This window comes from Papio anubis, chromosome 2 (genome assembly GCF_008728515.1).
Source record: "Papio anubis isolate 15944 chromosome 2, Panubis1.0, whole genome shotgun sequence".
Taxonomy (NCBI): domain Eukaryota; kingdom Metazoa; phylum Chordata; class Mammalia; order Primates; family Cercopithecidae; genus Papio; species Papio anubis.
In genome coordinates, this window is record NC_044977.1 from 189,889,005 (window position 1) to 189,961,093 (window position 72,089).

A 72,089-nucleotide genomic window follows, 5' to 3' on the forward strand; every position below is an offset into this window, starting at 1 on the left:
TACTGCATGCAATTATTAAACTCTAGTTAGTGATATTTGTGCAGAAGTATTCAAGAAGTATATTGATGTCTTTGTCTGTTTTACATTGCTATAAATGAATAGCTGAGACTGAGTAGTTTATAAAGAAAAAAGGTTTATTTAGCTCACAGTTCAGCTGGCTGAGGGACTGGGCATCTGGTGAAAGCCTCAGGTTGCTTCCATTCATAATGAAGGCAAAGGGAAGCCAGCATGTTCAGAGACCACATGGTGAAGAAGGGAGCAAGAGAGAGGAGGAAGGGAGCTGCCAGGCTCTATTTGACAACCAGCTCTCTAAGGTACTAACAGAGCAGGAACTCACTCATTCCTCCCCACACCAGGGACAGCATTCATCTATTCCTTAGGGATCCACCCCAACTACTCAAACGCCTCCCATTAGGCCCCACCTCCAACACTGAGGATCAAATGTCAGCATGCAATTTGGAAGAATCAAACATCAAACTATACCAACTGGTATTTTCAGTTTACTTTGAAATACATTTGTTTTAAACACGGGTTGATAGATGGACCGAGCATGATACAGCAAGTATAGGAAAATGGCAATGGTAGACACATGGGTGTTTACTGTAGAATTCTTTCAACTTTTCTGTATGTTTGAAAATGTTTGTAAAACAGTATGTTGGGAAAAAAGGTAACCCCTGAGTCTAAAATCCAAAATTAAATACATAAAATAAGAAACTGAGTGAACTTAGGAAGGAGAGCAAAATTAAAGATTATTTCTTAACCTTGCATAAGAAACAATCAATGGGTAGCCCATTTTTAAAACAAAAAATTGGGAAAATATAGATTCGCGTATTTTTAAAATTTTCAGGGCAATCCAAAGAAAATTTTAAAATAGGACCTATACCTTCCATGTCACTAGTGGAAAAATAGAAAATGAAAATACAAACAACATAGTGCAAACAATTTTAAGCAAAGAGCAAGAAAATAGTTTTAAAATCCAGAAAGCATAAGCAACTGGACCGAAGTTAAAACGAAAATGCTAACTATGATAACAAATGTAAGTGGCTTTAACTCCCATATTTGAAAAACTAAACTTATCAATATGCTATCCCAAGATGTATACATCAAAGAAATAAAAGTATTAGAATAAGAAAGGATAAGCTAGCAAACACATCACATGCACAAATACTCAATTTGTAAAGAAACCAGGATCACAATATTTTGTATCAAAGTAGAATTTAAAAGGAAAAACTTACATGAAATTTAGATAAATATTGACAAAGTGAATAGCACATGAATAACTGCCATGACACTTTATATGCCACATAATATAGAACAAAAACAAATAGAGCAAAAATGCATGGAAATTCAGAAAGAAATTGATAGAAATGAATTAGCAATGGCAGACTTTAAGTCACTGTCTTTGACAACTCAGAAAGGTAATACACATACAATAATATAATAATAAGTTAAGAAGCACCCCAGGCATGTTTCAATCAGTGCGAGTTGATCAGGACAATACCTTCGCTCACTTAAGAGGCTGCACTTTTTCTTAATAAAAACGGACATATGTGAGCTTCTTTGGCATGCGTCTACCATGGATTTACACTCGGCTTATGCTGTCTACACACCCCGTTTGCACGTGTGCTGCCAACAAACCATTCTCTCCTACACATGAGATTTAACCAGACCCAAAAGCTATAAAGCCTGGAGAGGTTTCATTGTTGATTTGGAAGGAGAACAAACAGTATGGGCTGTAAGAACTGGAAAAGATTTCTTTTGACTATTAAACTCTGAGCTCTTTCAAAGCAATAGATTCTAGCTATAGAGCAGTTAATAAAATGAGGAGGTTCGAGATCTTCCAAGCTATGTTTCATTTCCTAAGCCTAGATCACGCTTCTGCAACCGGAACTAGAGATCAATGGGAAGAGCAGCAAGGGTAAGGGAAAGATGATGGATGTGCCTGAGGATGTTTTGGGGGGTTGGTAGTAATGACAGCATAGTCCATTGGGGGAGCTCTGTGGGCTGCTGAACATGCGGAATAGGACCTGGTTGGAAACGTGGATTGGAGAGCGAGCATCACAAAAGTGAGTTAAAGCCCCACCATTCAAGTTACTTCGAGGATATAGGATTAACAAAGCCTTCTGAAGCCAGATGACGGAGACACGCAGGCCAAACAGGGAAGTCTGTGCGTGATGTGATAGGCAATATAAAGCCAGCAAAGGTCTGGGATCAGGGAGGTCATTGTAATTATCAGGAAATTCACATCAGATTAAGGCCAATTTTGCCTCCCCACATGTCTGTCAGCTGACACTTCTTCTGCCCTGTGAGGAATGCAGAATGCATCTGCTCCCCCTTCCACATGACAATAGAGAAAAAAGCAGGACTAACACTTTGCCTTTGTGCAATTCACAGGAATAGCAGGAAAAGCCTTTTGAGAAGGCTCAATACTCACAGAGAAAACCACATTAATCATCAGCCTAGGAAACTGGAACACTCCACAAAACCATTGCTATAGATTCAATATTTACACAAAATCTGGAGGTTGAAGTTCTTCCTTTCCTTGCCACAAAAAGGAAACCATGAAAAGCTGCCAGAAAGAGAATCTCAGTTCCTATTTACACTCGCCAAATTCATCAAGTGCAACATTCTCATCTTATAGATAAGGAAAACAGAGTCGCAAAAAAGACAAAGTGTCTTGATCAATAACATGTTCATACACTTTTCCTGACCACGCACATTTTGAGGTGAGGAAACTGCAGCCCCAAGCGTACAATGCCCTGCCCAGCATCACACAGCGAGTGAACATCCAAGCAAACAGTTATCCCCGTTTGCCCCGCTGCTCTACCCCACGGACCAACCAAAGCAGGCTAAGCAGAGAGAAGAGGAGGAAGGTAGCTGTGCTGTGTCTGAAGAAGAAAACCAAAATAAGTCTCATTCAATCCGGTCTTTGGGATGAGTAAAACCCTTAGTAATAGAGGAATCTGCAGACATGTAGTTGGGTTTTGGTTGAAATCATCGGGACCCTCTCTACTGTGTTTCTCGGAACAGCATCTTTGAGCTTTCTGCAAGGGACTTTCCCAGAGGTCTTATTTCCAAGTATGGTTTTGCTGGAGCCCAGCCCAGACTTCCTGGGTCAGAATCTTAGGGTGGGGCCCTGGAATCTAAATTTCTAATAAGCCTACCCAGTGGATTTTATACACACTGAAGTACAAGAGCCACTGTGGCTTACATTCTTGACCAGACAATATGCAAAGAGTAAGTTCAGATCTCATCCCCAAGGTGGGGGTCAGACCAGACAGGGGTCACCGTCCTGCCTTTAGTCCCCAGGCCCCACGTGCCCTTTCAGCCCCTGCTCGTTGCTCAGCACAGCCCAGCCCAGAATTACTCTCCCTAAAAGACATCTCTCTGCCATTTTAATTTCCAAAACCTGTCATAAAAGCAGCTCTTCTCTTCTAATGAGGTAATTGGTGCCATAATACCATTAAGAGGGTGCCCCTGGTGTGCAGCTCAATTAAGAAAGGTGTATTAAATGATTTACATTTCTTTATTTAGCTGAAACACTAGTTCTAGACTTGCTAAGTAATAGGATGTTGTTAATGAGCCATAGCATGGGGCTCATTTAATTCAATACTGTAGCTTTCTAGCTAATTGAGGCATTGTTCTCCTTTACCCGACAGTCCAATTTTTCCTCTCCCAATGCCAGGGGAAGAAAGAGAAAGGAAAAAAAGAAAAAAGAAAACCATTCAAGGGTCAGACAGCAAAAGTAAGAACCTCCATAAAGTCTGATTCCCAGCCAGGTTATGGCAGCCCAGCCTTCCAGGGAACGAGATTCCCTATGTTAAGAGCTGACTTTGCAGGTTCATTCTAGGCTTAAGCTGAACCCAGAGGCCTGAAGAGCCCCAGGCTGAAGAACCTGGTTACAGTGTCCCCATCCTGTGAGTTCTCCTCTCTGCAGGAGCCCAGGGGAGGCCTGACTTGGGATCATCTAGCCTTGTTAGTAAAAGTGTAGTCCATGGGCGAGCATGACGTAGCGGCTCACTTGAAATGCAGAACCCATGTCCCACCCAAACCTACTGTGCCAGAATCCAGATTTAACAAGATGCTCAAGGGGTTCTCGTGTGCTGCAAATTTTAAGAAGCACTGGTCTAGATCCTTCCAGATTGAGCCACAACCTCCCAGGCCTCCCTCGGGGAGAGTTCCCTACTAGAAGGTAGCCTATTCCCACCCCACAGAAACATTGCTCTTTTTTTAAAATGTGGGACTATTCTCATGGAGGAAAAAAAAACTTTTTTAATGAAAACAGAGAGACAGAAAGAAACCCAGAGAGAAAGAGTAAAGGCCAAAAAAGGGTTGCTGAACTTGAGAAGTTCAAAAGCCTATATTTCATTTTGCTCACATAACCACAGACCTCTCCTGCATCACACCCAGACACTGCAGCTTTGCCTCTGCCAAGCCACAACTAATGGAAAGCCAGGAGAGCCAGGAACTCCAATGCAGAGACTAATCTTCCAACCTCAGGAGCTCAGTGTGTGGGAGCAGCCAGAGGCCTTAGAAGTTATGTCTCACTCCCTTCGTCCTTCAGAACAAGAAACTGAGTCCTGCAGGGTAAGTGACTTGTCCAAGCAGCCCAGTCTCGTTAGGGGCAGTGCTCGCTGGGATTGGGCCCAGGTCTCCTGTCTCCCGTTCTCTTGCCCTCACACAATGAGACCTCAGAGAATCTGTACAGGGATTCTCTTAAGATCAATATGCAAAAGCCATTTCACAAATTTGCACAATATGAAACTATATTCTTCCAGAGCAAATGTGACATTACTCAGTTGCAAACACTTCTGTGGACAGGTAATGTCAAGGAACAGGTTTGACTGCTGGTCTCCAGATTACAGATTAGCTGGAATAATCGGCAGAAAGTGATAAATAACCTGAGCTTCTCTCAAAAACTTGAACTGAACTCAACACTGCAGATGTTTTATCTGTTTTATTCCCAACTTTTTATTCTCTTTTCTTAACTGACTGCTTCGTTCCTTCCATCTTTTACACCTGTACATTATGTGTGTGAGAAGACAAGTACCACCAATTCAACGGAGTCTCTCCACAACTGACTATGAATGGTTTGGCTGAATGCCCAAAGTCACCATTTATTTTTTTCTTCAGATAGACAGCCAAACTTAAGAACCAAGTCAAAATAGCATAAATGCCCCCTCAAAACCAAAAGTCTCAACCACCAACCCATCACCTAGCAGACCACAAAAAACTCAGATCCAAAATGACCAAGTATCCCCAGTGGGAAAATCCACAAAAGAAAATCCACTGTAAGGACGGTGCTTCACAAAATCCAGCTGGATAAACCCCAATTCTGAAAACCCCCTTCTTCTGCGACCTCCTGAAGCCAAACCACCGTCCCATCTCAACGCCCTCTGCAGCCACCATCACCGGAAGTGTCAAACATCAGTCTCACACTCATTCTGCCCATGAACGTGAGGTTTCTACATCCAGAACTTCTGGAATCACCCCTTTTTGTGGTATTTATTTGGATCCTGAGCACCCTGCCATTTTTCTAAACTGAAGGAAAGGGGAAAAACAGAGGAGAAGCAAACGAACGTTCCCCACAGCGATGTGAGTGACTGCTGTGTTTCCATGGTTTGCTCTCCACTGTTCTCGGTGACCCCTGCAGATTTCCCTTATGAGTTAGTGTCCCGGAATGTCTCTTTATTAGGTGTCTGGAGAAGTAAGGCTGTCCTGATGCCAGCGCCCCCACACTGAGGACTTTATTAGTTTTTTAATTTTCTGTCTGGGTGCTCCTGCTGCATCAAACTTTCCACAGCTGTTAGGAGCTATTAAGTCCGTAGCCTCATCAGGCCCTTTCCCCACCCCTGCCCTTCTGAAGAACATGGGAAATTTCTGGACACGCTACGTGGAGCCTTTAAAATACGGATACTTTGTCTCTCTGGTGAGAACGTGTTGGGGTCCAGATGGGGAGAAGATGTTCTGCCATAAGAAAATCTGGTCTGGTCCATGCCTTGGCTTAGCACAGGGCTGTTCAGGCAGTGTGGGGACCCAACAGGAGGGAGGGGCAGCAGAAGTGAGAACCCACTCTTTTACCCATTCTGCCCAGCAAGTAGGGGACCGGAGTTGCCGGGGTGTGGGGGAAGCGGGCAGCTCAGACTGTTTTTAGACTGACTTGGAATCTGGCCCAGAGCTCAATGCCCGGTTCAAAGCGTTCCCTCCTGAGTGGACATTATAAGACCTGCAGCGAAGAATAAAACAGAACGGCTTGCAAACATTCCCCTTGTAGGCTCACAGCTGTGGTTTTGTACAACAGGCCAGTGCTATTGCTCCTGTCTCCCCTGAGAGGGGAGCACGAATACCCAACCACTCCCAAAGCCCCTCCCTGCCAGCATCCCTGAGATGCCCGGGCAGCCAAGATGAGGCCCAGCAGTCCATGAGACTCCCAGTGTGTAAACCCAAGAGCAGGTGTGCACGTGCGTGCGTACACACACACACACACGCACACACACAGCAACCTGGCTCTTTCCCATAGCACCCATGCATCTGGAAGGCAACACAATCACTCGGCCAACACAGGCAGGACGGAGTAAGGGCCTTGAGGGTCCAGAGAATTCTTAGCCTTGCTCTGGCTCCAGCCTGCCTGGCAATTTGCTTTCCAGCGACCGCCTTTAAGCCTCCCTTTGAGGAGACTTATTTGCAGGGTGAAAGAAAGCCTAGAGAGAAGAAAAACCTTTGGAGATACCCGCCTGGGGAACAATTTTGCCTCTGAGAGCAAGTTGGTATTTGGGGTTAATCCCTCTGTGGAAACACTGGGTTGAAAGCCCAGAGGAGGTCAGGGGTCTGATTATGGCTTCTGTTTACATATAAACTTCCTGGTCCTAGGAGATAATCAGAGGGGTGGGGGAAGGGAGCAGGGAAAAAAGGAAAGAAAGGAGAATTTTTTTAATTAAATGGCCTTCCCTCTTAAAAATAAAGTCAACAAAATAAGGAGGAGCTTGTGGAATCAAGGTTTGAATGTCTATGTACAAATATTTCTTTTACATTTTTAAGTCATGATTTACATAATGGAGTTGAAGCATCTTCTGAAACAAAACTTGAAATACTGATATAGGTTGATATGCATAGGTATATTTTTTAAAAAAGATAAACAATAGGAAAGAAACTTTAGTCAGTTATCTTCTGAGAATCAGAGGGACGCATAGACAATGAAACTAGTCAATGTGCTCGGTTGTCTTGGATTTTTTGAGATTGGGTTCTGGTTTGATTCTTGTTTAGCTTGGTCAGAGAAAAATCATCATGAAGACTCTACAACAGGCAAATGAGCTGAAAATTATGGTATGAAGGACAATTTGAAACTACCATAATCACAAACATATAAGAAAAGTCTAAATGACAGTATTAAAGCCAAATAAACCCATACTTTCAAAAGAATCAAGAGGAAAAAATACTTCTTCCACATCCTCTAAAGAAGGCAAAGCAAAGCTATACAGCTGAGGAGGGGCGGAAAAAAGCACAAAATGGTTATTTAAAGGGACAGTTAATCTTTAAGATTTAGAGCTTGAGCAATTTTTTAGTAGATGAAATTTAAAAGGCAAAATAGTTTCTTTTTTGTTTATTTGGAGAGAGAGAGACAGGGAGTTAAGAGTCTGTCCCGGACATACTTAAGAACATTAAACAAAATATCCGTGAAGAAAATGTGGCAACTCTATTGCCTGGGACATTTAAAACCAGAGAAGACTTGGGTGTGTAGGATTTACATCCAAAACAGTCTATAATAAAAAAGAGATCCTAAATACTTGATCACTAGTTTCCTTTTGTGTTTTTCACTGGTGATTTTTTGAGGCTTTTGCAAATATTAAAGATAATTCTCACCATTTACTCATGTCAAATAAAAAGAAAGCATTTCTTCCATGAATCTTCTTTCCACTTTGAGTTTCCAACTGAAGAATTTTGGAAAGCCAACCACTGACATTTTGAAACTTAATTTACCAACAGAAGTACTTTTTAAAAAGTGAACAACAGTTGAAGTCAAATTCAATAGACTATTACTTACCCCTTTGAAATTTTTTTTTTAATTTGTAATTCTCTTATTTTTCTCAATGAATTCTGTGATTTCCCTAAATCTACTTGGTTTCTTGCCTGCTTGGCCTTTTTCTTTTTCTTTTCTTTTCTTTTCTTTTTTTTCTTTTTTCTTTTCTTTTCTTTGTTTTTTTTTTTTTTCTTTTTTCTTTTCTTTTCTTTGCTTTTTTTTTTGAGATGGAGTTTCACTCTTGTTGCCCAGGCTGGAGTGCAATGGCACAATCTCGGCTCACTGCAACCTCTGCCTCCTGGGTTCAAGCAATTCTCCTGCTTCTGCCTCCCGACTAGCTGGGATTATAGGCGCCCGCCACCATGCCCAGTTAATTTTTGTGTTTTTAGTATAGACAGGGTTTCATCATGTTGCCCAGGCTGGTCTTGAACTCCTGACCTCAGGTGATCCACCTGCCTCGGCCTCCCAAAGTGCCGGGATTACAGGTGTGAGCCACCACGCCCAGCTGGCCTTTTTCCTCTTTTATTTCTCTCACGAGGATGGTTTCCTGATATTTTACAACACAAATCCCTTCAGAGCATCTGACAGCAGAAGGTGGCTGTTTCAGTAGCAGGAATAAGAAGAGACGAGAACAAAGAGAAAGAATGACACAGACAAACAACTTAGCAACAGGCCTCCAAAAGTTCACGCACTGAGGAGGCCCAGAAAAGCTGTGAGTGAGACATTGTGAAGAGATACCTACCGCAAAAGGTTTGCGGGTCTTAGGGGCAACCCCTTGCAGAATTATTTTTGCAAAGGTGAGGCATTTCGCCAGGCTGAGTATGGTGGCTGAATAAAGGGGAAAGAATCTGGGACCCAGTGGCAAATATCAGAGGTTGTCAGAGAGCAAGTGGTGAGTCAAAGGGTGACATCAGACTATGTTATGGGCAGGGGCAGAGTCTAACAATGAGCTGCCGTCTGGGCTTCAAAATGCCAAGTGGCGGGACCCGAGGTCTGCGGTGACTATGGCCAGGATCATAGAATGGATGCCCCAAACCAGGACCCTTTGGGGAGAAAAAAGAGGGAGTTGATTATAATTATACTGGCGCAACCTGTGTGAGCTCGGACTGCCCTAGGCAAGTCCAGACATTGCTGACCCTCATCCTGAACCACCCGCCTACCCCCAAAGTCTAGGAGACCAAGCTTGGCTGCCCTCAGCATCTCCTCCAGACCAGGCTGGGCCCTTAGCTGTGCTTCCTCTTCCCCAGGGGAGGAACCTCTGCCAAGGCCAGAAGTGGAGGAAGTTCCGTGGTCAAATGGGTGTGGGAAATGGACTATTCCACTCTTACCCCTTCTTGCAGATTCCTAATATATATCGTGAATTAAAGATGCTGAGAAGACCTGAAGTAAGTTAAACTGCTGAGCATTGTGGAGCCGCCGATTTCCCCAAAGGTGCTGGACACGAGAAGATCTTTTTCTAGGACATACAGGCAGAAACTGCTTTAAACCTTTGGAGGCAAAGTCCAGAGGGAAGGTCTGGGATGACAGGTAAGGTCTTGGTCTCTCGGAGGTAGAAGCCTGCAGAGTACACGGGAGCTTCTAGCATTCCTCAGGATGGCACCAGCAGATGTTCAGCTGGGTGAAGTAATATAGGAACCTACCAAGGCATAGCCTACAACCCTGCAGAAACACGTCCGAAGTCATCCCACGCCATGAACAGGAAACCTTGGTGTTCACAGAAACATAGGCAGGCCTCCCTGCTCCACTGATGCATCCCATCAGATGGGATGGGATCCACGCCATCCCATCACACAAGGATGGTAATAAGGACTGCATTTGACATCCAGAAATGGTAAGCCCGACCTGAACTCAGGCTAAGACACAGAGAACCTGTTTCCCTCTAAGCATTTCATCCACCAGTGACCTGAGGCCACACTTCATATATCCTGCCATTTCTCTGGTATGTCTGTCCCGAGGGGAATGCTCCAGACCGTCTGGGCGATAAAACTGCAGTCAAGGCCTCTCTAAACAACAGGTCCTGATAAGGGCGGTGATGAGTGAACAAAAAGACCAGGAGTCAAGGCAGAGGTTGTCTGGGCTCCAGGTGAAACCCACGTCACAGGCTGTGGCAGGGCAGTACCGACAGGCACGCCATGAGACAGACGCAGCTGGTTTCATAGACACAGTTCTCAACCGGATTATTGCAAAACTGTCTGAGTGCATTTCCTTGTGACTGGCCTACTGCTATTTCTGTTTGTTCTCCATGTTGCAGCGTGAAGGATTCTTCCAAAACACACACTCATGCAGGTCTTTCAGAGCATCTCACAATGAGATGACGAATCCATCAGTGGGCAGGGAAGCCCTACATAAAGGTCATGGTGAAGTGAGGGGTTTGTAGAGATCAATGATTTTCATCAACAAAGTCCACACTTCTGCACATGACTCCCAAGGCTCCTTATGAGAGAGACGACTTCCCAATCACTCCTCCCCTCTCTGCTCCCACCCCCTCTACTACATCCACTTACCCCCAGCTGCTCTTTGATCTCTAAACATAGCGTTATTCTTATCATCCCTTCTTTTCCCAACAGTGTTCCTTGGCCCATAATAGCCTTGTCTCCCTAGCAAAGTCTAACTCCTGTACTTTAAGACCCCCCTGAGATTTCACTGTCTTAGCCAAGAAGACTTCACCACCACCTCTGCCCCTCCTCCACAGAAGCCGAATCCAAGCCTTGGTGGGCCGACATCACTTTCCTTGGCTCTGAGCACCTGAATGCAAGAAGCTGTGGGATTGATTTCTTTGTCCTCCGTGCCTTTCAGGTAGTCACTGCTAATGTGGAGGCGTGGACTAATACACAGAACCTTGTAGGATGGCATGCAAGATTCAGACAGTTTTCCTCAGGCGTTAGCATTTTAAGTTTAAAATAAGAGGAACCAGAAAAATGACTTTGTGTTGGAATCTGAAAAGAATGATCAGGCCGGACGCGTGGCTCATGCCAGCACTTTGGGAGGCTGAGGCGGGTGGATCACCTGAGGTCAGGACTTCGAGACTAGCCTGGCCAACATGGTGAAACCTTGTCTCCACTAAAAATACAAAAATTAGCCGGGCGTGATGGCGGGCACCTGTAATCCCAGCTACGCAGGAGGCTGAGGCAGGAGAATTACTTGAACCCAGGAGGTGGAGGTTGCAGTGAGTTAAGATCATGCTATTTGTACTCTAGCCTGGAAAACAAGAGCAAAACTCCATCTCAAAAAAAAGAATGATCAAAATGCGTAAAATGTGGAAATGGACCAGGGCTTTACAATCATGTTTGAGAAAAACAATGCTTGTTGGAATGTATCATCCTGTCAACTCATTTCCCAAAAGAACTTGGGAAATTAAAAGAACTAAGACACTTCAAAGGGACCTAAAGCCCACTTCCCTCAATATCCATAATCCACATGAGCCCATCAGGAGAAGGTGTAAACACTGGGATGGGCAGTTACCGTCAGCTCCAAGAGTAGAGATTTCTAAGAAGGAGGAAATATGGGAAACGGGAAGAGGCAAGGACTGAAGTAAGAAAAAGAAAATCAAGAATGACTGCATCTAGGAAGTAAGAAGAAGACCCGAAGACTTAGCGATAGTCTTGGTTACTTACTCAGAGCTGCAAGTAACTGCAATGTCCATGTCAGGAAGGAAGGACCCAGTCCAAGGAAGTGCATATGGTCCAAAGAGCTAGGATACGAAAGTAGGAGGCAGGGAGGCAGCTCTCTTCAGGATGTAAAGCTGAATAAGCAACCCCGTATGTTTGCAGTTCCCTGGTTAATTTCCAGCCATAAAAATATGCCCCAAGATTTATAAAAATATCCCTAAAACATTCCACATGTTTCTCAAGGCAGAGGGTAATTGTTATGAACAAATCCACACAAACTCTTGTGCCAAGAGCAACAAATTGAGGATAAGGAAGGAATAGGAAACATGAAAAAGAGGGCTGGTCAGAAACCAAAATGAATGACAGATGTGGGCCATCCTGCCCTCCCAGCAAAACCAGAGGGCACCTTACAGCACCTCGAAGGCTTGTTGCTGTGGGGAAAGATCCGGCACAACCGTCCTAAGGGGTATTTCCACGGTGGAGGATGCTCTGGCAGTGCGGCTGCAGGAACCTCAGGTAGGAATGACACCATAAGCCTGCAGGATCTTCCCTTGACATGGCAACCTCTGGATGTGGAGGGAGATCATCCAGGCCAACCCCGCCTGTCCCGGAATCCCCTCCACACGGGCTGCTTCCTGTAGTTAGCCAGTTTCTGCCTCGCCACTCTCAGGTATGCTGACTTATAGAAAGCTCTCTCCCATATTCAGCCAAACTCTTCCCTGGAGAATAGAAGAGCAGGAAGAGTTGGGGGTGGGAAGGGTACTTTTCCCCATGAGACTCCCTCCAGGTACATGAAGTCTAATGTTCCAAGCTAAACATCCCTCAGTTCCTTTACTTTCTGTGACATGAGTTCCAGTCTGCCACTCTCCTAGCCAGTGACCTGGGGACATGCTCAGGTTAGAACAGAGTGTGGAACTCCTGGGCCAGGCCTCCCTCCCTCCACCACTCTGTAGCCGTCAGAAGACTGTTCTGGTGCGACACCAGCTGTGTCTCCATGCATGCACACACACACACACACACACACACACACACAGAGAGAGAGAGAGAGAGAGAGAGAGAGAGAGAGAAAGAGTGCTAGGCCCTTGCTACAATGTTTAGTCATATGGAAAGCAACTCCCAAGCTACCCCTTATCTGCCCCCCACCAAAAAATTCGTCTGAAAAGTTTGTTTGGTTCCTTGCAAAAATCCATGGTGAGGAAATCAGAGTCCCTTGCGGCTGCCACTCGGTCAGTGTCACCCTTCTCTCCTTCCTTCCTCTCCACTTTGGTCCTTCCTGTGCTGAGATGGAGCCTTATCAGGGCCTCTGCCCCATCTTCAGTTCTGTATACAGTTGTACTGTTCACCTCCCAAGGGTGCCCCTCACCCCTAATAAGCACGGCCAAAGAAAGAAAGTTCACAAGGCATACCATGGAACACTGAGGGGCGCCGAGTCAGGAAACATTTAGCTCCCACCTAACAAAATGAGATTTCAACCCACCCAGGCTGGAAACGGAGGGAGGCTCTCAGCCTGGTCAAAGCGGCTGAGTCCCTGAGCCTCTAACATCTGCTCCTGGGCTCCTCCTTCCGCTTAGAGACCCCTGAGGGCACCTGAGGTTGGGAATCCAGCCACCTCTTTGAAGCAAATCCAACCCCGGCCCTTCAAGGCTGGCCATGGACAGAGTCTTCCCACAGGGGAGCAGCTGGAAGGAGCCAGGGCTGTAAGACCTAACTGCATGAAAAAAATGGCTGCTTGCTTCTGCGTAGTGTCTTGCAGTTTACTGACCATTTTTATGCTGATCATCTCATTCAGTTCTCAGCATAATCCAGTGATATGGATAGGACTGGAGTTATTTTAATTTTCCAGATGGGGAAGTTGAGGCCTGGAGAGGAGAAAACGTGAATTCCACAAATCTGTGTAACAAATCAGAGAGTTTATTTTAGAACCAAAGTCTCTAATCTCTTTCTACGAGTATTGACACACTAACAGTCTTAAAATGCCCCCCGCCCCCGCCTTTAAATACTGTATGCATTCAGCAAGAGCCCAGTGAAAGGCCCCAAAAGTTGAGACTCAAAGCGAGCAGCCCCTGTCCTGCACTTCAGCCCTGAACCCACGATGGCACAGTGGCGTCCTCTGAGTACAGACATCTGTATGAGCCCAAAGGAGCATGTGGCCACACCCTGGGGCACTGCAGGCCCTGCCGATGCGGGAGGAACATTCCCACGGGTGAACACAGTCTGCACCAGGCTGTTGCTCTGGGAGATGAGAGAATCAGCAAGCAAAGAGCTGCCGGCCCTGCCCAGTCTCAGGGGCAACAGCCTAGGCCCGAAGCTGGCAAGCGCCCACCGATTGGGTGTGACTCGGCTGGGTGCCCAGTCCTGCAGCCTGTCCAGGTCTCAATTCCTGGTAACACCCTAGTGCTTCGCCCTCTTGCATATGGGAGAAGAGTCATCAATCTGGCTACAGCCCAACCTCAGCAGCTGATTGGAACGGGAGCAGAAGTCTTCACTAGACTAACCCTTTTTCCACTAGTTTGTTCAAACGTGAGCTTTAAAGCTATTATTTCAAAGGACTGGACATCAGCCTCATAAAAGATGTCTCTTTTCTAAACAAGCACGTTTTGTCATCCACAACAGGAACACATTTAGCACCCTTCTAACTGACAACCTGGAAAGAAATTCCTGATGTCATTCAGCAAAAGCGGTTACCAAGGATTTCCTACATGCCGTCACACAAACATTAACCGACGGGCTCACCACGGGCAAGACACTATGCAAAGTGGGATGTAAAGATACCAGAGAGAGGATTTGGCTTGCTCAGTTCAAATCCCAGCTCTTGTATTTAATCGTGGTATGACCTTGGGCATGTTACTCAACTTCTTTGTGCCTCAGTTCTCTTATATGCAAAATGGTGATACTAGGACGTAGCTCACAGAGTTACGAGAATTCAATAAGATGGTCACATCTAAAAATGCTTTAAACAGTGCTCTAAATGCAGAAAGCCCTTGTGAAAGGTATATTTTTACTTCTTCCTTTCAATATCCCAATGAGATGGGAATTGTTACTATCCCCACTTCACAGATGAGAAAATTGGTTCAAGGCATTAAACAAGTTTGTCAATGTCATAGTGCTAGTAAGAGGCAAACTCAAGACCCTAAACAAGGTTTGCCTGAATTCCATGCTCTTATTCACTGTACTGAACAATGCTACAATCAACTTTTCCCCCAGAAAATGAAAGAAAAACACACACGCTAGCACGCGGGCACCACAAAAGCTCTAATATAAATTTGGAAGCTTCCTGGTCCCTGAAACCCCTCCACCCCAACCCTCGTAGAGCCTATGAAAGATAGGTCAAGAAAGTTTGCTTCAAGATTTTTCTTCCCCCACCCTCCCCCAAGTTTTTAATTATGAATAATTTCAAGCATTAAACAAAGTCAAAAGAATAGAACAATGAACATCCATGTAACTGCTACCTAGACTTAACAATTCTTCACACTTTTGTGATCGTAGGCTTCTCTATATTTCTGCCAAAACATTTGAAAATTGTAGACACCGTAACATCAACCATAGCGTCACCCTTCTCTGTGATTGTTTGTTATAGTAAAACGAGTCTTGATAATAGATTCTACCGAATTACTGTTCATATTCTTGGGTGTAATTTGCTTGTTATTATGACAAAGGCCTTCATTCTTAGGGGCACACGATAATAAGGTTAAGGATCTCCAGGAAGACCAGCCTGCATTATCCAGGTGGGCCCTAAATCCAATGCTAAATATCTGCTAAGAGACACACAGAGAAGAGACATTCGAAGAGAAGGAAAACGCCCTGTGAAGGAGGAGGCAGCTATTGAGATGACGCAGTCACAAGCCAAGGGATGCCTGGGGCCGCCAGAAGCTGGGACCAACAGAAGGCTTCTCCTCCAGAGCCTTCAGAGGGAGTGTGGCCCTGCCAACACCTTGGGTTCAGATTTCTGGTCCAGAACTGAAAGCAAATACATTTTTGTTGTTTTAAGTTCTCAAATTCATAGTGATTTGTTGCAGCAGCACAGTCCTAGACAACTAATATCCCCTAATCACGGGGTCCCTGATACATCTTTGGAGCGAAGCGTGTGTGCTGAATTGAAAAGCTGAAAAAGCTGAGAGTGTGGCTTTATGCCTTTTTCACATCCCACAGCCAGGGAAGCATCTCCAAAGGCCACTGGACTCTGGCTAACAAATATGACATCAGAATAGGTGTCAACTGAACAATTTGTTCTTTTTAATGAGGTGTTTTAACCCCACTCTCTATTCATTGTTCTGTCCTCCTTGATTTTACTGTAAGTGACTGAACTGACTTTTGATGTATTGCCAGCACACAATAAATTATGAGCCTCTTTCTTTAAGGTTGGAGAGGGGAGGAACTCTACTTCCCTGTTCAGTTATTTCAGGCAAGGGTGGGAGCAGGTTTTCTGTGCCAGCAGCATCCTGATTATGATTCAGGATGTGTGGCCGAAGGCAAACAGTTCCTCTTCAAATTCAATCAAATAGGAAGGAGCAAAGGCCCAAACAAGAAAAGCCTGGTTCTCTTTGTGTGTACAGCCAAGGGGTCCTGGGAAGCTCGTGAGGGATGACGCCCTATCTCGGCAAGACTGAGCTTACAGCGGTATTCAAGAAACTTCCGCACATATTTGAAATGGGCTTCCAATCCTGGCCTTACAGAACCACATCCTGGACAATACCAAATCCACTACAGGGGAGGTTATTTGCAGGCTACAGGGGCAGAGGTTAACCAGGATTAACACATCTACTTTTTAGTCTCTTCTCCCTAAAAAGAAAAACTATTCTATATGCAACTTCTATGCTGTTGATTGTGGCTCAAAGGGGCCCAAGTGACTACTTCCTCTTGTAGATACGTGGTGCGACTCAGAACAGCGATTTTTCACTCAGTAAGCCATGACCCATTAGTGGATTGAGAAATCAATGTAGCAAGAGGTGCCAGTAATTTTGCTTAAATGAATAGAAGAGGATAGGAAATACTTGAGTGCATCTTGCATAGTAAGGGTAAAAATTATACCATGAAATTCTTCAGTCTCATACAGATGCTCCTCAATTTATGATGGGTTCATCCAGATGTAACCCAAGGACCATGCTGAATGCATATCACTTTTGTGCCATTTTAAAGTTGAAACATCCCATATGGAACCACTGTGAGTTGGCGACTGTCTCTATGTGTTTGGGTCACTGGTTTGTAATAGAAAAGATACTCCTCACTGTGAGTCATGATCCAAAAAAGTAAGAAAGCCACTGGCTTAAAGAATCTGTTCCACCGAACCAGAAAGCACTCTGTCCCCTCAGCCCAGCCTCCATTCCTGAGAGCGCTGTTTGCAGTTACAATAGGGCGCTCAGTTAACAGGGAGAATTCACCATGCACCCGAGAGGGGTTGGCATCTGAAACCAAAGTGTGCCCATTCCCTGGCAATCCACTGGCATGTCTTTCTCCTCTTCAAGCCCTTCCATGCCTGAGGCTCATCCTCTTGGTTCCTGAGATCCTATTTCTATACCATGGTGGAGCCTCTCGTAGTTCATGTCCATCTTGCTGGGACCCACTCTTCCTCCTCTGTAGCCCTAGAAACTCCATAGCCTTTTGCAATCACTGAAACTGACCCACCACACGGGGAGTTCCTAAAGTCTTTGAGGAAGGAAGGGACCACCATAATTCCCTTCATTAACCATCTTCTTTGTATTTTTCACTCCAATGTGTCCAATTTCTCCTTTGCCATTTTTCCAGGAAGACGGCTGCCCTGGCCTCCATTAAGGATTCTCTTTCATGCAGCAATTTGCAAACTCTGCAAGCCTTTTGGTCTAATACTGTGGCAAATGTTGCACCGTGGTGTCCTGTCTCCTGCAGGGCCGGCCTCATGGACCTGCTATGGGCTTTCCAATCACACATAGTTAAAGACTGTAACTAGAGGCCAGGTATGGGAACTCATGCCTGTAATCCCAGCACTTTGGGAGGCCAAGGCAGGCAGGCAGATCACCTGAGGTCAGGAGTCCAAGACCAGCCTGGCCAACATAGTGAAACCCTGTGTCAACTAAAAATACAAAAATTAGCCTGGTGTGGTGGCTGTAATCCCAGCTACTCAGGAGGCTGAGGCAGGGAGAATAGCTTGAACCCAGGAGATGGAGGTTGCAGTGAGCAGAGATTGCACCATTGCACTCTAGCCTGAGCAACAGAGTGAGACTTCATCTCAAAAAACATAAATAAATAAAAATAAAAGACTGTAACTGGAGCTTTCTGATAAAACTGGATCTAAGTTTTGATGCTGTTGCTTTGCTGGCTATTGACCCTGAGCAAATTGCTTAACTTTTCTAAGCTTCATCTGTAAAATCAAGATAATAGTACCCATCTGAAGGGAGTTGTTGGGGTCTACTTTTTAAAAAGATTGGTTGAAGTTTCTGTGATGAATTCTTCTTGGACATTTTATGAATGGACTTCCACAAAAGACTTTACTCTTTCAATGTTTTTAGAAATCTGTATTACCCAGGAAAAACATACAAAACAGAGACAAAACAGAGAAAACATACAAAACAGAGAATACATTTTCAGAAATATATTTCTGAAAAAAATGTATGGTCTAATGAGTCAAGTCATTCCTGCCACCTTTGAATTACAGAAAGTAAAAAGAGAGAGGGAGGGAGGGAGGGGGAAGGGAGGCAGAGAGGAAGGGAGGAGGGAAGGAAGGAAGGAAGGAAGGAAGGAAGGAAGGAAGGAAGGAAATTCTACATTTGGGCTGACCTCCTGTGACTGTACCAAAGAGGTTTTCTCACTCTTGCGTTAACATCAGACCATGTGCATCTTCCTGCCAGCAGCATCGTCTGGTTTGGCAGGCCTGCAAATCTGTTTCAGTACAAAGATCCGCTTAGTGGAAAGTGTGTTGCAGAAAAAAAGAAAAAGAAAAAGAAAAACGGTACTCACATTCCCTTGTGCACTCTTTATCAAAGGAACAAATGGTACAATAACCCAACATAACCAAGGTTGTAGTTGAAGAAACTGTCTTTTACATCTGGGACTAATCTTTCTTCTAAGGTGGCCATGGATGGTGTGGCATCAAAAGGCATGCAGGTGTCTTAGAGTGGTTTTTAAAACCTTTAGCAGTGCCTCTGTAGCACACAATTAAAAAAATACTAACACTTCCATTTTTAAGCGGTTAAAAACATAAACAGGTAATTCAGAGAAAAAGGAATAAAAAGTTGACAATGAATATATTAAAATGTTTAAGTTCACTAATGATCAAAGACATCTGTAAAAGTAAAACCAGAACTCCATACACTCTAGCTGAATTTGTAAATATGGAAAAATACAACTAATTTTAGTGTAGGAATGACAAATCAGGCATTCTCTGCTGACAAGACTAGAAAGGATGAACCTTTCTGACAGCAATTTGGCAATAATTTTAGACATTTTATACCCTTTGGATAGTAATTTAAATTCTTCAAATACATCAAAGAAAAATAATCAGTTACATAAGCATGGTGACATGTAGACATAGCTATAAAAAATCTCCATTACAGTAATGTTTATAATAGTGAAAAACTTGACCACAACCTAAATGTCTAATAAGAAAATTGGCAAATAAAGGATGGTTCATCAATATGATAGAATATTATATAGATTTTTTTTTTTTTTTTTTTTTTTTTTTTTTGGATGGTTTCTTCCCCCCGCTTGCCGGGGTGGGGTGGGTTGTTCACTCCCAGCTCCGCCTCCTGGGTTCACGCCATTCTCCTGCCTCAGCCTCCCGAGTAGCTGGGACTACAGGCGCTCGCCACCTCGCCCGGCTAGTTTTTTGTATTTTTAGTAGAGACGGGGTTTCACCATGTTAGCCAGGATGGTCTCGATCTCCTGACCTCGTGATCCGCCCGTCTCGGCCTCCCAAAGTGCTGGGATTACAGGCTTGAGCCACCGCGCCCGGCCTATATAGATATTTAAACTATGTTTTTCAAAATTTGTAACAGTATGGGAAAATGGGGTATAAAACTTTGCAAGTAGATTCTTCCACATTAGGTAAATAAAGGCATAGATAAAAGAAGGTTAAAATGAAATACACTAAAAAATCAACAGAAGTATCTCTGGAGGGTGAAATTATAGGTACATTTGTAATTGTCTGTATTTCCAAACTTTTGAAATTGGGCATATATAACTTTTATCATTATGTGCTCTGCTCACTACCATGTTATCCCAGCATTCTAGCAGATGGTAGGGTGACTCATGGCTGGACCCTGAGCTGTCCACTCTGCATGCTGGACAATGTGAAGAATGTGTGTACCACAAGCGATCCCAGGCCTCAAGGGGTGTAACACATACAGAGATAAACAATGCTAATATTCATCTTAAGGGGGTTGTCAGAGCCTATTGTGGAGGATGCTGGGAAGGGCAGGGGTGCTGACTTGACCTACCATATTTCCCCATTCAGCTGCTGAATGTTGGCTGCAGACAGCTCACAGCTGAGTCCCTCTCCAGGCAATATATAATTATGATCTGCACAGAGCCTTGCACATAGTAGGTACACAATAAACTAACTTCAGTAACAGATGTACAAAATAAGCAGTAAATGCTATGACAATATGACACGGACAAGAATCCTACGGCCTGGAGGAAAGAAAAGAACACAATTCAGGGAAGGGTCCACAGAGCGGCTGGTACTTTAACTGGAGCTTAAAGGAGAGGCCAACTGTGTGCACCTGTGGAGGAGAGGGGAGGGGAGGATCTATGGTAGACGTGTATTTCTCATGGGCATCCCAGAGATACTTACTGTGACTTCATTGGCGTGGTAGTTCCTATGTGCTCATTTCAAGCCACGTTAGAGCCTCCCTAAATGATTATCTTTTTGCTGGAGCAGCAAGAAACAAATGGAGGCACAGGACTGTTGGGCCACCCAGCAAGTAGCATTTGCTGTTCAAGGCAAGAACAATGGCCTCTGCATGTCCATCCCTCGGTCAGGATTCCATCTGAGTGCTGACTGTGGTGGATTCTGAGGGGCCAGTCTTACTGAATCCCCTTCACTGATACCACACTTCACATGTAGCCAGCACTTCCAGATACAGCCTCTTGCTTAATCTCCTACCATCCCATGTAGTCTTCTCAGCTTACAGTAAAGAAAATGGAGGCTGACTGGAGTGAAAGGGTATGTTTAAACTCAGAACTGTCTAGTGATAAAAACCAAAGCTTCAGTTTAATCTAGTGCTTTTCCCCTAATGCAAGATTAAGCTGTGATACCTTCCTGGAAAAATACTCTTCTCAAAAAAATGTTGCCTATCTCCTCCTTTTTGCATTAAAATAAACAAATGAACCCATCCAATCCTGTGCACATCTCTCTTGTTTTGAGGTCACTATGTACTTCAGTATTTTGGGGTGTCAGATAATAACACAAGTGAAGTATAAAACATGGTAGTTAAGGATTTTCAAAAGGAGTGATCAGAATTCACTCCATACATATATTAATGCTCCTTAGTCAATTCCCCTTTAGTTCCACCAAATTTCCATAGAAATCTGTGAAACAGAAAAGAGTAAGAGTTATTGAGAGAGAACTGCAACATAACCTGAGTGGATTTGTCTGGACACTAAAGTCTGCTCTGAGCTTCCAGGTCACTAGGGGAAAGTCAACAAGTATTTATTGGAAGCTACTAAAAAAAATATGATACTCAGTGATTAGTGGAGATTTTCATATAATCTGCAAGGATTTTTATAAGCAAACCATTGTAGATAATAATGAAGCAAGAACTTTCTATTAGACAACAACTCTCTCATTGCCAGTATATAAATATATATACACACACACACACAGACGCACAGACACATATATATCCTAAGGCAATTAGAAGCCAAAATGGAATCGGCCTCTTATATAGTCAACCTTGTGCAACAACAAGGCAAGAAGTGGTGAGAAGACAGGGCATATTCTAGTAAGTGGGCTTAATATTTTTAGTGAAATTTACCAAAATTCATAAGGCTGTATTAGTTTATTTTCTGTTGCTATCATTGAATACCTGAGACTGCATCGCTTATAAAGAAAAGAAATTTATTTCTTACAATTCTGGAGGCTGGGAAGTCCAAAAGCATGGTGCTGGCCTCTGGTAGGGCCTTCGTGCTGTGTAGAAGGCATCACATGGAGAGTGGCCAAGACTATCTCTGTCAGCTCAGGCCTCTCTTCTTCTTCTTATAAAGCCACCAGTCACATCATTGGGGCCCCACTGTGACGACTTTATCTAACCCTAACAACCCCCCAAGGCCCCACTTCTAGTCAACATAAGAATTTGGGGGTTATATTTCCAACACATGAAATTTAGGGAGTGCATTCAAACCATAGCACTGTCTAAGAAATCTAAAATACTCATTTAAAGATGGAAAAGTTGAAGCTAGGAGAAGAGACTTGGCCCAGATATATTTGGATAACTGTAGCTTTAGTATCTACACCAACATTCTTGAGGAACTCATCAAGTATTGACAAAAAAGGTTCTACATGATCTATTGTTTTAAAAAAGAGACAGAGTCTCACAGTGTTGCCCAGGGTGAAGTGCAGCAGCTATTCACAGGCATGATTCTAGCACATTGCAGCCTCCAAGTCCTGGGCTCAAGTGATCCTCTGGCCTCAGACTCCCAAATAGCTGGGACTATAGGCACACACCATGTACCCAGCCATGATCCATTTTTATGAATAAAAAACTTGTGGGTTTCACATGAACATTCAAATATTTCACTTGCTAGAAAGATGATGAAGAATTTAGTTTCTTAGCTGTATGAAGGTTTCTGCCCGCCTGGCCTGATTTACTCTGTTAATCTGTCCACTATATGTTTCTTTGCAGATAATATAATGGTGAGTGCCTGCCTTCTTCCCAGATATTAATATATTTTTCTAAATTCTGAATTAACAAGATCCTAAACATAAAGGGATTTGTCAGTAGAATTCGGTTTTTGGTTTGTTAAGGTTTGCAGAGGTTTTTTGGTTTGTTTGTTTGTTTGTTTGTTGTTGCTGTTGTTTAATCCAGGGGTTCTCTTTTTCTCATCTTATTTAACCCTAGATAAGAAGAAGTTTAAAAAAAAAATCCTGCATACAGCTACTGTCACAAAGCCGGTGAATCAAAAACCTCCCCCAAAGCCTATATCCCTCCTCTGAGTGGTTGGCCTGAATTTCTAGAGTTAAAAGATTTCTTTCTCTGGGTCCTTTGAAATAACCATAATTAACACTTATGTAGAGGCTTATCATACAATGGTATCATATAAAACAGGAGTCAGCAAACTATGTCCTGCAGGAGATTAGCAGCTGCAACAGAGACCATATGTCCCATAAAGCCAAAAATATTTACTGGTTGGCTCCTTACATAAAGTTTGTCATGCCCTGACATTCACGACCACATCGATCCTCAGAAGCACCTACCTAGAAGCCGCTTCTTGTTTTGATAGCCACAAGGACTTCAATATGAACAAGTATTCGAGATGACTTCTGAAACACTAGCTGCAAAGGATAACAACTTAGGGGTGGAAGGTGGAAAGGGGCAAGGGACGGTAGAGAGGAGGATTAGAAATTTAACCCCAATAAAGAAAATTAGCCACATGGAGAGAAAACAGAGAAAAAACTCAAAGCTCTCCTACTGAACAGGATGCCCAAATGCCGGACTGTTGTTCCACATGCCTCTCCCCTTTCCCATGTTCCCCCTAAATTTTCTCATGCTTATACAGTGGTGTGTTGAAGCCAGCTTCTGTGCTCATGAGAGGCAACCGTGTGCGTCCTGTTCTGGCTCCACGTTCAGTGACATCACATTGGTGGTTTGACATCAGCCATGATAGAAGTATTTATACCACAAAAATCAGCAAAAGCTACAAATCAGGGCTTTTCTCCCCCGCTCCCTCCCCACAGGGCTGACTGTTAAACATTTCCTACCACACCATGGCAGATACATACATACATACGTACGTACATACATAACATAATTTCAAATAAATGGCACTATGTCATACATGATATTTCCCTCTTCAGCTGCTGAATGTTGGCTGCAGACAGCTCACAGCTGAGTCTCTCTCCAGGAATTGCCTTAAGCGGAAGGCAACTGCCACACCTCAGGTCTGCTTCCCTCCCTGGGGCAACCTCCTTGCAACTACTCCTCAAGGGCAAGGTAAAAAGTGAAAAGGCCAGACCCATCTCAATGCAGAGCAACTCCAGCTCCAAAGCTCCCCCTGGGTTCAGCTGGGACTTCTGTTGCAATTGCATAAGAGAGAGAGGGAGTGAGAGAGAGACAGAGACAGAGAGAGACAGAGACAGAGAGAGACAGAGAAGAGAAACCCATTTGTCCACAACCAACTTCTCTCTTCATCTCCTTTCTTGAGTTACCTATTTCAGTTCATTTTTGATTTGCTTAAGGTTCTTTCTACAGTATTTTTCTCAGATGGGATACTGGATGATACACTTTTTTCTTTTCAGTGACTTTATTTTAATGGGTTTTCAGACTTACAGAAAGGGGCTCTTTAGATGGGACTGTGTCACTGGTCAACCATCTTCACTGTGGAGTCCTAGTCACTATGATTTTGTTTTATAGATCACGAGGATTCATTCGAATTGTCTCCTCTACTGTTCCTTCATAATAGGTTACGTGGTCTGAAAGTACATCCCTCCTTCTCTAGTACATTGTATTAAAAGAGGTTGCTGCTGCTTCTCCATTGTCATTAATCTTTTCATCTTCTTATTCCTTTTAGCAAAGTCGGGGCATAACATATTATCTTCTATGCCTGGGGACGGGAAAATGCAGGCAGGTAACAAGAAGAGAGAAATCATCCTCCTGTGAGTGGTAGGCACCCAGGCCTGACCTGCATGAAGCTGCAGGCGTACCCAGCCCTTTGTGTCTGCTGAGAGAAGTCTGCCATGGACCACACAGCACCTGACACCAGAGGCTTGCATCGAAAAGGCCTCAACAGAAACAGGAATGGAACATGAATTCACAGGCTTCGGCTGAACAGCTCTTGCAGCAATTCTTGCCCATGATGCCAACATGGTTCCCTGCGCTGAAATTATCACTTCAACTGTATTAGTCTCTTCTGTTCTTTCATTCGTCTCATAACTTTTCTGAAGCCCCTTGCTCTCTCGGTCACTGCCTTGTGTTTCCTCAAACATCGCTGTAATCTGGTCTCTTGTGGCGTTTCAGGCATATCTTGCTGTTGTTCAGGATAAGCATGCCTGCGGAGCCTCAGATAAACTTCTATTTTCTTGCCATTGGTACTCAAACCAAGTTGTTGACACCAGTCCCGCGAAGTGTCCCGACACACCTTACTAATGGGAGGCAAAGTGGCCGGCAAGGGAAGGGCTGGTATTTTGCATCCAGCCTTTGGCGGAGCTGTAAATTGTTCATTTGTTTGAAGTAGATGACCTTGATTGTATTTCTTAGGCTTCTCCAGTGTGACAGTAGAAGTTGAAGAAACACTTGGGTTCCGTTGGTTCCATATTTGGGTCATCTTTAACTGGCACCCATGTCAAAATCACACTTTCCTCATCAGCTACTTCCCCCCTCAAAGAAATTCTTCTTGCTGCTATCCAGATTTGAGTCTGACATATTCAGCAACACCCCTGTCTTGTCCATTCGGTGATACGATTTTTAAAAATCAGGCTGTGTGCGATGGCTCATGCCTGTAATCCCAGCACTCTGGGAGACCCAGGCAGGTGGATTGCTTGAGTCCAGGAGTTCAAGACCAGCTTGGGAAACATGGCAAGACCCCCGTCTCTACCAAAAAATTCAAAACGTAGGCAGGCGTTGTGGCACGTGCCTGTAATCCCACCTACTCGGGAGGGTGTAACCTTTTTTTTTTTAAAACCCTGGCCAGCAAAAGGTATTTCAGCTGACTCAAGTATTTTGTAGATATCGTTCCCCTCTCTCCAGCTTCCCATTATTGTAGGTGAGAAGCGTGACACTGTCTCTTTTCTGTTTCTTGGTAATTAATGTTTTTTTCTTTGTAGTAAAGGGTGCAAAAGTTTCTCTTTTTACCTGCTCTTCAAGAATTTAATTTGGATGGGTTTAGGTATGTGACTTTCAGGAACCCCACGAGTTCTTCTTAAACCTCTGACCCAAGTCTTTTTCACTCAAAGAAGTTACCTTCTATCATTTGTTTAATGATTCTCTCTTTCCTGTGTTCATTTTTCTCTTTCTCTTATAACTCCTATTAGGTCTACTGGATCGAGCCTCCTAGTCTCCTCTTTTGCCCTTATGATTTCCATCTCTGTGTTTTTGTTCTGTATTTGGGATATTCTTGCACTTGGCCTTCTCAGTCTGCTTTATTGTGTCCAATTAGTATTTTAGTCAAAGCTCCAGGAAGTCTGTGTTTCTTTGTTTTTGTTTGTTTGTTTGTTTGGGATACTGCGGTTGAATGTCCTTCTTACACTTCTGCCCTGGCTGTCTATTCCGGCAGTGTGATTTCCATGAAGGGCCGTTCGGCAGATGCTTCCTCTCCCTCTCTCTGCCCACTGAGGCCCTGTAGGTGCAGAGTTGTTTTTTTATATCTGTTCTTTGAAGTTCAAGGCCAGCTTCTGGGGGTTCTTTCAGTGATCACAGTCCTGTGAGTGGTGGGAGGGACGGCCCCTGTGGGACATCAGTGTAGCTGGATATAAGGGGTCAGTCCCAATTAAGGCATGGGAAGGAAGGAGGCCTCTCAGTCCCACCACGTCCCCATGTTCAGCTTCTCCTCAGCAACCTGGGACCAGGAAAGCCCATTCATGAATGTCAAGGTAGCCCTTTCCATGGGTCCACGAGTCTAAAGGAACCAAGCGCAGGGTTCTCCACAATTACAGCCTCTCCCCAAGCTTTCCACCCACTGATCCACAGGGGAGAAATCTCCTCCTTGGCTCTCTTCACCAGGTCAAAATTTGAGTAGAGGGCAGACAGGGCACCATCTAATGAAAATCTCTATCTCACCTCAACCCTTTCAAAGAAATCCAGGACACCCTGGATCCACGGTCCCTGGCGAATGCCTCCTTAACTTCTGAGATGGTTTAACTCTTTGTTCTCCACATCTGATTTCTTTGGATGAGTCCTTCAAAGTTATGTGCATTAATGACAGATCCTTGAATAAGTAGATTCACTTTAAAATTGTGTTCATTGGGGAAAAAACTGGGTGAAAAGGGCGAGATTACAAAGCGTGTGTGTGTGTGTGTGTCTGTCTATCCCCCACACACAGATATATCACATATACTCAGAAAAACGTTGGCATGGACAAACACCACATTGTCACCTGTAGATGATGAAGTTATAAGTACTTTTATTGTCCGCCTTTTTCTTATCTAACTTGTGTACTATTTCTTGTTTATGAAACATAAAAGAGCCTGTTCAATTGTTAATTCAGCAAAATGCATTATAAAATGTCATTTGACTTTCACAGGTATTTTCAGAGGGTGTGAGGAGTGAGATGGCAAACAACCCTCCACCTCTCCGTCTCAATGTCTGTCAGTGAGAGCCCACCTTGAGAGCCCCCATGCTCTCAGCAGGCTCTCCAGGCTGTTGGTAACCTGTAGAGAAAAGGAGGACCACAGGCAGAAGCTTCCTGCCCAGAGTCACCCAGGACAGCCCCCGCCCAAAGACGGACCCCAGCCTGGAATTGGCTCCAGAAGCAAAGGTTAGACCCCTCTGATTTCCCAGGTGTCCCCAGTTGTCTAGTCCTGGCTCAAAGAGGCTGGACAGTCTTTCAGAGCAGAACCATTTCCAGGTGCCCACTGAGTCTCCAGCACCAGGCACCGGCACTTAGCAGCCACTCGGGAAACTGGTTGAATGAATGATCTCACAGCCTCTCAGTTCACTTGATAAAATCAGACATATTAGTAGCTGTCATTGCTTACTCTTTGGATTTGCAATTCCCTCTAGGTGAGGGGTCAAAATTTGAGTTGTATAGGAAGATTTCAGCTCAACAAAAGGATTCACACTTTGATTTGTTTAGGAAGATTTCAGCTCCTGCTGGTTCACACAAGAGGCTTCCTTTCAAAGAGCTGAATTCCCTATCAGTGGACATGACCTAGAAGGGGCTGGCTATCTCCTGCCAGAGGCGATATGGTGGGGTTCTGTGCTGGCTATGAAAAGAGTCCAGATGTGCTCTAAGCATTCCTCTAATTCAAACTCTATGACAAATGCAATTCCTGGTTCAGAAATCTTATGCAAATTTGCCTCTTCCTTCCAAAAATATTCTTTAACCCTGATGTCATTCCTGTACCTACTAAAATTCTCCTTTGAGGCAGCCAACTGTGATTCAAGGGAAAGGTTGAGTGTGTCCTTGTAACAACCATGAGAGCAGCAGGCCTCCCCGACCCAAGAAAGCCTCCTTGGGGCACCCTGGACGGGCCTGGGATCAGTTAAGGAGAGTTTTACAGAACTGTGTCCCTGGACTGTTCCACAAGTATTCGAAAGAACAAATCCCAAGGAAGATATATGGTAGGACAGGTGATATTTAAAGTATTAGCCAGAGATACAGAAGCACTAGCCACTCAGAAATGTGGTGACACCAGAGACAAGACACAGAGCAGGATCTGCAGGTCCTCTGCATCTGCTTGTTGGATTGTGAGGAGGTTCCAGGGTCGGGGCTGGGCAGCCAGTGCAGCAGGGCTGTGCTTGAGAAGCTAAGAGCAGCAGCCAGTTACCAACCAGTTCAGAAGGCTTTCAACAGTTGAAGAACCAGAGTGGCCACACCAGCTAGAAATCAGCCCTGCTCTCCAACCACTTCTGAACAGGCTGACCTTCTGGCAGAGGCTGCAGCCCCGTTCCTGCAAGCCACATTTTATGGAGTTCTTTTATTAGTCTCTCATGTAACCCATAGCCACATCATAAAATTAAACACCCCATTCTGTACATCAAGTCCACTGACTTCTTGAGCCCTGATTAGCACTGGGCTTTTCCCTCTTGGAGTTCTATTAAAGTAACATTATAACAGACAGAAAAGGAGTCTTTGCTGGGAGCAGCCAAATCTGCAGACTGACTGAGCTTCTGCTGGAGTCACCATGTGGCACGGCGTGTCCTCCTTTATCGGAAGCACGTTTGCCAGCTTCCTATCCATCACTCTCTGCCTCTTTCATTCCTACCCCTCCCCATCCTTCTGCAGTCATCCCTGCCCCCTCCCAAGCTCCTTCCATCTCCTAAGATGACTTAATGCCATGAGTGGTTAAATGCCTGCCTGGAGTCACTGTCAGGGTAGCCCCAACTCACCCCTGAGACTATATTTAGGCTGTGGGTGATCGCCCAGTTGGAGAGGTTATCTTTAGCCTGGCAGAGGTTGGGAGTCAATCTGGGCCACGATGTGAACAGCAGAGGGAGGAGGGAAAGGAAAGGAAACCAATACTCCAGAGTCTGCAACAGCAGCACTCAAGTGTACTCAGGTGGTGGAGAGCTAAAAGCCGAAGTGTGCTTCCTGAAACATGAGGCTCTTCCGGGAACACCCTGGAATAATGGTCTGTTTCATTCCATCCCGTGAACTAAGAACAATTTTAATAGCAGAAAATATGGCTGCATTATGAGCAGGCAGTATAAAACCACAAGCACACATGTTTAAAAAAAAAAAAAAAGCCACAAACTCAGCATCATTGGTGGTTTTCAAGCGTTCCCATTCATATCTGTTTACTACTTCTTCATTAGTTTTGTTGCCTGCAGGTGCTAAAGGTTTAAAATGGAAGAAAAATGCATGGAAAGAATGTACATGGAAAAATTACATTACCTGAGTTAGGGAAAAGACCACCACTATTCGATTTTCAAGGTGGAACACCTCAGTCCACCTCAGGAATACCAAGGGCTGAGCTTGAAAAGCTCCCGGACCTGTTTCCAAACTATTCAAGAAAGACCGTGCACTTTTCCTCAGGGCACAGAAGTAACTTTCCTTAACATCATCCCTCCCTTCCAGTCACTAACTCTTCCCTGTTATCGTTTATATCCACGGCCTCTTGGTTGACCTTCCTTACAGAACAATTGATTAGAATCTTTTGTCAAAACAACTGAATACTTGCTAGTTATGATTAGAGGGAACGTAGGTCCCAGTGTGAACCAAGGCCAAGGAGCCTCCAGGGGTGGGGAGGGACTTGCTCTGTGGGGAAGGAGACCCGCCAGGCCCTTCCCTGAGTCAAACAGTCCTGCTCATTGGAGGGGAAGAGCAGTTCATGCTGAGCAATCCTCGGCCAGACATATCCGAGTTCTGCGAAGAGCAGCAGGACCAAAGGGGAAATTCGGAAAGATCATCCTGTGGAGGTCTTTCAGGAAATCAGAGCACAGACGGTAGAGCTTTGGAACTGAAAGCTCACACAGAAGGAAGAGGATTGAAGAATCTTTTTTTTCCCCAGATTCCCCAGAGCTTTCACTCCATAGTGCCAGAGGGTGTCCAGCAGGAGCAGGCCCCTGGGAACTCCTAGGACAACTCAGAGGCAGTCCAGACGGCTGGGAGTCCTTTGCTATGGGCAGGCTCCGGGTACAGGGCTCCTCAGAAGGTCATCCCTACTCTGGTGGTGAGGCCTGGGGAAACTCAAGTTACTTTACCGTGTACTTCAGTAAGTAAGTTATCTCAGCCTTTTCTTCCCTAGATTGAATGATGCTCGTTCCATCAACTGGTTTACTAAGCACACCCTTTATTTTGCCATTATATGAGTGCATTTTGGTCCTCTGTTCAACTAGAAGTTACCTTATTTGTCTCTGTGACTCTTCCTCCTACCAGTGTATGGCAGAGTAACCAACAAATTGGACACTTATGAATACATTAATGAGAACCGACCCAACAAATAGTTTCCTGATCTCTATCAGTTATGCTCCTTACGATCCATCCTGACAGTGTACTGGCACGCGCGAAAATGGCCTAACGTTTCCTATACCATTTGTGACTAACCACACATCCTTAGATGATTTTTCCACCACCCTTGAGTCAGACTAGCCTTTTTCCAGGTAATATGTGAGATATCCAAATTTTATTACTCCACACTTTTAATTACTGAATGTCATTCAGAATGTGCAAGAGTAAGTAGTCTTCCAGTTCTCAAGTTCAATGGGCCTTATATCTCTTTTCCAGAGCACCGACAACTATAACAATGTCATCAACACCTGCACATGTGCTCAGTTCACAACAACCTCATTAAGTCATCATAAGAAAATATAGAAATATTGCATATGCATGCATGTAGCATCTCTGGGGAAAGAAACTTCTAACGATGGCTGTACCTGCAGAAGGAGGTTGAGAAGTTGATGGTTGGAGGCAGAACGTTCACTGTATACATTTTTTAAATATTTTAATTTTTAGATCGTGTGCATGTATTGCTTTTTCAATTAAACTTTTTAAAAACTAGCTCTAAACAAACAAACAAAAAACAAAGAACAAGACACAGCTCTGATCCCCTGGGCAGTGGCCCTGACAGCTGCCTAGAGTTGGTATTATACCCTATAGTGTCCAATGTCTCCTGTGTCACTGGCCCTGTGGAATGCCTCACTGAATTCAAGATGGACTATGCAATGGCCTGCCTGGTTCCTAGCCCTCACAGCCCTCTCCCTGATAACTAAGGCAACATGACTTCCGCTTATTGACTCAGTGCTAGGCCCAAGCCCCAGGACTAATCCTGTTCCTAGTCTGGAGGGATTTGAAGGGCTAGCAGCTTGGGTTACTCTGTCTCAACCCGTCTGGTTGCTGGCAGTGTCCTGCTCTTTGTGCTGTCTTGGCAGAGAGTGGTGCAGACCTTGGTGGAGACACACATCTCCATTTTTAGCTTGCTTGATTATGAAATTTATCAAGGGGTAAAGAGGAGACAAGAGATACCTATTCGGTCAGCGGCTTTCCCACTCTCCTCCATTTTTTCACCAAAAGCAGTTACTAAGAACCTTCTATGAGTAGGATACTACACCAGCCTGGGCAGAAGCAAGTAAGAAGCAAATGAGTATACCAGTACCCTTCAGGAGTTCAGAGTCTAGCAATAAAGACTCATGGGCTGGGTGTGGTGGCTTATGCCTATAATTCCAGCACTTTGGGAGGTCAACTTGGGAGAATCACTTGAGGCCGGGAGTTCAAGACCAGCCTGGGCAAAAGAGTGAGCCCCATCTCTACAAAAATAAATTTATTTTTAAATTAAACTTATTTATTTATTTATTTTGAGACAGGGTCTTGCTCTGTCACTCAGGCTGCAGTACAGTCACAGGCCGGAGTGTGATCAGAGTCCACTGCAGCCTTGACCTCCCAGGTTCAGGCAATCCTTGCACTTTAACCTCCCTAGTAGCTGGGACCACAGACGAGCGCCACCATGCCTAGCTAATTTTTTTTTTTTTTAATTTTTTGTAGAGATGGGGGTCTCCTTACATTGCCCAGACTGGTCTCAAACTACTGGGCTCAAGTAATTCTCCTGCCTCAGCCTCCTGAAGTGCTGGTATTACAGATTTAAGCCACCGTGTCTGGCCAAAATTTTTTTTTTATTAGCTAGAGGCTGGGAGCAGTGGCTCATGCCTGTAATCCCAACACTTTGAGAGGCCGAGGCAGATGGATCACCTGAGGTCAGGAGTTCGAGACCAGCCTGGACAACATGGTGAAACCCTGTCTCTACTAAAAATACAAAAATTATCCAGGCATGGTGGCACATGCCTGTAATCCCAGCTACTCTGGAGGCTGAGACAGGAGAATCGCTTGAATCCAGGAGGCAGAGCTTGCAGTGAGCCGAGATCGCGCCATTGCACTCCAGACTGGGTTACAGAGCAAGACTCTGTCTCAAAAAAGTAAAATAAAATTAGCCAGGCGTGGTGGCACACACCTGTAGTCCTAGTTACTTGGGAGACTGAGGCAGGAGGATTGCTTGAGGCCAGGAGGATGAGGCTGCAGTAAGCCATTATCACGCCACTGCACTCCAGTCTGGGTGACATTGTGAGACCTTGTCTCTAAAACATAAATTAAATAAATAAAAAACAAAGACTGATGGAGTCCAGCTCAAGAACTTTAATGCAAACAGGCAGGTGTGAGGGAGGAGAGAAGGAAGGATTGCTTTCAATCACGGACAGCAAGACAAGGAGCAGCCCAGGAAAGCTTTCAGAAGGGGATGACATTGCTGTGAAGACTTATGAGCTGAAGGGAATTCAGTAGCTGCAGATAGAGCCTTTCAGATCGAGGAGGTGGCCGGTGAAGGGGATCCCACTTTCACAAAACATAAAGGCTCTGCACTTCTGTTCCCCCACTCCTCGGAGAAGGAGGATGAGAAGAGCTGGGCCCCCAGAACCCAGGACCACATAAGAAGGTTTTTCTGTTTAAGACAGCCTTCTTCTCCACTATTTGTCTGGTAAATACCTCATCTTCAAGCCCCAGCCTAAGGACACCTCCTCTGGGAAGCCCACCATGACTTTTCCAGGCAGGGTTAGTTGTCCTGTCTGCTGCACTCCTACAACCCTCTGTCTGAGAGAGTTAGGGAAATTTAGAAGTTAGGCAAACAGGCTCTGCCACCATTCTGCCTGAATTCAAATCCTGGCTCAGCCACTGCCTTGCTGAGTCATCTGAAGCAAGGCACTCACCTCTCTGGGCCTCAGTTTTACCATCTGTTTTACCAACAGCGTAACGATGGCACTGTCCTGAGGTCACTGTGAGGATGAAACAAGGCAATGTCCCTAAAGCAAGCGCCTGCTGTAGTGTCTGTTCTTGTTACTCATAACCCTGGGCTGCTCTTACTGGACTGTGCTTGTGACCGTAAGAACCCTGAGGGCCAGGGCTATTCATCTCTGGATCTCTCTCTGCAGTGTTTAGAGGTGTTGTCCACAGTGCAGGTGTTCAATTTCTATCTTCTGAAGGACTGAACAAAACATGGCAATGAAAAGCGACAAAATGAATCAAGCCTTAATGCAAAGACACAATAAATGCAGGTAAAATGACGGGAAAGGAGCAAGGAATGTAGGAAAGTAAATAGGGGGACAGGAGACGGTGCCACGACTTCAGAGGAGAAAAATTCCTATTAAATTCCTGTTCTGCCCGTAATTCCAGCACTTTAGGAGGCCGAGATGGGTGGATCACCTGAGGTCAACAGTTCGAGACCAGCCTGACCAATATGGTGAAAACCCATCTCTACTAAAAACACAAAAATTAGCCGGGCGTGCTGGTGGGCGCCTGTAATCCCAGCTACTCGGGAGGATGAGGCAGGAGAATCGCTTGAACCCCGGAGGTGGAGCTTGCAGTGAGCCGAGACAGCGCCACTGCACTCCAGCCTGGGCAACAAAGCGAGACTCTGTCTCAAAAAATAAAAAATTCTCGTTCATCTCTTAACGTGGGGACTGCCCATTTATATTTGGACGGTATTTTTCTCTGGTTTTCCCACTTCCCGGGGCCTTGGAGCTCCCTCCCCCACAGGGCGGCTTCTCTCCTCCTCCTCCCTCCTCCCTCGCGCTCCCCGGGGAAGGGCCGCGGCCGCAGCCCTGACCTCGCCTCCCACGCGGGCCAGCAGCCGGCCAGCCGGCGGGCGGGGCAGGAAGGGGGAGCCGCGGCTCCGGGCACCCGAGATCCTTAACTGCAGCTTCCAAAGCCCTGGCTGATCCTAATCAGTGTGGGAAAGGAGCGCCGGGCCCAGCCCGCCGGCCGGAGACGCCGCCTCTTTTCATAAACTTTATCGCCGCGGTGCACAGGCGCTGATAAAGCACCGTAAATAAACGAGCGGGCGGGAGTGCGCGGCTGTCCGGAGGCTGCCTGCGCGCACGCCCTGCCGCGGCCTGCAGCTCCCGGGGGAAATGAATCACACGCCGGGCTGCAAAGAGCAGCGTGTTCTCCTCTCCAGACCAAGGCCGCAAATAATAATGCGTCCTTTCCCTACGTGGAGACCCTCACCTTTTGTTTTATGCATTCCATAAAAAGCCCAGGAGTTTCCTTCCGGCTGCCTGGCCTCCCCTCCTTGCCCGGGGAGTTAGGAGTGCTGTGTTCTGGGTTAGGCGTTTCCCTCGGGTGGAGCTCCTGGGCCTGGGTTGGGCCTGGGCGTGTGGCTCGGTGTTCATAAGTCCCCTTTGGCTCTTGCACAACAGACCGAGGCTGGAGCAGGGCAGGGGGGCCGGAGTGGAGGGGTTTGAAGGAGGATGGTTTGACATCTCTGGTGGCTGGTGATGGTGAGCCCGGTTCCCGCCAGGGTGGCCACGGAAGTGTGTGGGGGGATAGCCCGCTGCAGCTGAGTCATCGAGGAACCCTGGGCACTGCTTCTTCAGAGGCCAAGGGAGAGTGCACACCCTGATCACAAAGAAAGAGGACTTTGCCCCAGTCGATGGAGTGTTCAGCAGGCCTCATGGTCCATGTCCGTGAGCTGCTGAAGTTTTGACTTGGGGGGGCCCAAAGTTAATCTATGGTACAATTTTGGGGAGTCGAGTTTGAGGACGATTCCATGAATATGAAGCAATCTAGAAAGTCAGGGGTGTGTGGAACAGCCCAAAGCAGGCCGGCTCTGTCACAAGGTCCAGTCTCTAACCCAACCCTGCTGCCACTCCGCTCTGTGGCCTTGGGCAGCCACTGCCCTTCTCTGAGCCTCAGTTTCCCCATCCTTATTATGATCTCTAAAGAGATCTTCCGGTTCTCCTGCTCACTTAGTGAGAAGTAACATCCTTGCTATAAATTCTTCCATTTCCGAGGTGTCGCAGCACAGGACCCTCTGAAGAAACGCTGTAATGTCCACTTAGAAGAAACCGGGACATAGGCCTTTTCCGTAACCCACACCTCGTTAGTGAGATTAGCGCTGGAAATGACATCTTGGGGAGGTTACAGAGGTACAGGAGCCCTCCAGCCAGAATAAAGTCAGCTTGTGAGGTAAAAAGATTTAAAAATAAAATCCAGTGCATGATTACAGCATTAGGTCAGGGCTTCTCAGCGCCCCACGGATAAGCTCCATGGCAGCTGGGGGTCTGCTTCCTGTGAGAAGGATTCACTGGCTCCAAACATCTCATCCCGAAAAGTCAAATGTTTCCTTTTGGGGGAAGCAGGGCTGGGAAGGAAGGAGAGAGAGGAACCTAGGAGTCCTGACAGATTCTCTTTGGTTCAGCACTCCTAGAGAGTGTGAGTTTGGGGAGCTGACTCCTCCAGCCATGACCAACAAAAGGAGATCACTCATGAAATAGAAATGAACAAAGGCGGCCAGGCACAGTGGCTCAGGCCTGTAATCCCAGCACTTCGGGAGGCCGAGGCGGGTGGATCACGAGGTCAGGAGTTCTAGACCAGCCTGACCAACATGGTGAAACTCTGTCTGTACTAAATATACAGAATTAGCCAGGCGTGGTGGTGCGCACCTATAATCCCAGCTACTCGGGAGGCTGAGGCAGGAGAATTGCTTGAACCCGGGAGGCGGAGGTTGCAATGAGCCGAGACAGTGCCACTGCACTTCAGCCTAGGCAACAGAGTGAGACTTCATCTAGAAAAAAATACAAATAAAAAATAAAAGACATGAACAAAGGCCTGGTTCTTCTAATACCCATTTCTGACACCACATGTCCCAGGAAACATGTGGCCCCAAACAGGCTTCATTTCCTGCTCTCCGGACAGAAGGCCACTCAGTCTTGTTTCCTTTATTTGCATAATGTCAAGAAAAATGAGTCACGCCAGATTGGCATGTGTTAAGTAATATTGGCAAAAGGTTTCCAACTGAGTTTAGAGTGTATTTCTTACCAAGGAACAATCACTCACTCAATTGCTGATTTATTACGACGTGACTGTGATTATCTCTCCGGGTCTCAGTTTTCCATCCATGAATCCTTGTGATTTTTAATTTTTCATGTAGGACTGTCATGAGAAGTAAGATTGTTAAATTTCCAGAACAGAAATAAGTAAGGGAAACATCTAAGTGTGACTCCTCCAGAATCGCTCTTGCTTCCAATTTTGTCTGCTGTTAATGGAGGTCAGCAACTAAGGGAAAAAAGGAGAAAACATATTTAAAAAAAAAAAAAAAAAAGCCTGAATGTAAAAATAATTGGACTAGCATGCCAAGAATAGAAGCCCTAGTGTAGTGGTTCTGAAACTTTTAGAGTCACAGAACTTTGTAGAATCTGATGAAAATCACATCCTGCACACCCCCATGGACATACAAATATATACCTGTCTTTGCAGGTCATTTCAGGCGTTCGCGGACCCCTGAAGCCCCACCTAAGGATGCTGTTAAGAACCTCTGCTCTGGAGAATAATAAAATGTTGAGCCTCTGTTTCCTAATCTGTGAAGAGGATATAGCACTCACTCCCAACCAGCTTCGTGGAAGAGAAGGAAGAAGTTACATAGACCTGTGCTGTTAAAACATATTGGTTCTCTGCCTGGCAAACATGTAATATTGATGCAGTTCTATTACCATCATCTGCTACCGTCATTCCCTATTCTGCTTCATGGGATGTAAATTTCTTTACAAGACAGAAGCAGCCCTGTCTGTGAAATTCCCAAAGCAAACCCTTCTGGTAAGCCAGCACTGTAAGTTTTCATACTTGCCTGTTAGAAATGTAATGAGTCCCCACGGAGACCAAAGGGAAGGCTGGAGGTAGCTCTGCAGGCTCTCAAAGGGTAATAATTGCTGGGGCAGGAACGCACCAAATGATACCCTTGTGGTTTTAAAAGTCAATGTAACTTTCCAAAGAGCCCTCCTTTCTCCCAGAGTAGGTTGCAATATTTGAAAAATTAACAATATTTTTAAAATTCACCCACTGAAACAAAACGTTGAGTTTGGGGAAAAAGTTTCCAATGCATCAGTTAAAAAATAAAAGCTTTTCATGTATCAGTAATATATTAAATAGAATCATCCATTTGGTTCGAGGAACCTAACTGCAATTTCTGTAAATATCACCAGTAAAATAAAGGGATTGGATTAGACTTTGCTATCCTTTAATCTTCCTGGGTCTGCAGATGAGATATGAGATACAGTTTCTGGCCCCAGAAAATACACATTTACTAGACACGTAACTCTCACATAATTTTACTTGCAATTTGGGGGCTTTACAAAATCCTAGCAGTCCATGTGGACCACTAGGTTCATGAAAGCTGAACTACCCACGCTCTAAGGCCTCTTCTGCCTTGATAGGCTTCAGAGGATCCAGTTCCTTTGCCATTTTGCAGAGCCTCTGCAAAGACAGCAAGGAGCAAAGTGTTCTCCCTACAACTGCTGTGAAAATAACCATGCTTTAAACACTCAATTTAGGTTATGTTTAGAAAGCGTAGTCCAAATAAGCAGCTCTTCAGGACAATGACATAAAACTACAATTTGACTTTTTTTTTCCTGGAAGACAGGGAATGAGAAGGATGGAAGGCCTGGACAGTGCAAGATAAAGAATGGGATGTGGTTGGAACATGCAGACGGCACAGTCCTTGAAGAAGGGATTGTTAAGGGTCTTGAGAAGGCCTCGGCGAGCAGCAATCTTTCCTCTGTGGGAAGTGGTAAGGGAAGCTACGCGGCTTCTCAACACGCAGAGGGGTTCTTCTGACGGTACCTGTAGCAGGCCTCGCTGCTGGTCATAAATATTTACTGCCCCTCCCTGAAAGAGGATGGTATTTCTCCTCCTCCTTGACGTTAGGCTTGGCCATGCTATTTGCCCTGGCCAGTGAAATGTACAGAAATGACATCTCTCACTTCCAGGCAGAAGATCTAAGAGCCAGCTCAAGCTTTACCATGTGCTGTTGTCCACATCCACGAGGCTGGCAGGATTCTGGGTCCACTGTGCCCTCAGTGAAGGGAACGTCGGGCAGCGCTGCAGTCAGCCTCTCAGGCATCAGGTGAAGTGCAAGAAAATATTTTTGATGTTGTAAGCCTGTGAGGTTTTGGAGTTGCTTGTTACTGCCGAAGAGCCAAGACTAATTTCCTGATGTATCATCCTCCTTTGGGAAGGAAGAGAGATGGATTACAGCACCAGCCAGCGTCTGCAGGAACTGTGTGCCTCCTCCTCTTTCCATCCTTCCCACTCCTGACATGTTAAAACTAAGTGTCAATTTGATTGGGTTGAAGGATGCAAAGTAATGTTCTTGGGTGTGTCTGTGAGGGTATTGCCAAAGGAGATGAACATGTGAGTCAGTGGACTGGGGGAGGCAGACCCACCCTCAATGTTGGGGGGGCACCATCTAATCAGCTGCCAGCATGGCTAGGATAAAGCAGGCAGAAGCAGGTGGGAGAAGCTGACTTGCTGAGTCTTCTGGCCTTCATCTTTCTCTTGTGCTGGGTGCTTCCTGTCCTTGAACATCAGACACCAAGTTCTTCGGCTTTTAGACTCTTGAACACACACCAGTGTCTCTCTCTCTGGCCTTCGGCCACAGACTGAAGGTTACACTGTCGGCTTCCCTACTTTGAGGTTTTGGGACTCAGACTGGCTTTCTTGCTCCTCAGCTGGCAGAGGGCCTATTGTGGGACTTCACCTTGTGACTGTGCGAGTCAATTCTCCTTCATATCGACATCCGTCCTATTAGTCCTGTCCCTTTAGAGAAGCCTAATCCACCTCCTCATCCACTGTGACCCGAGGAACTTCAGAGCTCAGCTAAGAGCCAGTAGCCCATCAGTCATGCCTCCTGTAGAAGGTTGAATGATGGCCCCCGAAAACAGATGTCCACATCTTAACCCCCAAATCATGAATGTGACTTAATTTGGAAAGGGAACCTTGCAGATGTCATTAAGATTCTCCATATGAAATCATCTTGGATTACCAGGATGTGCCCTGGATCCAAGGACAGGTGTCCTTCTCAGAGATGAAGAGAAGACAGAGGAGATGGAAGCAAAGAACCCCTAGGACCACCGGGAGCTTATAGACTCAAGGGAGGCTTCTTCCCTAGAGCCTTTGAAGACAGCCTGCAGGCCGGGCACAGTGGCTCACGCCTGTAATCCCAGCACTTTGGAGGTCCAGGCAGGCGGATCACCTGAGGTTGGGAGTTTGAGACCAGCCTAACCAACATGGAGAAACCCCGTCTCTTGAACAATGAGATCACTTGGACACAGGAAGGGGGAGCATCACACACTGGGGCCTGTTGTGGGGTGGGGGAAGGGGGGAGGGATAGCATTAGGAGATATACCTAATGTAAATGACGAGTTAATGGGTGCAGCACACCAACATGGCACATGTATACATATGTAACAAACTTGCAAGTTGTCCACATGTACCTTAGAACATAAAGTATAATAAAAAATAAAAGTAAAATAAAAAAAAGAAACCCCGTCTCTACTAAAAATACAAAATTTAGCCGGGCGTGGTGGCGCATGCCTCTAATTCCAGCTACTCGGGAGGCTGAGGCAGGAGAATCACTTGAACCCGGGAGGCCAAGGTTGTGGTGAGCTGAGATCGTGCCATTGCACTCCAGCCTGGGCAACAAGAGTGAAACTCTGTCTCAAAAAAAAAAAGAGAGAGAGAGAGCCTGCGGCCCTGTTAACACCTTGATTTTAGACTTCTGGTCTCCAGACCTCTGAGAGAATAAATTCTGCTGTTTTAAGCCACCCAATGTGTGGTAATTTGTTACAGCGACCATATAAAACTAATAATTTCACTTTTGCAAAATAACTTTTCTTCATTTGTTCCTCTCTTTGATATACTTCTTAAAGGCAAGAGCTACAAACCAGTATACTAATGGACTGGGGGAAAAGCCTGCCTTTCTCTCTGTCCAGTCCCCAGGGCAGGGCCTCAATTCCGTTGCAAGGGAGGGAGAACGTCAGCTCCCAAAACCTGACTGCTGCACTTCCTCTCCAGGGGAGACACCAGCAGTGAGAGGCTGAATCCGTGATTACGGACTATGCAGAAAGTGAGTCTCAAAATAAACAGCTCCTGGAGTCAAAGCTCAGGGGACGATACATAGAATTTTGGAGTCTTCAGGAAAGAGAGAGAACATGTAGTCCAACTTCTTCAGGCAGTTTTTAGAGGTACAAGAGGGCAAGGAATTTTGTATATTCGCATATGTTTTTGTGTTATTGAGGACCCTGAGGGCTGGAGAGCAGAGAAATCTGTCCAGGTCACAAACTAGGGGCTGAGAGCAATTTCACCACCCAGCACAGGAGGACTCTTCCTCCACCTCTGGGGTCCCGCCTCTGTGGTGCTGCCCCCAGAATGGTCTCACTCACTTAGGTCTTTCATAAGCCCTCAGCTCTCCTGGTCTGGGGACCCCACTCCATGTCATGTTAAACATCTTAAAATGCATGCTTATCTCATATCAAATGTAATTTTTTCTCTTTAAAAATATCATAGTTCTTTTATAATTTTTGCTTCTGAAAGTAATTGCCTATAAACAACTTGCTTGATTTTAGATTTTCCACAGTTTTCAGTAATCATCATACAAACCCAGGAAAATCTAGCCATAGATTATTTTCAGAAGCAATGAAATTTATATGAATGCTACATTTCATAATTAATAAGATTGGCATTATGCTTTCTGCTATACAGATTTAATTGACATTTTATTAATTTCAGGTTTGCCTTTTAGTGCTTTGATTGGGAAGTGTTTGGGGAAGCCTTCACATGAAGGATGTCAACAGGTGTTAGCAGGTAAGGTAGACAGAACTGGGTGGCAATGCCTGAAACGTCCAGCAAACATCTCAGCTTGTGGGGCTGAGTGTGGGTGAGAGAAATAGCAGAAGACAGGATTCTAAGCACTGAGCCAGGCACTACCGTATCCATAATCTCCTCTGAGACTTGAAAACCAAACTGGGGCCAGGTTACAAATGACTTCACATGCCATTCTCCCCACTGCCTGCCACTTGTACCCTGGGCAGCCACTGGGGACATTCCTGGTTCTGGATTCCTGCCTCTGAGCAGTTCTCTAAACATGGGCAGGAGGCCTGTGCTTCCCCACACCCGTTTCCATCTGTTTGTATGGCCCAGAGCCACTTGTGATAGGGCCTTCCTAGGAATAGAAGATAACACCGGCATCATTCCAGGGCCACAGTGGATGGGCTTTCCCTGCCCAGGAAATGACTGCTGAATTGATCTCTGTGACACTCAGGCCGGGGCACCCTTGTGGGGAGGATTCCAGTCTGCATTGCATCAAATACCTAGGAGAGGGAAAAGCCGTGTAAGCCAAGCATATGTTTATTTGATTGAAACTAATAACTCTCACAGGCCACAAACGAGACAGGCAGACAGATGTTTCAAGCGGCACCTCATCAGCTGATTTGAGCCATCATGCGATATCAGTGCACAGAATAATTCTGGAAAGATTCTAGGAAGGGAAGTTGGCTATCTTCAAATCTCCCTCTTTAGGATGAATTTCACAGCAACCGCTTCAGATGGTAGTAGGGACTGATTATCCCCATTTTAAACCTTAGAACAGAAGGAATACTCCCCCAGTGATACCCACCTAGGAATGGAAGAAGCCAAGATGACCACAACCCGGGTCTTTAACCTCTGAGATCTCTTTTCATTGAGCTTGGCAGAACTGCCACTCCAAAGACTCACAGCCTCTCAAAGAATGGTGGGAGCATGTCAGAAAGACAGAGAAACTGGCTTGAAAGGGCACCTGCTGGTCAAACCTGGGACAATTTATTTATCAAAATAAATAATAATGATAATAGTTGTAACGTTTGAGTAAAATAGAAATCTGTAAGTCCACACTGATACAAACAAATACACAGAAAGAGGAGAAAGCTTTCTTTATAGTAAAATGACAACTGGTAAAAGTAGACATAATGGAATTAGAATCACCATTTAGCAACAATCATAGTGATACTCAGCCAAGAAACATCAGTAGATGTTAGAACTAGTGGGTGAACGTTTAATAAGAAATGGGAAAATTTTATACTTTCAGAGTACCTCCAGCCAAATTTTTATTAACTACAGAGGGAAAAAGAGTAATTTTACAATGAATAGTCCTGACAAATACCACCTCAACTGAATAATCAAAGTGCATATTGGCCGGGCACAGTGGCTCATGGTTGCAATTTCAGTGCTTTGGGAGGCCAAGACTTGTGGAGCACTTGAGCCCAGGAGTTTGAGACCAGCCTGAGTGATATGGCAAAACCCCGTCTCTACAAAAAGTTACCCAGGTGTGGTGGAGTGTACCTGTAGCCCCAGCTACTTGGGAGGCTGAGGTGGGAGGATCACCTGAGCCTGGGAGGTCAAGGCTGTAGGGAGCCGAGATCATGCCACTGCACTCTAGCCTAGGTGACAGAGTGAGACCCAGTCTCAAAAAAAAAAAAAGCAAAATCAAAAACCCCACAGTGAACATCACCAATAATAGGTCAGGTTGAAATCATGCCCCACCTAATCAGATGTAAATATCTTGTCAAAAATGCACCTCTCAATCTAATCCGGAGAAAGCATTCAACAAACCCAAACTGAGAGACATTCTACAAAATAATCAGCACATCCAATCAAAAGTGTCGGTTAGGAAAGTCAAGGAAAGATCGAGGAACTCTTCTGACTGAAGGACGCTAAAGAGACATGACGATTACATGCAACAGATGTTCCAGGATTGGGTCCTTTTGCTACAACAAATACTATTTGAATAATTGTCAAAACTAAATGGCATCTGAGGGTTAGATGGCAGAAATGTTTTGATTTGAATTTCTTTATTTTGATGATTGCACTAGAATTATGTAGGAGAATGTCCTTGTTTGTAGGAATTACACACTCAAGTGTTTAGGTTCAGGTTAAAAAGTTCTTTGTCTATTTCTGCAGCTCTCCTGTAAGCATGTAATTATTTCAAAATAAACAAAGAAAATTCCTAGACGCGAGTGAAAGCGGGGGATATTAAACATATTTTTGTCACTTCTTCCAGGAAATAGGCTGCCTCCCTCAAGGATAGGGTAGTAACCAAGGACAAGCTGTCAGTTGAGACAGCTTGGTGTGCTTCTGGAAAGCCCTGTTTGCAACAAATGTCTGCAAATCAGTCCTACATCCCAGTAGCTTAAATTTATGAGGCTTCATTGTTTACAGTCAACCTTTAGTTAACAGCAGCTCTTTCATTTTACCTTTACATCTGACTCACTCGATGAAAAAAAACTTCTGAAAAACAAAACACTGAAGAGTTCTGAAATAGCTTCCATCCATAAGAACCTTTTAATAAATGTTTTTTTAAAAAAATACAAAATCTAAGTCCGTGATGTCAGTGCTGGTTTCCTTAAAAGAGAGAACAACTAGAAATGAATGTGCTATCATCCATCCAGCACGTAAGATAAACAAAATCAGCACCAGCTTACCACTACACAGAGCAATATACCTTCCTGTTATAGTCTCCTTGCTGTCTACTGCTTTTCTGCTAAATTCTGCTGAATTTCCAATGAAATGTTATACAGTGTATGACTCTTCTGTCTACCAATGACTGGCTCGCCCTCCCTCACTCCCTCTCTCCTTCCCTCCCTTCTTCATTGTCTTCATGCAAGTGGGGAGATCAGAAAGTGTGTTTTTCTTACAAACCTTAGGAAAACTGTAACACCTAGCAAACCTATAATTAAACTTAATATAACCTGGGAAAGGCAGAAGAAAAAGAAAATGAAGATTGTGAATCAGATGAGACAGGCAGTTAGCACGTCTCCATTTCGTTTGGGAAAGGCGAGTAAAGTCTGCAGACGTCAAGTTCTCTCTGTATGCTGTGCCTAACTTGGATCTGTATTTCAACTCTCCTTTCTCAAAGAAATGCCATGTCCTAGGGATGCTTGGAGCACTTCCACAGCATTCCACGGGAAGCTCTAATGACCCTCCATCCTCTCCAAGTAGAACAGGCTGTCTCCAACTCGCAATCTCACTATGTTCCAAAAGTTCTTTTTTCTTTTTTCTTTTTTCTTTTTTTTTTCGAGACGGAGTCTTGCTCTGTCGCTCAGGCTGGAGTGCAGTGGCGTGATCTCGGCTCACTGCAACCTCCGCCTCCCGGGTTCAAGTGATTCTCCTGCCTCAGTCTCCCGAGTAACTGGGACCACAGGTGTGTGCCACCATGCCTGGGTAATTTTTTGTATTTTCAGTAGAGACAGGGTTTCACTGTGTTAGCCAGAATGGTCTCGATCTCCTGACCTCATTATCTACCCGCCTTGGCCTCTCAAAGTGCTGGGATTACAGGCGTGAGCCACCGCCCCCATCCCCAAAAGTTCTTTATTTTAAAGTGTCATTTAGAGATTGGCAATAATGTTACAAATTATAATTAGATTTCCCAACTAGTCACAAAACTCCCCATAATTAGAGTATAATGTAACCAATACATACACAAGCTAATGTAACCAAGCGTGTGCGCCCCCCCCCCACACACACACAGCCTTCCACATACACAAAACAAAAACAATAATAGAAAAAAATGCATAGTATATCCCCTACATCACGCATCAACAAGCGTCTATGGGCTAGCCTGGGAATCTAACCAACATTTTTACATTGATTCACTAGGAAAAAGAAAACCGAATCCAATTTAGAACTCAGGCCTTTGGATACATTCCTTTCCTATCCCATAGTTCCTTCTCCCATCACATCTCACCCTGCAACCCCACGCCACCTCATCCCTGACAAGTAATGAATACTCTTCTCAGCTTCTCAGGCCAGAGCTACCTCTTGAAAAGGAAACCTCATTCCACAGAGGCCTTCACTCTACCTCACACACACACACACACAGACATACGCACAGACACACAAACTCAGAATGACTAAGGTGGCATTTTCAGGTGGTGACTGTGAGACAAGCATCCATAGTTCAGAGGCTACATTAACATAAATGATGCATGTTCACAAGCAGCCCCCTCGCTTAGAATTCTGATATGAACAAGAACATGGTGAGGGGGTCATGCTAAGCCAAGCTCTCATTCATTCCCATAGATAGAGACTCCAGGCCCTTACTGTTTTATGATACTGTGCTGTGATTATTGTCTTGCTGTAATTTTGTTTTCTCATTTCTGGCATAATCTGTTTCATTGAACACAGAAAATATGACATGTGGGCAGAAAATGAGGCTTAAAAAGAAATTTAGGAAAGCAAATATCATTTGACATTTTGCCACTAGATACGAATTTCATTTAGGACAGGTTTCTAGTGAGACTTGGTGAAATTCTCTTGTTTAAAACATCTGTAGAATAGTCTAATTATCCTGATCATGAGGAAAAGAAACAAGAAGAGGGAGGAGAAGACCTAAATAGCCATTGGTACCAACTCGTTGCTGTAACCACACACAGCTATAAATTTATTAGATGTGGCACGATTTAAGTTTCAAAAAATGAAAAGAGCATTGCCAGGATGATGTCACTGAAAGTAAAAATGTCCTTGAAATTCTTATTCTGTGACAAAAAATGAGGGCAAATCTGTCTGGTATTCTCTCTCCTTGTTCTTCTTCAAGACAAAGTTTCTAAAATAATCTCAGACGTGGTGTAACATTTGCCAGACAGCTGTTCTAGGGAATGCCAAGAAGATAATCCTTGGGTCTATCATCGTCTTTTGTATTTTTTCTTCCTTCAGTACATTCTGGGTTCAGGCCAGCACATAGATGCCATGTTCAGAAAGTTTAGAAAGTCTCTCTAGGGAGACTTGATGTCTCTGGAGGCCTTTTATGCCAATTTTACTGGCCTCATTGAGAAGGCAATTTCTTGACTTCCTAGCAAAGGGATTGACCTTAACTCTGTTTCTAGAGGGCAAATGTCTGTTGAGGTGAAGCCGTGGCTGAGGCTCACACTCAGGGATGCATCTGATCTGAATCCTCTCTCTCCATCCCTGAGAAAGGTCCCATGGACGGTGAGTGAAACTCTGAACCAGGAATTATAGATTTGTTCATCTTAGAACTAGAAAAAGACCCTAGAGGACATCTAGCTTAGCACTCTCCCTTCCAACCTATTGGTGACCCCCACTGTCCAACGGAAATGAGTTTTCTAGAAAACAAAATTCTTTCTCCCAATAAACATGTTCAAAATCTCATGCATATTTTAATACTTATGACTTCATGTTTCATTTGAATGAGCGTGATGATTAAATTGGGGGCAGAGAGAAAAAGAATCTTGTGTGTTTACACAAACCTAGTATAAAATCCTGAGGTCAGCCCTTCCCTCAAATCTTCAAAACACAGTTCTCTGATGCTGCTGTTGCTTAAATCTTCGTCATTTGTCAGAGAAGAAAAAAGACTGTTACTAGAAGAGGAGACAGAGGGGCATGCACTATGGACATGGGACTGGAAAACAGACAATGATCTGAGGCAGAGGCAACGTGAGAAACATTCATAGCTGTCTTTCAGGTCCCGACAGATGGACCCAGGAAGCCAGATTTCTGGCCGTGGGGAAATTGTTCTCTTGTCACCAGGCTTTCTCCAGTTCTACCATGAAATAGGCTAGTGTATTAGTTCGTTAGCATTGCCATAACAAAAAGCCACAGACTGAATGGCTTAAACAACAAAAACTAATTTTCTCTCAGTCCTGGAGGCTGGAAGTCCAAGATCCAGGTGTCAGCAGGCTTGTTTCTTCTGAGGTCTCCGGACTTGTGACGGCCAGCTGCCTTTTTGCTGTGTCCTCACATGATCTTTCTCCCCTACGACATTTGTGGTATCTCCTTTTGTGCCCAATTTCCTCTTCTTATAAGTAAGGATGCACCCGTAGTCCCAGCTACTGGGGAGGCTGAGGCAGGAGAATCACTTGAACCTGGGAGGCAGAGGTGGCAGTGAGCCGAGATCGTGCCACTGCCCTTCAGCGTGGTGACACAGCGAGACTCTGTCTCAAAAAAATAAATAAATAAATAAGGAAGGACACCAGTCAGATTGGATGAGGGCCCACTTACATGGCCTCATTTTTCACTTATTCACTGCTTTCAAGGCCTTATCTCCGAATACAATCATATTGGGGGCACTGTGGGTCAGGGTTTCCATACATTAATTTTTAATTTTCTAATAGCCATGCTGAAAAGAAGTTTGAAAAACAAGTGGACTTAATTTTAAAATATCCTTTAACTCAATATATTCAAAATACCATCATTTCAATATGTAATCAGCATTTAAGAACTGTGAATGAGCTATTCTACATTCCCGTTGCCACACCATGTCTTCAGACGCTGGTGACTGTTTCATGCTTACGGCACATCTCAATACGTCTCAATATCTCAGGCTTATGGCCACATTCCTGGTGCTCAGCGGCCACATGTGGCTGTGCAGATGTAGGGAGTGGCCAGGTCTACGGTGGCCCAGGAGATCAACCTGTGTTCTGCTCCAGTCTGAAGTCTGAGGGTTTACTGAATGAGTAGGATGGGGCTGCAAGGAAAGAGATATCATGAGGTCCTCAAGAGCAGTCATGCCTTCTGGGATCTTTATGGAACTCCTAGAGTGGCCTAGAGACTTGTGAATGGGGCCCTGTCACCCCGGTGCCTTTCAAAACTCCAGACCTTATGGGCTAACCAAGGATGTGGCTCAGGAGCAGAGCAGCCCAAGAAGGACATCAACCATCCTCATGCCTCTCAGCTCTGACTTGGCAAATAACCTTAAAAAGAATCCTTACCTCAGCCCTCCATTCTTCCACTGACTGGTCCAGTTATTGAAGCCCATGCTTAAATGGGCTTAAATCATCTTTGGGAGAGCCAAGCGGATGCTCATCCACCCCCATCCCAGAGGTGTGCAACCCTGTGGCCTTTTGCCCATTCTACACTGGGAGAAACATCACGTATCCAACACCACCCTCACTTTACTGATGGAGAAAGTGATACTCAGGAACTCACCACACAGCAAGTTATTGACAGAGCTAATTCTAGGACCTTGACCCCCCAGTTTTGAGTCTGGTGCTTGTGCAGTCTGCCATGTGCTGCATTTTGGAAGCTATGAGTGATGGATTCCAGCATCCCTACCTTGAAAAAGCTCACAACAGACAGGGGAAGATACTGGTAACACAGATACAGAAGCACCAGGACGCCTTCCAGCTTCGGGTTCTGGTTCATGGTTCCATCACCCTCTTGGTTACATCTGGTGTCCCCTTCCTCAAGTCCCTCCTCCAGTAAGCAGGTCGCTACCCCTTTCATCTCAGCAAGTTTCTGTGCTTCAGTTTCCTCACCAGAGGATGGACGTAATAACAGAACTTATTCCTGGGGTACATATGGGAATTAAGTAAGTTAGTATTTCTAAAGCAACTAAAATAGTGCCTGGCACAGAGTGAGCATAATATTCAGTGTTTTGTTAAAATGCTGGATTAGTAAACAGCCTCCTAGTTTTGTTCGCCTCCTCTAATATCAAACATTCTTGCTAAGACACAAGGCTTCTACCACCTGCCAAGCTCACATTGCCTGTAGTAGTAGTTCTCAAAGGTTAGTTCGCACAAGAATTTCCTGGGGTGCTTGGAAACAATGCAAATGTATGAGCCACTCCCTGAATTCCGCTTTAGGAGGTCTGAGGTGGAGCTCAGAAATCTACATTTTCAACATGCATCCACAAGGGATTTGGGTGTAGGTGGTCTGACACCACAGTTTGAGAAAGAGAGGCCTTCTAGGTAAAGCCCACCTTTAGCATGGCATTCACCGACGCGGACCATCTGGCCCTTGTCCACCATCCCAGCCTCACTGCTCAAAACCCATACCCTAATCCTACAGGCCAGACCTGCATCAAGAAAAATAAAAAGCCACATTGCATGTCTCCATATGTCTGCTGTGTTACATGAGAGTAGAAAAAATAGCTGAGTTACACCCGGCGAAGTCTCGATGGTCATGCCTCGGGGTTGCCATGGGAACCACATCTGTGTGACTTACCCCAGAGTGAGAGGAAAAGCTGAGAGGGACACATGCCCCTTGTTTCTGAGTTTCTGTTCTTTTTCTGAATTGGAGAGACCAGACCTGTCCCTGGTATCTAGCTGGGTTCCAGGCGCCGCCACCACACCCGGCTAATTTTTGTATTTTTAGTAGAGACGGGGTTTCACCATGTTGATCAGGCTGGTCTTGAACTCCTGACCTCAAATGCTCCACCCGCCTCAGCCTCCCAAAGGGCTGAGATTACAGGCATGATTCACCACGCCTGGCCTCTAAGAATCTTACAATATCCTTTTTTTTCCTATTTTAAAATCCAAGCACATTTAAAATTTTTTGAGTCAAACCAAAAGAAGTCCCTGTTAATTTTCAGTGAAGAAACCTTCCTTCTTGATGGATTTCAGATCAGACCCATTTTTTTTTTTTTTGTATCTAAACCTGACTTCCTCAACCACTAGAAGAGCAAACTCCATTCTCTGCCTGTATGAAGTTGAATAGCATCATTCAACAAGCATGTCGATCCAGAATCTTACAATGTGAACTTATTTGGAAATAGGGTATTTGTAAATGTAATTAAAATATACTTTAAGATGAAGTCATACTGGATTGAAGTGGGCCCTAAATCTAATGTCCTTAAGAAAGAAGAAAAACACACAGAGAAGGAAGTGCTGTGTGAAGTCACAGACACACAAGGAAGCCATGTTGACAACGGAAGCAGAGACTGGAAAGGTGCGGCGGCAAGTCAAGGATTGCTGGCTTCCATGAGAAGCTAGGAAGAGGGAGGGAAGGATTCTTCCTTAGAGCCTTCTGAGGGAGTATAGGCTGTAGATACCAGGGTTTCTGACCTCCGGAACCATAAGAGTACGCATGTCTGCTGTGTTTTCTTTCTTTCTTTTCTTTTTTTTTTTTTTTTTTTGAGATGGAGTCTCTCTCTGTCATCAGGCTGGAGTGCACTGGCATGACCTCAGCTCACTGCAACCTCTGACTCCTCCGTTCAAGGGATTCTCCTGCCTCAGCCTCCCAAGTAGCTGGGACTACAGGTGCCCGCCACCACACCCAGCTAATTTTTGTATTTTTAGTAGAGATGGGGTTTCACCATGTTGGCCAGATGGTCTCGATCTCTTGACCTCTTGATCCGCCCCCGTGGGCCTCCCAAAGTACTGGGATTGCAGACATGAGCCACCACCCCCAGCTGCATGTCTGCTATTTTAAGCCACCTTGTTTGTGGTCATTTGTCACAGCAGGCCCAGGAACAAAGCAGCCCAATGGGCCCCTTCCCGAGGACAAAGCGTGCATATTCTGCAGGTTCTCAGGTTGATCACTGGACAATCGTCAGGTCAGTTAAGCATGAAAATATCACTAGGATAGCTCAGATAATAGAATACTGTGAAAAGCAGCTTTACTTTTGAATCACAGAATTTCTTTAAGCAAAGCCATTTTGGGCTGGAGTTAGAGTGCCCTGCCGGAACTAAGTCCTTCTTTTGATAACAGCATTCCAGTTTGTTCTAGGGGACTTCTCTCTCCTTATTGTGTGCAGTTTCAGTGGGATTGTCCCTTGATATCCCCTACCCAAGGAGTTGCCATACGCCCTAAGCTTTGCTGCCTCGACTTCTTCTGGGATTTTGTCTTGGACAGAGTGAGACCAGAAGGAAGAGCTGCAGGCCATCCATCAGCTGCTGAGCCCTCAAGGGACTGTCCACTAGGACCTGCTGCAGGATGCTGGGTGTTAACCCAGGTTAACATGGTTAAAACCACGTAGGAGAACAATAGTTCTCCTACTGCATCCTCTGAAAGCTTTTCCCTTCTGCTTGACACAGTTTTTATTGCCTGCAACCAAAAACTGTAATGAAGACACTTGCCTGCCTGCACCCAACCCACCCTAAACCCCCTCATCCTCAAAGGCAGAGGGAGGATAGAAGAGAATTCCTGAGATTGATGAAATGTCACAATTGCCCCCCACCCGCATCCTACACACACACGCGCGCACACACACACACACACACGGTGACATCTGTTGCAAAAGTGCTGTGAAAAATACAGTCATTGTGTTTTTTCCGTGTGCCTTGAATTTAGGTCTTTAATATAAATTCGTTTCAGAAATCAATACAGTGCTAGACAAGTTTCTCGTTTCTTCTTTCTACCGGAAAAAACGCATGACGTAACTTGGTGGGTTTTCCTTCTCTCCATATGCGTCTTTTGCTGTAGGTTTAGTGTTAAAGCTTCTACTCAATCATAGTGGCTATATTCGTTACCACTTGAAGTACATTTTCCCCTCTTTTTCTGTTGTTTTGATCTTTGGTTTTCACTGAAAACATTTGTTACAAGATCCCTAACATCTCTTGTAGAAATAGATTCGATGTAAATTATAAATAAATAATAAATAAATAGGCATTCATAGAGAGATCAAGTGATCTCCACAAACCCTTACCAAGTGAGATCCATAAGTGATAGGAATTTAGCTTCCAGAAGCATTGCATTTATTCCATGGACAAAGTTGAATTGGGATCAGGAAGAACATGTAGCACCAAAATACATGTACAGGAATATACCCCACCCTGTCTTCTTGAATGTTTCTGGCATTTTCATGCTACCCCCAAACTCTGACACCATTGCCTTCAAAGACCTGCCTTAGGCCCCTGAAATAGGTCCTGCAAGTGTCCAGCAGCATACGCAAAATAAAACAGAAAAATTCCTAAGCTGACAGTCAGAGATCCCGGGGGCAAGAAGGCACGCCACACCCTCGCCTCTCACCAGAAACACGTGAAAACACAGGTCACATGGGTCTTTTTCTGTTTTGTTCTCATATTGTTGAACTGAATTGATGTGTTCACCAGGAAGAGCCGGCCCATCAGGAAGGTACTTCTTTGGGTGACTCCATTTGGCCAGAGAAAAGTGATCTTTGTTTTCCAACCCTTTCTCCTGTCCCAAGGGCCTGAAAATAACACCAACACCAACTTCTCTCAAATCTGAGGAGCTATTGTACAAACTTGAATAAGTCGGTTACTCTTTCTTTGCCTTGGGGAGGAGGGAAAAAAAAGAAACAAAACAAAACATAGGCAGGACTCTTAGCATAAACCAGACCAGGGACCTGAAAAGATTAATATTTTCCAAGGTCAGATGAAAGATGGTACATAAATGCAAAATGGCTCACTGTACATTATTAAATTTCTATTACACTTGAATTAGTTATAGAGTGACATTTTGACTGTTTCCTCTGTGTAATTCTCATAGCTCCACCTGTCTGACATTTCCTTCCTCTCTCAGGTCCACATAGAACAGGTCCCACTGTGTAGGAGAGAGGCCACCCTGCGGAATTTCAAAACACACACCAGGGGAGGCCGTTGCTGAGGCACATGCGGGAAGTTTCAAACCCTCACAGATATCAAGAGGTTAATCACCCCCAGGGCTTGATCATTGAAGAACTACCCATGGAAGAACAGAGAAAGTTCTTCATAAAAAAAGAAAAAGAATTCCAAATCCTTTCACCTCCTTATAGCCCTCAGGAACAAAAACTCATTGAATAACCAAGTAGACACGTCCCTCCTGATTTGAGTGGCCACTCGGAGAAAAAGCACAACAATTAAAAGCTTAGCACCCATTGTCCAGAAGAAATGCAGAGAACAGAAAGTGTACTGGTAAGGGGGAGAAGGGTGCCAAGAACGGAGATTTATGAAAAAGAAAAGGGAGACAAAGAAAAGAAAAGGCAATGACCTCAAACAAACATAACCTTTACTGCACAGAAGCTAGTGACAGGCAGGACGTGGAGGAGGTGCCCAGGCCCCATCCCCACCCTTCACTCGGGTCACCGCCAGAGGTTCAGAGGGCATGTGTTTGACACTGGGCAGGCTCTAGCACTTACCTCACTGTAGAAGAACTAGCTGAAGCACACTGAATGCAGATGCTTCTGTCTTGGATAGATCCAAGGGCCATTATTACCTGCCCAGAGTCCCTGAGGATCTTATTATTATGTGGTGAAAGGAGGAGGGACCTCGCCCCCTAACCTGGAGCTATGGTATTGTAGTGTCATAAAAGAGTGGTGTTAGCAGCCAGCCCTGAAGCTCAGTCATCAGCAGCTCTGCCCACGGGAGCCAGTAGTTTTTGTTTTCCCCTAAAGGACCCCAAGTGGCAGAGAAAAATGAAATCAGACCCCTAGATACATGCCAGAAAGGGTCCTGCATATTCTATACACTCATCCCAGCCTCCCTCTTGCTTACCCCCAAACTCAAATATTACCTAAAGCCTAATGTTGAGCTTAAAAATGCATGCGGAGGCCAGACACAGTGGCTCACGCCTGTAATCCAGGCACTTTGGGAGGTCAAGGTGGGTGGATCACCTGAGGTCAGGAGTTCGAGACTAGCCTGACTAACATGGTAAAACCCGGTCTCTACTAAAAATACAAAAAATTAGCTGGGTGTGGTGGTGCACACCTGTAGTTTCAGCTACTCAAGAGGCTGAGACATGAGAATCGCTTGAACCTGGAAGGCGGAGGTTGCAGTAAGCCGAGATTGTACCACTGCACTCCAGCCTGGGCAACAAAGTGAGACACTGTCTCAAAAAAAAAAAAAAGCATGCAGAATTTACATCCTACAACATTATAATGTATCTTTGTATCTTCGTTTTACTATCTAAATATTTCAAATTACTTACCACTAAGTAAACGTATCCCATAAAGATATGACAAGTGTATCCTGTGGTTTAATGTACTTCCCTGGGCCACCACTCCAAAAGGGAACCATGTACCCCAGTTTGAAGAGCCTGGTCTTAAACAATCACTTCTCTGGAAGAAGCAAAGATCTGGCAATCAGTCTGTAGACACATCTGAGCAGCTGCCCTATTTGTGTGTGTGTGTACGTGTGTGTGTGTGTGTATGTGTGTGTATATGCGAATGTGTGTGTACGTGTGTGTGTTTGTGTATGTGTGTGCATATGTGTGTATGTGTGTATATGCGAATGTGTGTGTCCGTGTGTTTGTGTATGTGTGTGCATATGTGTGTGTATGTGATAATATATGTGTTTGTGTGTCTGTGTATATGTGTGTATGTATGTGTGTGGGTGTGTATGTGTATATGTGCATGTGTGTGTATGTGTATATGCAACTATGTATCTGTATGTGGGTGTATGTGTGTGTTTGTATGTGTGTGTTTGTATATATGTGTGTGCTTGTGTGTATGTGTGTGTATGTGTGTGTTTGTGTATATGTGTGTGTTTGTGTGTGGTGTGTTTGTGTATATGTGTGTGTGTGTATGTGTCTGTCTGTATGTGTGTGTATGTGTGTGTTTGTGTATGTGTGTGTGTGTGGTGTGTTTGTGTATATGTGTGTGTGTGTGTGTGTCTGTCTGTATGTGTGTGTATGTGTGTGCATGTGTGTGCATGTGTGTGTATATGCTTGTGTATGTGTATGTTTAACAATAAAGGTTTTTGACAGATGAGCAACATTCCTATCACTCGGTGCAAAAGTTGAAGCTTCTTCAGTACTCATGTTTAATCCTCCCCAATTTTAAAATGGCCTCCAAAATTCTGCATCATCTGGCCCGTCCCCAACTCTCCAACCTCATCTCACATTGCCATCGTCCCCTAGATAGCTGTGTTCTAGCTCTGCTTCCACCCTCATCCTAAAAGTAGTGCCTGCCTTGCTGCAGATTCTTCTACTTCAGTAAGAAGCAAACGGTTCCACTCTTGGTCCAGGTGAATCTTAGACCCTTCTCTAATAACCTGCCTAGGATCCCTGTCTAGGACTTGTGCTCTCAGGGGCCTTCATGCCACCAGTCCTTCCTCCTGTCACCCTCACTCTACAAGATACTATGTATGGTTGCCCTCCCCAAGACCCATCCCCTCTTTCCCCTCCTTCAGAGCAGCTATGCCAGTCTCATACAATTGATCCCATCCTAACTCCAAGATTTAAATTAATCATTTAGATTAATGCGTAATCCATTTCCTCTTTCTACAGTTCAAAGGTAGGCACATGACTTCAGATCATGCAGTCAGACACAAGCTCAGGACTTTTGTTTGATGGTTAGAGGAGGAACAATCAGCTCTCTTTCTTTCTCAGCACATGGAACAGCAAAGCAAGCAACCTGGAGAGTCTTAGCAGACAACCTGTAACCAAAGTAGGAGCCTGTCTTAGGGTAAAGCTGACACACAGAAGCTGGAGCAGAGAGAGCAAAGGAAACTGGGTCATTGGTTACATCCCCAAGCTACCAAATTAAAACAATGTTAAGACTTACTCTCTAAAATATTTATTTTAAGAGTCAGCACACATCGTCCTTGTTTAAGGCAGTTTTATTTGGGATACAATAATAGATACATTTCCTGCCCATATAGAGTTTACAGTTCAGTCAGGGAGAGAGAAAGTACATGATACCATGGACTGGAGGGAATATTTTGGATACTAAACGGCATAGAGCTGGACCAGTTAATCCAAACTCGGAATCTAAATGTGGAAGAACTGACCAAGATTTGATGGGTGGAAGGCAGGCAATATGATGGGAGGAAGAAAAATAAGAGAAAGGGTATGGAGTTTCACACAGAGAGAACAATATGTGCAAAGCCTTGAAGTAAGAGAGAACACGGTGCATTCATGTGACTAAAAATTGTCTCATGATTTGGTCCTTCTTAGAAAGCAGCCGCCAAGAACTTGGTTATCCTGGATCCTGCCAGTCTCCATCACTTTTAAATTAATTGCAGCCTGATGGCCAGACCCTGGTGCCATCTTCAGCCACAGATGTTCTTGCATGAGCAGTAATAGCAGAGGCAGCAGGTACTGACCCACTGGGAGCCACACACAGGTATCTGCACCCCACCCCATTCTCCTAGTATTAGCCTGAGACTTCCAGCAATCCACCTGCTCCCAATCCTCCTTACCAGCCAGGATCTGCATATGAAGATATCAGGTCAGAGAATTTCAGTGGTACTCAGTGATAGTCTATCTTCATCATTCGTGGATTCTATATTTGCAAATCCACCTATTTGTAGTCCTGAAGTCCATACTCATGGTGATGCAGGACAGGCAAGCCCTAAAATAGAGGCTTATCCCAGGAGGGTTCTTGGCTTCATCCAGGAAGAATTCAAGGGTGAATCGGCAGTGTTAAACAGCAACTTTGAAGCATCAGTGTACAGCAGCAGCAGAGGTACTGCTTTTTGCAGAACAAGAATACCCTATATGCTGTGTGCCCAGAGTACCAGCTCAGAGGCAGTTCTGCACTCATATTTATACACACTTTTAACTATATGCAAATTAAGGGGCGGTTTATGTAGAAAATTCTAGAATGAGAGTGGCAACTCCTGGGTTGCCATGCTAAGGGGCAGTAACTTTTGGGTGTCGCCATGGCAATGGTAAACTGACAGGGCACACTGGCCGGTATGTCTCATGGGGAGATGCTTCTGCCCCTGACCTGTTTTAGCTAGTCCTCAATTTGCTCCAGTGTCCAAGCCCCACCTCCAGAGTCAAGTTCCGTCTCCTACCTCCATGGCTCTTTCAAGGTAATTCCTGGACCTGCACAAACAGGTGAAATACTTGAGGCCCACGATGCATGCATTCCCGGCTGAGGTCAAGCAAGGTGGTGCTCCACCTTCTTATTTTGTCTATCATACTGTAAACAAGTGTCTTTTCTGCAGTCCATTTCATGCCATGTTTTTTGCGTGTTTATGCTTTTCTTGGTGATTTAACTGTTTAAAATGGTCCCCAAGCAGATTGCTGATGTGTTATCTAGTGTTTTAAGTGCAAGAAGGCTGTGATGTGCCTTAGGGAGCAAATCATGTGTGTGTTAGATAAGTTTCATTCAGGCAGAGTTATAATGCTTTTGACTATGAGTTCATTGTTAATGAACCAACAGTGTATTTAAATATGGTGTCTTTAAGCAGAAACACCCACAAAACAAGTTTGTATGTTGATCATTCACAAAAATGTTGTGACTAGTGGCTCACAGAAACTGAAGCCTGTATTTCCTCTAGAAGCAATGGCTCAGTTTTGCTAATTCAATGCTTATAGCCATTTTATATAATAGAATATAATTACTGTGAATAATTAGAATAGAGCAGGGTGCAGTGGCTCACGCCTGTAATCCCAGCACTTTGGGAGGCTGAGGTGGGTGGATCACATGAGGTCAGGAGTTCAAGACTAGCCTGGCCAACATGGTGAAACCCCGTCTCTATTAAAAATACAAAAATTAGTCAGGTGTGGTGGCAGGTGTCTGTAATCCCAGCTACTTGGGAGGCTGAGGCAGGAGAATCACTTGAACCTGGAAGCCAGATGTTGCAGTGAGCCAAGATCATGCCACTGCACTCCAGCCTGGGCAACAGTGTGAGACTCATCTCAAAAAAAAAAAAAAAAATAGAAGAGACTCTATAGACTTATACAGGACATGGACTAGGGGCTGTCTCTCTAGCTCAAACAAAGGTGTGATCCTATATGAGTTAGTATAAGTGCACTGCTGTTGCAAATGGACCCCAAAATTCATAACAATCCAATGAATGTTTACTTCTTAGTCTTATATCATTTTTGAGCTGGTGAATGAGCCAGCCCAGGGGCTCTCCTCCACTCAGCTCCACAGGAATCAAGGCTGGATGAACACTGTCATTATAATAAATGGCTTTCAAGGGTAGCCTGTGCATTATCCTTATTTGTCCAAGACAGTAAAGAACACATAGAAGTGAACCCGAGATGTTTTGATGAACCAGGCCTGGAGGTGGTGCCTATCACTCCTACTCATGTTCCATTGGCTATAACTCAGTCACATGACCATGCCTAGCTGCAAGGGCGTATGGAAATATATTTTGTATGGATGACAAGGAAGACGAGAACAAGATGGCCTTGGCTGCTAGTAGTCTCTGCCACAGTTTGTTTTAAGGACTCATACTGAGTCAGGTTCAGACCGAGACCTACAATTGCCCCAGGACGATCCATAATTTGCTCCCTTCCCTTCAGTTCTTCTTGAAATCTTTGTTCAGTGTTTATTTTGAGGTGAAATCGAGATTTATGGGGGGATTGGCAGGAAGAGAGTTGCCCCTTGACCTGTGGAAATACTGTTCAAACCCTTACTCTGATTCCTGAGCCATCTTCAGAGGTGATGAAGATGTCTAGCCCCTCCCTAAGGCTACCTCAAAGTGTAGCATTTTCCTAATCCTCATGTAAATCAGCACCTACAGGTGCAACACAGCTCAAAGCCAGAGGGACAATCCATAGGCCCCTATGAAGAGTTAGCTCTAGGACCACGTATCTCCCATGGGAAATACTCAGATCTATAAGCCCAAGGCCTCACTGTGAGAATACCTGGCTCTGGGCAGGGCATTCTGGGACCTCAAGGCTTTGCGTGGCCAGATCTAACTTTAGATGTCTGGGCCCCTTGCCACACTATGAGGCCAGCTGTGAGGGACCTGTGTGAGAGGGAACCTTGGTGAAAATGGCCTGAGCAAGAGCAGGGAATGGGGGACCTCATCTCCAGCCCACATCCTGAGGAGGAGGAAGCCTCTGTGCTTTGGAAGCATCTATAAGACTTCGTGTAACCAAGGGTCACCCTTGAGATGTCCTTGCCTTATTGCTCCCATGTACCCCACTGAAGAAAAAGGAACAAAGACAGGTGATGGCCCACGAAATGGAGCTGCAGAATCTGTCCTCCCCCTCTTGTATCGCTCCTGGCTGCCAACAAACAGACTCCTGTTCTATAAGCTAGCAGCTTCGTGAGGTCTGAAAATAATCCCTGAAAGAAAAAAAAAGTGGGAATAATAACAATTTTATGTTGAATACTAGGCACTATGATTAATATGTGATATATGTTGTTGTACTGAGTTCTCACCATGACCTGGGAGTTAGGTACTTTAATCTCCACCCAGTTAACAAGGAAACTAAGGCTCAAAGGAGTTAAATAACCTTGTCCATGTTCACACTGCCAGAAAGTGGTTGAGTCAGTACCTCCCGTCTGACTGCAAAGCCTGTATTCTTAATCTCTGAGCTCTGTGACCCTGACCACATTGGTCACTTGCTGGGTGGGGCAGAGGAAGCCCTAGCTGCCTATACCTTCTTGTATCTGCAGCCCTTTCCCTCCACAGCTGGGACCTGTCTCATGCTGACAACCTGCCAGAGTGACCCATCACCTCTACGTATTCGCCACACTCTTTCTGAACCTTTTCTGTCCAGTCAGCTTCCAAGCCGCTCTTGGGCATGAGTGTCATCCCAGTGCACCTGATAAGTCCCAGGTGCTCTGCCTGAGCCTGCCCACCAGCTGCCTGAGCTCCATCATTGAAAAGAGGTGTCTCTAGGATGTTAAAGGGAGCCTCAGGTGGCAGAGCTCTCTCCTCCTTGTGCACTTCACTTCAGGTGACTCCTGGAGAGACTTGGAACTGTACCACATCTCGGGACTGGTGGCTTCTGCTGATCTCCCCACTGGGGCTCAAAAGGTAATATGCTCCATCAACCACAGACGTGCATTACTAGCCCAGTATCAAGCCAAGGGTCTGACCAATGCTTTCAGCTGGCAGGCTGCCATCAGAGGCTGCCTGGGCAACACAGACATGCAGCCTTGATCTTCACCTGTGCAAACAGCCTACGTGGCACAGCTGAGCCCCGGACAGGAGGGACGAACCGGGAGTTTCTCTCTTTTTTTTTTTTTTCCTTTTTTATTTATTTATTTATTTATTTATTTATTTATTTATTTATTTATTTTGAGACAGAGTCTCACTTTGTCACCCAAGCTGGAATGCAGTGGTGCAATCTTGGCTCACTGCAACCTCCGCCTCCCTGGCTCTAACGATTCTCCTGCCTCCTAAGTAGCCGGGATTACAGGCACCCGCCACCACGCCCAGCTAATTTTGTATTTTTAGTAGAGACGGGGTTTCGCCATGTTGGCCAGGCTGGTCTCGAACTCCTGACCTCAAGTGATCCGTCTGCCTCGGCCTCTCAGAGTGCTGGGATTACAGGTGTGAGCCACCATACCCCAGCGGAGTTTCTCTTACCCCACCCACACCTCCCTGCTGCTTGGCCCAAGACAACAGCCTTCCTACTCCGAATCTACATTTTCCCGCTTTTATTAAGGAAAAGAATAGTCCTTAGGGGTGTGCCACGCTAAACTTTTCTGGAGGAAATAAGGAAAGTAATAACATGTTAAACTGTGGGTTCTGTGAGTTTCTATGGGCAGCCTACTTGTTGCCATTGGCAATTGTTTCTTGGCTCATTCTCTCCTGGGTCAATCACCATGTCTGGCCTCATAACAATCCTTTCCTACTTTTTTTTTTTTTTTTTTTCCTGAAAACACATGCTATGAATTGCTGTGGGAAGGAACCAGTGAAAATCTCCTTGTGAAGGCTCATCATTTGGGATGTTTCTTTTTTAGAGTCCTCCTATTTGGGGGCTTTCTTGGGTAGCGGGAGTAGGGTATGCACCAGCCAAGCCTCTACCGGGGTGTTGCCAAGCCGTCTCAAACTCTCCGCAGTCAGTTCTTTCCCAGCTGTGGGGTTTTTGGCAGAGAAGGGCCAGAGGGTGCCATAGCTGGCTTCCCAGGAGCTGTGCGTCCTGCCTGGCTTCCCAGCTGGGTTGGATTGAGGGACATCATGGTTAACAGATTTGCCAAAAATCACAGAGCTGGGGCTGGCTCTCCAGAGGTCAGGGATATTAAGAGCAAGCCAAAGGGCACAGAGTCCTGTTGCAAGACTGGAAGCAGCCAGGGACCCAAAGAAAGTGCCTGGGGCTGAGCATTGGAGAGCTCATCCTAGGCCGATCTCCACTGCCTGGAGGACGGTGAACCCATCACCACACATCCCAGGACCTTGGTCTCTCTGTCTGTAAAGCCAGCAGGTTGGGTCATCTGAATGGAATAGATAACTAAATTAATCTAAGGTCTCTTCCAACGTTGTGATTCTCTGACTACTGTCCAGTTTGGGGGTCTGAAAACACCCTTCTACCTTTTCCCATCTGCACGGTGTGCCGGGGCCACATCAAACCCAACCTCAGGTGCGGCACCGGGTCCCACCTCGTTTGTGCCTGTTCTTCCTCACACGACCCTTTGCCCCCGCCTCACCTGTGCCAGGGCAGATGGAATTCAGACTGTTCTGATTCATTGACCTCAAAGGCAACCAAACAAATGCCCTTGCAAAGGGGATCTGACGCCTCCAAAGCCGTGACGAGCCTTCCAGGTGGGTGGCTGTTGAAACTTCTCTCCCTCCATGGGACCACAAAGCTTTATTTGACCAACATTCAAGCTCAAAAACTTTATTTGCCTGGAGCAACCCCAGGAGACTTAACCTTGGAAAACTACCTTCTCCCAGGCTTCACCAGACACCTCCCAGGGTGGGAGTGTGGGGTGAAAACACATCACACCCACGGCCGTGTGACATTCTCATCTTCCCAGCAGGGAGAACCGGTCCCTGCCAGTGTCAAGAAGTCAAAACAAAGCTCCTTTTCCATGTGCTTTTTCTTCCTCAATGGCTTAGACTGTAAAGTCATCAGGAAGCATGGTCTAGTGCTCCAAGCTCCAGACAGACGCTTGACCTCTGTCCTGGCGCCCTGGGCTGGCCTGGACCAGACACCGCACCCCCAGGACTGTTTTCCCATCTGCAAAACAACTCGGGCCTCTCTAAGCCAACATCACCTCTCACTGCAAAACACAGCCCCCTCCCTCCTCCAGGGACAGTTGGCCTTAGAAACCAGCTCATCTTTAGGGGAAGAAATCCTTATGGGGCAGGCGGCAGAAAAGCACAGCACAGAGGAAGCAAAGAGTTAATTTTGCGCTGGGGGGTGGGGGCGTTGGGAGGTTGAGGGAGGATGATGGTTTGGGCGAGCACCTTTTCCACTCTCCTAGATCTGAGGTGGAAGGTCTCTGCTCTGGTCTCTGATTTCTAGGGAAACGGGATGGTGTGATGTGCAGATAAACAGAGAAGCCTGCTGTAGATGGCTGTTGGGTGTCTCCAGGGATCAGTAACACCTTCATCACAGAGAATGCTTCTGCAGGCATTCTACTTCTCTTCCCCACCCCCACTCCTTAAATAAGCAGCTGTTTCCTCTGCCCCTATCCCTGGCCCCTCACCGCTGCTGGATCATCCTGCCTACCCCGGGCTGCAGACTGACTTATCAAGTTTCAGAACTTAACTTCCTGGCTGCATCTCTGTCTTCTGCTACTTTACAAGGTCTCTTTTTACATCTGCCCTTTACATGAGACCCTGCCTGACCCAGCCTTGACAGAAAACCCATCCCCTACCCGTGCTGGTGTTTGGAGCTCAGAAGTAGCCCTCCCAGTGACCCCCTGCCAGGCCTCTGGTGAGCATTTTCATCTGATTCTTAATCCACCTCCTGCCACCCTGGCCTAACACACGCAACAAGGCTGCCTGTGATAGGCTCACAATATCCCTGGCTCTTATGCTATCAGCTAAGGAAACTTCACGTTTCCCAGCATCACCGACACCAGGTCTGAGGTTTTCTTCTTAGGAGGAGGAAAGATTAAGAGATGCTGAGGCAAAGAAGTCCAAGTATTTGAAGAGACAGACAGCCTTGCTCTCCAGAGTAAACCATTGTACACAATTGCATGACGCTTAGATAAGACCTGAGAGAGTGGTTCTCACCCCTGGCTGCAGGTTACAATCCAGGCTGCCCCCCAGACAGATTACATGGGAATCCCCAGGGTTGACATCTAGGCATTGGCTGGGTTTGAGAGCCACTGATTTAAAACAATGCCCCATTTTGCAGTTTGGGCAAGAGAGGCCAAGAGAGGAGAAGTGATTTGCCCCCGATTAAATGGTCATTTGGGACAGAGCCCTAAGCAGAACCTGTGTCTCCTAACTTTAAATTCTTATCTCTTCCCATCACAATTTTCCCTCTGGTTGCTTTAGAAGAGAGGGTCTTAATCTCTGAGGCACATTAAACCTGTCCAAGGGAACTTTCGAAATAAACGACAGGCCTCCTGAAATTCTGATCTGATTGCTCCGGCGTGTAGCCTGGGTATAAGTATTCAAAGTTCCTTGAGTGACTCTCATGTGTAGTCACAGTTGAACGAAGCCCTGCTTATTAAAAGCTAAACCCCTTCAGAGAGAGAGAGTGAGTGAGTGAGAGAGAGCGAGATGCAAAAAAATAATACTGTGGAGGTTGGAGGGAGGAAAATTGTTCGTGTAAGATGAATCTTGGGATCCATCAAAACAAATGATGCTTGAGCTGGATCTTGAAGGTTTCAATACTTCGAAGTGGCAAACGGCTTTCCAGGAGAGGGAACCGTGTGAGCAGTGTCCCATAGGAAGGGATATGGGAGATGGGACAGTTGGGAACTGGACAGAACAGGCAAATTGGGACCAGCGTGCGGGAAGCTTTCAATTCACATGGGAATGTGGCAGGAACTGTCCGGCCCAGTGACTGCCAAGCTCTTGCACACATCAGACTCACCTAGAGGGCTTGAACACAGGCTGCTGGGCCCACCCTCAGAGTCCCAGATTCCGTGGGTCTGCATGGGACCTGGGAATGTGCATTTCTAACAAGTTCCCAAGTGATCATGATGCTTCTGGCCTTCCCAAGATACTTTAAGAACCACTGTGCTAGGCAGAGGGAAATCCCAGGAAGTTTCAGATTTGAATCACTTGGAGAAATATACAGAGAGAGAGAGAGAGAGAGAGAGAGAGAGAGGAGGAACTTCAGTAGGACAGGAAGATTGATCTGTCATAGAGAAAGAAAATCACAGTGCAGAGTGGCCCAGAAGCGCATGCAGGCGCTGCCACTACACTACGGAAGAAGAAACGAAGAAGGAGAAGAATATAGGTAGCCCTCAAATAGCATATTTATGAAAATTCCACTGCCCGGGCAGTGGGACTGGGGAGGAAGGCGGGTTTAGAGCATGTTCAGTGGACGCGTGCACAGAACATGGTGACTGACTGGATTTGGAGGGAAGTAGGGCAGAGTCCAGTGGGGAGTGACTTTTGGAAGCCGAACAGCCAAGGGGGTGCAATTCACTGAGCTGAACAGGCAAAAGGAGGGGCAGGTGTGGGAGCAGTGCCAGGGGCTTGGCTGGAACATGAACCCGAACCCTGTTCTCAGGTGTGTGGCAAGAACGAGACCTCTGACTTGGGCCTAGAGTGTGCCAGAATGAAGACTTGGCCCTGCTCCCTAACAGTTGCTGTTTCTGCCCTAAAACTATCCTCCCAGGGGTGCTGGGTGGCAGGTGGGGGGAGAGCTGAGCCAGGGTGGTGACCCATTGTGAGGTGCTTTGGGCCCGCGTCCCCTCCAGTGGATAGGCACAGGAGTCCAGCAGAGGTCTGTCTCTTCAAGTCCAATCAGGGAGGCAAAGGAACCAAGCATGGCCATGCACTCACACTGAAACCTACGTTGCTCCAAGACCTCTATCTGCGTTCAGTTTACAGGATGTGCTCCCTGAAACAGTAGTTTCCAATCTTGGCTGCACGTTAGAATCGCCTAGAATGCCTGCTACCTGGGCTGCACCCCACACCAATTAAAACAGCAGTTCTGGGATAGGACCAAGGCATCCGTATGTTATAAACCTCCACAAGCGATTCCCAAGTGCAGCCAGGGTTGAGAATTGCACCTTGAAGGGTGTATATAGGTAGCCCTCAAATAGCATATTTATGAAAATTACATTTCCTCCCTAAGGAAATGGTTTGAATGTGTCTAACACCGCCCTACCCCACCCCACTGCCCTCCTCCCACACAAGTGACCTGATCAAGGGACAGGCCTGGCCTTCTGAGTCACAGGCCTGCCTTGCAGGCTGGCAGGAGCTGTTGCCCATAGTCAGAGTTTATGGAAGCAGAGGCCACAACCTGGAAGGAGGAGACTTGAAAGCCCAAAGTCCAAGGAACTTCATTCAAGGAGGCTGAACGAAACAGAGGCAGAGAGGGTAGAGAGTGTATGGGGAGGGATGGGGCGTTGTTCAGAGCCAAAACCAAGAGGGAGGCCGGGCGCGGTGGCTCAAGCCTGTAATCCCAGCACTTTGGGAGGCCGAGACGGGCGGATCACGAGGTCAGGAGATCGAGACCATCCTGGCTAACAAGGTGAAACCCCGTCTCTACTAAAAAATACAAAAAACTAGCCGGGCGAAGTGGCGGGCGCCTGTGGTCCCAGCTACTCGGGAGGCTGAGGCAGGAGAATGGCGTGAACCCGGGAGGCGGAGCTTGCAGTGAGCTGAGATCCGGCCACCGCACTCCAGCCTGGGCGACAGAGCCAGACTCAGTCTCAAAAAAAAAAAAAAAAAAAAAAAAAAAAAAAAAACCAAGAGGGAGGTTTTAAGGACCAGAGAGACCCTGTGGGAAGAACAGGGATGTGGGTGATGGGAGGTGATCTGCATGAGATTTGGCAACACCAGGCAACTCCTCACAGCCGTTCTTCAGGCATCCCAGGAGTGTGGAGAAACCAGGAGAGGACAGAGTGTGCCGGAGCCTCCTCTCCTGGTCCTCCCCCCCGACTCAGGGGCAGATACGAAGGGCAAAGAGAGAAAAGGGCTGGGAAACCAACAGCACGAGGAAGCTGATGAGGGCAGGGGATGGGGGCATTCACTCCAGGGGCATATCAGGATTGAGGGGGGCCTGAAGCTTGCACAGTTGGGAGGGCTGTCTTTAAGAAAAAGAACATGACATGACAAATACAACTTGAGGTCCTGGGCCTGGGAAGGAGCCTGAAGTGAGGGGTTCCGGCGTGAACTTGCTCTGGCCAACAGGCTAATAATCTGGGCTCGGAATCATTGCTAAAACATGGCCCACTTTCCAGGGTCTTGCCTTGTCTGGGATACCCCATCAGACTAGGAGGCAAGTTGTCCATTTTATTTCTGGAAAATGAAGGAGTAAAGGAGTCTCTGTGGTCAGTCACCCAACACACATTGGTGGCCGTGCCACAAAGAGGTCCTCCGTGCAGCGCTGCAGGCCATTCACTCCCTGCACAGCTTCACATTAGGACCTAGGATGTGTCAGGGCAGGGCTACGTGACAAGCATCACAAGGACTCAGACAGGGCCCAGCTCTCAAAAATGGCAAGTTCTCTGCCGAGGAGGCATGCAGACCTCTGTGAAGGCAGGACAGAGAGGGAGGTAATTGCCTCAGGCAGTTAGGGTGGGCTTCCTGAAGGCCGCAACCAGAGAAGGGAGCCTGAGAGAACCTGCCTAAGTTCACCAGATCAGGGAGAGCTGATCTTGCAGAGGGAACAGCCACAACAATATTTACTAAGCACCTACTATGTACCAGGCTTAGATCTGTTATATGAAGTCAATGAGTCTGGTTCAACACCACCACAAATTGAGTCCTAGTATTATCCCCATTTTACAGGTAAGAAAGCTGAGACACAGTGATGCTAAGGATCTTATTCTCAGTCTCACAGCTACTTAAGTGGTGGGTATGAATTTTAAACCCAGGTAGTCTGGCTCTAGAATCCATGTGTGCAAAAAGCTATGATGAGACATCTTGGAGCACTTTGGGAACTGCAAGATACTCAGTGTCCCATACAAAGGAAGCACTGGGAAGGCAGGCAAGGAAGGGGGCCAAGAGGGCAGGAAGGATCCTGGAGGGCCTAGAAGAACAGGTAAAGAGGTTTGGGTAAGGAACAGTACCCAAAAGAGGCAGGGCAGCTACTGAAGGTTTTTAAGCAAGAGCATGGGGTGCTCAGATCTAGGCTTTAGAAAGGTTACTGTGGGCCGGGCGCAGTGGCTCACACCTATAATCCCAGCACCTTGGGAGGCCAAGACAGGCAGATCTCTTGAGGTCATGAGTTTGAGACCAGACTGGCCAACATGGTGAAACTCCTTCTCTACTAAAAATACAAAATAGCCGGGCGTGGTGGCAGGCGCCTGTAATCCCAACTATTCGGGAGGCTGAGGCAGGAGAATCGCTTGAATCCAGGAGGCGGAGGTTGCGGTGGTGAGCCGAGATCGCACCACTGCACTCCAGCCTGGGTGATAGAGCGAGACTCTGTCAAAAAAAAAAAAAAAAAAAAAAAAAAAAGTTACTCTGTGTAGAAGATGTGATTAGAAAGGATGGATTAGAAGCCGTCAGATGGGAGCAGGGGATCTCTAAAGATGCTATTGCAGAGTCCTGGCAATTGTGAATGGAACATCAATTGAGGCCAAGGCACCAGCTTGAAGTTCCTCTGGTTCCAAAGACCACCTTGAACAGCCTGTGGGTGGAGTAGACAGAAGAGGGTCAATCTTATCTTGGAGGTCTCTTGGAGCCCAGAGACCTGAGTGCAGTACCCTCCTTCCCACTGGCCACCTTCATGGACTAAGTCAAACCCCTTCACCTCTCTGGGCCACAGTTTGCTCATCTGGAAAGTGAACATGATAATTCGTGCTCTGTCTGACTCGTGCAATTTTTGTGAAATTCAAACAACATCATGTATGCAAAAAATGGCCCATGACTATTATTGACAATGCAATGGAAGCTTGAAATGTCTGCACAATTAACTGATAGCCTAGTGGCCAAGAGTCTTCTGTTCTTGGGCTCAAGTGGTGTCCTTTGCCTTGGCAATAAACTGACAGCTGGGGCAGGTCCCTCTTTCCCACCTCCACATGACCATCCCAAGTCCTTCCCTTTCTTCAAAGCACAGCCCAAATACCACCTCCTCCAGGAGGCCTTTCCAGAGTCATTCTTCAAGCCCCCAACTGGAAATGACCTGTCCTTCCCCTGAAGAATGCTGCTTTCTGCTCTGCTCTTTCCATGTTCCATGTAGCTGCAGTTGTTTCTGCATTCCCTTCCCACGAGCTGCCACAGCTGCCGCCTTTCTTTTTTTTTTTTTTTTTTTTTGAGACCGAGTTTCACTCTTGTCGCCCAGGCTGGAGTGCAATGGCTCGTTCTCAGCTCACTGCAACCTCCGCTTCCTGGGTTCAAGCAATTCTCCTGCCTCCGTTTCCCGAGTAGCTGGGATTACAGGCGCCCACCACCACACCTGGCTGGTTTTTTGTATTTTTAGTAGAGACAGGGTTTCACCATGTTGGCCAGGCTGGTCACGAACTCCTGGCCCCAGGTGATCCTCCTGCCTCGGCCAGCCAAAGTGCTGAAATTACAGTCATGAGCCACCGCACCTGGTCGCCCTGCTAATAATTTTTTAACCCATCTTTCATGGCCCTGATTTTGTGTATTTAAAAATATCTACTTGATCTCATCATGTGGATGAAGTTTTCTATCTTGCCATTTTCACTTAATAACACAAGTATTTGTCATGTTCTAACAACTTTGAATACAGATATTTTAATGGCTGCATAAGAGTCCTATCATATGTTATAATTTACTTAACTTTCCCCATTGTTAGATGTTTAGGTTGTTTTCGGTTTTGATTGTTATAAATAATGCTACAACTTTTAAAAATAGAATGAATCAATAATTCAAAAACAAAAACAAAAAACAATTTGGGTTGTTTTAGGATATGTCCTCCTGTCCCTCTGCTCAGCTGCCTGAGAGAAGATGGGACTCAAGACAGAAGAAGGTGTGAATGCACAGGAGAAAACCCACAGCCTGTGCCTGCGAGAGGAGGGGGAAGCCGATCCCGCCTGGCTGATCCCAGACTCCTCTGCTGGCCCTGTTGACATTTGATAAATGCTTCCTGTGAAGATGTTTACCCAGGAGGAAATTTATCATGCTTCCCCTTCCTACCATGAGGGTGGGAAGAGGGGCTGCATTGGCCCCATAAATTCCAGCCACTGTCTGAGCTCACCACCTCACCTCCCTTGGTGCCCCCGAAAAGGTGCAAGACAAAGGCGTCAGACACCAAAAAGCCTGTGCCCGGATGCGGAGAGGCAGCCAAGGGAGCATGTCTGTAGACATTCAAGTCTACTTGTCACTTTCATCCTCCTATTTTCTTTTTCCTCCGTTTAAATTAAGTTGCTGACTGTCCTTGTTTTATCCAAGAAGTCCTAAAGGACCCACTGAGAGCTGGCCCCTTTTTGTTTTTTCCTCCCTTACTGGACAAGGAGACGGGGAGCCAATGTAGTGGCTGGATCTTCAATCACGGGAGCAGAGGTGTCTGTGGCCCTGGAAACACCATTTGTTTCTCAGCAATCGGGCCTCTTGGTTCTACTTTCAGTTGAGCTGCCGTCTTCTCTAGAGAGGCAGCTGGGGCCAAGCACAGTGGCTCACCCGTGTAATCCCAGCACTTTGGGAGAGCGAGGTGGGTAAATCACCTGAGGTCAGGAGCTCGAGACCAGCCTCACCAACATGGTGGAACCCCGTCTCTACTAAATACAAAAAATTAGCTGGGCATGGTGGTGCCTGCCTGTAATCCCAGCTACTTGGGAGGCTGAGGCAGGAGAATCATTTGAACCCAGGAGGCCGAGGTTGCAGTGAGCCGAGATCGCGCCGTTGCACTAGTATGGACAACAAGAGCGAAACTCTGCCTTAAAAAAAAAAAAAAAAAAAAAAGAGAGAGGCAGTGGAAGTATTGAAAGCTGTGATATCAGGGGCCACCGCAGCCAGTTCAGTGTCAGCTCTTGCTCACTCTAACCTCCAGCAGGTCCCAGAATTACTCAGAGCCAAGGCTTCCTCACCTGTGAAACAGGCAGTAGTACCAACTGCAGCAGTTTCCTGGGACAGCCACATAACAGAATGCATGGACAAATGCATGGAAATAGCAAAATAACGTGCAGGTGTTGGTTTTATTTAAGCCAAGGAAGCTGGCCAAGTACCCCATCTATAAAATGAGTATATTATAAGAATCTCTGCCTCCCACTACTTGAATATCAGAAAGACAGAAGACATAATATTTGCAAAAGTGTCCAAGATATTGAGTCGGTTTTCCATTTCACCAACATCCAATCAGAAAATATAACACATCCCAGAACTTGTTTCAGTTCTAAACGATGACCACCTCAGCCACCAATAATACCCTGAAGCAAAGCACCAAAGACTAAATTACTTTTTTTTTTGAGACAGAGTTTCACCCTGTTGCCTAGGCTGGAGTGCAGTGGCACCATCTCTGTTCACTGCAACCTCCGCCTCCTGGGGTCAGGTGATCTCCTGCCTGAGCCTCCCAAGTAGCTGAGATTACAGGCATATGCCATGACGCCCAGCTAATTTTTGTATTTTTAGTAGAGACAGGGTTTTGCCACATTGGTTAGGCTGGTCCTGAACTCCTGACCTCAAGTAATCAGCCTGCCTCAGCCTTCCAAAGTGCTGGGATTACAGGCAGGAGCCACCACACCCAGCCACTGAATTCCTTTTTAAATATCACATTCTCATTCTCTAAAAGTTCCAGAAAATATGACTCTCAGAAATGTGTATCCGAAGCAACTCAGTGGTTTCTCTAAAAATCCAGATTCTTACACTGTACTGAATCAGAAACCTTGCGACATAGAACAAAGGACACTGCACTTTAACAAGCTTTTTTGGGGACTGTTTTGCACAGTTAAGTGAGAGTCACAAATTTAGAAGCCCCACATCATGCTGCAGAAGTCACAGTAACCTTCTCTCTCTATGCCCTTTAGCAGCCAAACCCTGAACCCTCCAAAGAGAAGATTTGTGTACAGAGTATCCACTGGAGCCCAAGTTGTATATGATCCCAGCCTCCAAGGCCCCACGGTCCACAGCTCTGATTCTGGCAAAGGCAGATGGAAGAGGCTGGGTCCAGCCCCCTAGGCAGCCCGTGTCTATTTGAGTCCAGACCACAGCAGAAGTTAGCACAGGAAAACAGAGAACACAGAGCTGGTACATGATACTAAAGTAATTACATAGGGAGACTGTGTTCCGAAGGAGGGCGGTGGACCTCAGGGGACATCAGAGTCCAGGTCACAGTAGCAACAATAAAGGGAGGCAGAGGGAGGGGACACACGAGCCATCACAGATTCCAGGAATATGAGTTCTCTAAATGACTTTGATAGTTCATTTTAATCAAAATATAGTTTCCCCTAAGTTCCTGGGGACAAGTGTCAATCGTGGAGCCCTCAGAAGCGGTGGACCATTGTCAGGGGCCAGCAGACCTGGGGTCAGTCTACCAGGTGACAGGACCCTATACATGACTGTTTCCACGTGGCATGACAGCCGCGTGTGGAGATACCGAATTTCCCATGAGGGTGAGCTCCCACTTATTCTTCAGAATGAGCTGGGCTATATCCCATGAGGATTGCTCGCTGTGGGTTTCAGTCATCCTGCAGGAACGTGGGAGCATCTGCAGATGAATGAACGTTTTAATTTCCTTGTGTCTGGATGGCCACCAGAACCCTTGTGAGTGACACAAATGGGCTCTCATCTCCATCTTTTAGGTGAACAAACTGAGGCTCAGGGAGGTTAGATTCATTTCCTAAGCCGCACAGGTTTAATGTTCATAGACAGGACTGCAGTCTTCTGGTTCCAATTTCCTTCCTCCACAACTTTCTTATTATGTCTCAGAAACTTGGCTTTTGAGATATGTGTAGAAGCTGTTTTCTCAGCACCTTGAAAATCTATGGGAGATCTTCCTTCTTGTTTTCTAGTTAAAAACAACATTCTTATTTAATACTTTGGCATACGGTTAGGGTGACCGACCTCCTGATTTCCCCAGGATTGTCCTGGTTTTAGCATGAAAAGCTCTGCCTCCCAGGAAACCCCTCCATCCCAGGCAACTAGACTGTTGGTCACCTTACTATGTGTTCGACTGTCTCATCCTCGCAGGGAGGCCCCAGCTGCAGGCCTCTGACTTCCCATCGGAGCTCTGCCTCACTCACCTCCACTTCTGCCTCCCCAAGAATTCAGACTCTTCAGAGCAAATGCAACACCGAGAAATCATTCTCCACTCAGCTAAGTACTTTCGGTGAGCTTCTGATCACAACAGACATCTTAGCAATGTAGGAGAATGTACACAGAAATATTAGATTTATTAGCACCAATGTCCAAATGGCCATATATCAAAAATTTATTGAACAGTGGTGCTGGAAATGAAAATATAATTTGGAACCCAGACACTATATTCTATAGTCAAACTAGAAAAAAAGTGAGTGTTATTTGCATTCATCATGTCCAATGCAGCAGACAATCTGGTTAAATTCTGGCTCTGCGCTTAACAGCTGTGTGGCCTGA

General features: G+C 45.7%; 1 long non-coding RNA gene and 1 pseudogene across 2 annotated transcripts in view; both read right to left on the minus strand.

Moving 5' to 3' along the window:
* Positions 1-22,207: 22,207 nt before the first annotated feature.
* On the minus strand, positions 22,208-25,281 carry LOC110742677 (annotated as a pseudogene).
* Positions 25,282-67,046: 41,765 nt separating this feature from the next.
* LOC103882494 overlaps positions 67,047-72,089 on the minus strand; it is an 18,967-nt gene continuing 13,924 nt past the window's right edge. The window contains exon 3 of one of the 2 annotated variants that reach the window (XR_644341.4): positions 67,047-67,224. This is a non-coding gene — a long non-coding RNA (uncharacterized LOC103882494). Of the gene's footprint in view, positions 67,225-70,903; positions 71,503-72,089 lie in introns of those variants that run through there. The other variant, XR_004182363.1, reaches the window with a different exon arrangement.